Source organism: Melozone crissalis, unplaced genomic scaffold (genome assembly GCF_028551555.1).
Source record: "Melozone crissalis strain CALT ecotype California unplaced genomic scaffold, PUWL_Pcris_2 ptg000074l_1, whole genome shotgun sequence".
NCBI classification, from domain to species: Eukaryota; Metazoa; Chordata; class Aves; order Passeriformes; family Passerellidae; genus Melozone; species Melozone crissalis.
In genome coordinates this window covers 3,493,947-3,566,035 of record NW_026535851.1, presented here as the reverse complement: position 1 = coordinate 3,566,035, position 72,089 = coordinate 3,493,947, and the positions used below count along the sequence as shown (strand labels likewise).

Here is a 72,089-nt window from a genome sequence, read left to right as displayed (position 1 = left end):
AATGGTGGGGAATCTAATATCAAGACATGGAAACCAATTTCCAATAAGGAACTCGTGCAATTGAGAAATATAGCTAAAGAACATGGACGTAGTTCACATATCTTTAGAAATTTCTTAGAAGCCATGTTCTCTGCACATGTCTTGCTTCCTCACGATGTAAAAAATATTTCACAATGCCTCCTGTCACCGGCAGAATATTTGTTATGGGACAGGCATTGGAAGAAACACTTAAAAACGTTATCAGATTCATATACTGCCGATGCTACTAAGACCAACTTCACAGTAGAACAATTGGCTGGCGAAGGAGACTTACAAAAGCCAGCTGAACAAATGGAAACTGAATAAAGAAGTGCTGCAGGATGTAGCAATCGCAGCGAAAACCTCCTTGCTTCTTATGCAGGATGAGTCAATGCCAACAATGCATTTTTCTACCATAAAACAAGGCATTGAAGAAAGCTTTATAAAATTTGTGGACAGACTTAGAGATGCTTTGGAGAAACAGAGAGCGTAGAGGCAAGGAAGGAACTCTTATGCAAGCTTGCTTTCAGCAATTCAAATGAGAAATGTGAGGCCATTTTGAGGTCTTTACCCGTGGATTCAAACCCTACTATAGAGCAAATGCTAGAATGCTGTACACATCACATGTCCACTGAAAATACAGTGGCCCAAGCAGTTGCTAAGGGTATTGCTGAAGGAGTTTCTGGTGCATATGCAGTCATAACCTCTAAAGAACAAGCTAAATGCTATCACTGTGGAGAACTAGGACATTATATAAAGGACTGCCCAGAGAGATCACCCTCCCGATACCATCGTAATTATTATCAAAGACCCCAAAATCAGCAACGCTATCAGCCACGTCCTTTAAACTCCTGGAGTCCCCCGCAGGACCTTCGGGGGCAGAATACAAATCAAAGGCCACCCAGACCCAATCACACACAAACCCAGGCTGCTCCAGACTCAAAGAAGAAGCCCCAACCCATGGGACAGCCCAGATAGGTACCCGCCGGCAACTGGTAACTGCTTTGTCCGTTGACTTTAATGATAAGAATGTTCACCGTGTTCCCACAGGAAAATATGGACCTAAAGGGAGTCCTTCAGACATTCTAATTACAGGTGACTCTCTTAATACTCCAAAGGAAATCTTCATTGTTCCGGAAGTGCTGACAGTGCAGCCGGGACAAGAGATCCTCGTGCAGGTATACTGCATAGACTTACCATTTTTTCTTTCTAAGGGGACTCCAATAGCTCAGGCCTTCTTACTCCCATAGAATCACAGGGAACAGATTCCTCTCAACCCTACAGCCATGTGGGCACAAGTCATGGGACCATCCAAGCCTACCATTGAGTGTGGCCTCTCCCACAAAGGAGAGAAGACCCACCTGCCAGGGGTGCTGGACACCGGAGCAGATGTGACCATCATTGCCCGTTCAGATTGGCCAGCACACTGGGATCTACAACCTGTTGCAGGCATGATTTCTGGGATTGGTGGAGCTACAGTATCCACGAGGAGCAAGAACAACATCCTTGTTGAAGGGCCTGAAGGCAAGCTGGCAATCATCCGTCCATTTGTGCTAAGGGCCTCCATCACCCTTTGGGGCAGAGACATTTTATCCCAGTGGGGTGCTTCCCTACATATTCCCATTCAGGATTTCTGACTGGGGCCACTGAGTTGAGCGCGCTGCCAGAAATACCCCGTCTCACCTGGAAAAGCCACGAGCCAATCTGGACCCAGCAGTGGCCCCTAAAGAAAGCCAAGCTGCATGCCCTAAACGCCCTTGTGGAAGAACAGCTCAAAAAAGGCCACATAGTGGAGTCCGACAGCCCTTGGAACTCTCCAGTCTTCATTCTACCGAAGACTGGTACTAACAAGTGGAGGCTTCTCCACGATCTTGGCAGAATCAACGAGGTCATCAAGGACATGGGCCCTCTTCCGCCTGGCCTGCCCTCCCCATCAATGCTGCCTAGAGACTGGACACTTGCTATCATAGACATTAAGGACTGTTTCTTCAGCATCCCTCTACACCCTGAGGATGCTCCATGGTTTGCTTTCTCCGTTCCCTCTATTAACAAAGAGGCTCCGCTCAAAAGATATCATTGGTGTTATCTTCCTCAGGGACTAAAAAACAGCCCCAGTATTTGCCATGGTACGTGTCTCACATCCTGTCTCCCATTCGAAAATCATTTCCAGACGCCATCATCTATCACTACATGGATGACATTCAGGTGTGTGCTTCAGACAAAGCTTACTTGGACAAAACGGTTAAAAAGACTATTGAAGCCATTGAAAAGGCGGGAATGGAAATTCGTGAGGACAAAATTCAGTACACTGAGCCATGGACTTACCTTGGAGTCCAGATCCAGGAAAGAACCATCATACCTCAGCAGATCGCCATCAATGACGACCCAAAAACCCTGAGGGACGTACACAGCCTGTGTGGATCCATCAACTGGGTACGTCCACTGCTAGGAATTACATCAGAGGACCTTGCTCCCTTGTTCAATCTTGTTCGTGGACCCAAGGAACTGGACTCTCCCTGCACTCTCACAGAGGAAGCCAGAGGTGCCATCGTCAAAGTCCAGGAAGCCCTGTCTTCGCGCAAAGCCCATCGCTACGAGCCCAGTCTGCCTTTCCAGTTCATCATCCTGGGAAAAGCACCTCGATTCCATGGACTGATTTTCCAACGGGACCCTCAGCTGCGAGATCCTTTGTTGATACTGGAATGGGTTTTTACAAGTAGCCAGCCTACAAAGACACTTACCACCTACCAGGAGGTTATAGCACACTTAATAAAAAAGGCTAGGACTCGCCTTTGCTCTCTTTCAGGTTGTGATTTTGAATGCATATATTTGCCAATAACCCTTAAAGACTTTGAGGATTTGATCAAGAACAATGCGAGTCTCCATTTTGCTCTGGACAGTTATACGGGCCAAACTTCATCAGAGATCCCACAACACGATCTTTTTAACCAGAATGAAACTTTCCACTTGATTCCAAAACAAATCCAAAGTAGAAAACCTCTCAAGGCTCTAACCCTATTTACAGATGGCTCAGGGTCTTCCCACAAGTCGGTGATTACTTGGAGAGACCCCCAAACACAATATTGGCAATCTGACGTACAAACAGTAGAAGGATTGCCACAAATTGCAGAATTAGCAGCTGTTGTCAGAGCCTTTGAAAAATTTAAAAACGAGCCTTTCAATCTGGTCACAGATTCAGCCTATGTTGCGGGAATAGCTATGAGAGCAGAACATGCTCTTCTCAAAGAGGTCTCTAACCCAAAGTTATACCAACTGCTCTCTAAGTTAATGCAATTGATATCTCACAGAAAGCAACCTTACCACATAATGCATGAGGTCTCACACGGGCCTCCCAGGTTTTGTTGCAGAAGGCAACAGAAAAGCAGATGCATTAGCAATGGCAGCAGAAACTGCTAATGTTTCTAACATCTTTGCTCAGGCAAAGCTGTCACACGTGGTTTTTCATCAAAATATACATGCCCTTATGAGAATGTTTAGGCTCTCAAAGGATCAGGCCAAAGCTATTGTGGCTACCTGTCTGAACTGTCAAAACTACCAGATACCATCGATGGGCACGGGAGTCAATCCCCGAAGTCTGAATAGCTGTCAGCTGTGGCAGACAGGTGTAACTCACTTTGCACCTTTTGGAAGGTCAAAGTACGTGCATGTTTCGGTCGACACGTTCTCAGGAGCAGTATTTGCATCATCACATGCAGGAGAAAAGACCATGCACACAATAAAACACTTTCTTCTTGCTTTTGCCACCCTGGGTGTACCAAAGGAGATTAAAACAGATAATGGACCAGCTTATACCTTCCACAAGTTAAAGAAGTTCTTCAATGAATGGGGCATAGCACACAAGACGGGCATACCTGTAAACCCCACAGGACAATCCATCGTGGAAAGGACACATCAAACCATCAAAAGAGTCCTCAATCAACAGAACAGGGACACGAAAATCACATCTCCAGTGGAGAGACTTTGCAAGGCTCTCTATGTCATCAACTTCCTGAATTGTACAGCATCAGAGCCTGACCCACCAATACTTCGCCACTTTGCAAATACCACCTGAGCAAAACTCATGGAGAAACCACCTGTGCTCGTGAAGGACCCTGAAACACACCAAATTTCTGGGCCTCATCAGTTGATTACCTGGGGTAGAGGGTATGCGTGCGTGCTACTACCATCGGGTCCAAGATGGTACCCAGGAAAATACGTAAAACCATACTCAGGCACAGCGAACACTACTGCAGACGAAGACAAGAACTCTCCTGAGGCAAACACAAGACCACCTCAAAACCAAACCAGCTCAGCCTGGAGACGAAGACGTCGCCGAACACCCACAAATACAAGAATAAACTGCCCCATTACAAGGCAGCAGACAAAACAGAAAGTTAAACAACAGTCTGCTGTACCAGGCCACAGATAGCCTTAACACAAAAGTGTTCTCTGAATTATGTGTTATTACACTGTGTTTTGTATTGTAAAAACCTTATTATTCCCTCTTCCTAACCTTAAAACCCCTCAACCTTCTACCCGCTCCTCCTCCATTAGTGTAGCTTAGAAATTAAAAGAAAAAGGAGGGGAGGAGGGGAACACAGAAAAGAACAAGGCAGAAATCCCTCTCATCATAAAGATAACAAATTGTGCTTATATTCCCTATCAGAAGCTCTAATCCTGCCCAAAGATGAAAAAATATCTCCGTCGGTGCTGTCCTCACCGCTGCCTGGATGCGCTACACTGTACCGCGTGCCTTCGGCTGGATTAGCCCTCAGCCCAGCCATGTTTGGGCAACCTTAGCAAAAACACTAAAACAAGACATCATGTGCTTGTCCATGGGAAGCATTGATAATCCAGTTTCTACATGTCTAGTAGGAATTCCCTTTGTAGCAGACGACTGGCCTGTCTATAACTCTGAGGTTCTCCGCACCACAGGTAAGAGACCCAATGGGGCGGATACTTGGGACGAGTGGACAAAAATTCTGCCAGATGCTCGAGAGGAACCCCAAGAATTGGATCTATTGGGATCCTCCAAGGCCACATATTGTGTCAAATTTTACTTTAGGCGTCCGAAAAACGATTGGCCAAAAATTGACCAACACAAAAACACATATCGAAAAGATGTATCACCAATTAACAAAGCCTATAACCCTCATGATTGGTGCAATTACACGGCTCGTGTGATTTCCGTGTCCTCCCTCCTGTTTTGCGGAGAAAAGAAGAAACTTCACAACTTTATAAAAGTTGTAAAGCTCGGTATGTTTTATTACGGTGCGCTGGACACATGCGGAGAAAACTCTCTTCAAAAGGCATGCGTACTTCTGAGGATTTCAGGTCTCTTTTTATCTCTCCTTCTAAATACATATGCATACAGTTTCACAATAGGTTCATACATATTCATTCCGCGTGACATTTATCACTAGTTCTTCTTTATCAAAAGAATTCCTAGGTCGGGGGCAGATCGACTTTGTGGTTGTTTCTGGTTTTTTTTCTTGTCTCCTCTCTATCTCTGCTCTGCAGTTTTCCCTTCAGCTTTGGCTTCACAGACTTTTCACTTCTCCTATGTGGGAACTCAGCACATCACTCCTGATGTCCAGAGTTGCCGAGACAACCCTTGGGGGGCTCGGAAGTCCTGGAACGTTGCCAGAAGTGTTTGGTGGCTTGACTTTGATCCTGCATGGGACGCAACACCTGTATGAGGATGGGAGGATCACACGGGGATAAGTGGTGAAGGGATAGATTAATTATAGAGTGAAAACACAGGTTTTAGAATCTCAGTACAGGGGGGTTCTAGGAGACAAGATGGAGGAATTAGGGCGTGTCCTGTCCTTCTTCTTCTTCTTCTTGTCATCCATCTTCGATGGTGATGGTGGCACTTTGAGATTGGTTCTTACTGAATGTGCACTTGTCAATAAGAGTGAAAGGTATTGGGAGGAAAAGGTAAATATCTTACACGTAGTTTTTGGTATAAAAATAAGCGGCCGCCCCGAGGGAGGTCTGTGTGTCCATGACTGACTTGCTGTGCGGACCTCTGTCGGGCCAGGAGAAAATATTGTAGATAAGAATTAATAAACAACACTGAAGAACTGAAAAACCTGAAGACTCCTTTCGTCCTTTCAAGCGCGGGCTGCCTCAAGGCCATCAAGAGCCTTACCAGGCCATTAGAACAGCCGAGACGGGACACTCCTAGACACTTCACCTAATTCAAAATGGATTTTTACTCTGTCTCATTCCCCCCTTTCCTAGGAAATAAGTAAATTCATTTACTTAATGCAAACTCTTATGACAATAAGTGTCTTTTAATGCTTTACTATGTACGTTTGATAAAGAGGTTAGTACAGCTATTCGTTGTAGTATTCTCTAGTTCTAAATTAGCGGTATAATAGATGACCTCAAGCTTATCTTAACTAATATTAACAAAACTACAATGGGATGACACAACTTATTAAAGATTTTATTTGCAGTCGGTGACTACTCAAAGATCACATCTTACTAGTGATGATTTACATTTTGTTTTATTCTTTGTAGAACTTTGGTTATCTCTTTTGTATCATGTTGGACAGTAATTAAGGTTTTCTTTTTACTTTCTTGGATTTCTTTCAAGATTTTTAATAGGTCTTGGTGCTTAATTAATTGTTTTACTAATGTAAGGTTCATCTCAATAGGGGTAGGTGATAGTCTGTGATACATTGTGCAATTGGTTTTGATCAGCTGGTGGGATGTCACTGGTACTGAATACGAAAAATTACACTCGATTATCTTTAAAAATTACAAATACAGAAATTAGAATGATTTCTACTAGACAGAATAACATCATTGCTATCAATTTGTACAGTAGCACAAGCAGTTCTTAGGCATACACACTCTTTTAGTATATATGAGCACAGTTTTTTGGTCAGTGACTGGATGAATTTCAAAGTGATAAATACTCTGTTCAGTGTCTAGACACACATCTTGGGCATTAATAGTATTGCTTTCACAAATGAATCTCATTTGTTTTCTAGTAATGCAGGATTCTAAGTTTACTGTTTGCTACTTTTCATTCATTTTTGTGCTTACACTCTATGTTCTGAAGGGTAGAGTATTGTTTTTTAATGGTTTGATCTTAGGGCAATGATGGGATGGATAGCATAAACAGTGGCATTATGTATGGTAAGCACAAAGGCAGTGGCTACATTAGAAACAGGATCATAGGTGAAATTCACTATAGTCTATTAGGATTGAAACTTTCTTTCAAAATATGTTGCATTATCTCACACAATTTTTTGAATTTCAGCTGGAAAAATACTTTCACCCCCTTCCCGTACGATCAGAGCTGCTGTTGCTTGCATCCATAACTGTGCTTGTATACAACCGAAAGTTAAAGGCACATTATTTTGAACTGTACTAAGTGCTTCTACTATTAACTTGTGGTCTTGGTCTCTGGCTGTTTCTCACTTTGGCAGTACTTTTGAAATCTGCTACTGGCTAGTTTTTAATGCTAATAGAGATGACTGTAAAGGCTGCTTCAATTTTGTTAGGCTACTTGCTGCAGTGGCTAGTTTATTTATCAGTATTTCTGAATCAATTTTATTTAAAACTCCTAATCTTGTTTCTAATATGCTAGTTAGATCTTTTTTTGTTCTGCTTTTGAGATATGCTTGTCTTTGTAACTATGTTGTCTAGCTCTCAAAGGAAGTTTTTAGGAAGGCGGAGCAGGCTGGTTGGATTTTTGAGATGTTAATTTGCATCATCAACTCTACACATTTGAGAGACTATTTTGGATTGAATAATAGTTGTTGTTTACTCACATTCTTCACTACATAGGGGCTTATTTCATACACTTCAGGTTTAAGTTTGGGTTGAGTCTGAACTATTTGAGTCAGTATGGGTTGTATAAGGTTTTGCTGTGGTAAAAGGTGCAGTGTCTACTTTGAATTTAAATGAAAGTCTGATAGCATCTTGAGCTTAAAGGCAAGTCACTTCTACAGGCTGTATTAAGGTGAAATTACATTAACGGTTTGATTCACTTAGGCTATCACAAACTTCTTGGTGTTCGTATACACTAGGAGAGGTTACAACACTAATTTCATTTGATCTCTCATAAGCTGTCTCATTTATCATTTGGCACTTTACTTTGATTTCTTCTCTTCTGATCTCTTGAAGTGTCTACAGTTTCTGTTCTTGCCATTTTTGCTCTTCATATACTTGATCGCCGTGAATTACTACAGTGGATAGGTTTAAATCTTTTATTTCAGAAGGTTTTCTCATGGATCTAGTATACTGATTAAACGCTTGGGACTAAGGCTATTTAGCATTGCTTTGGATAGAGGTACTCTCTAGTTCTAAAACTTCAGTTATAATTACATACAAAACAATTCTGTAAACTAAAGTATGAACTACTCCCGACCGCAATATACTCATTTTGCTTGAGTAAGTTTTAGTTTCAGTTCATTGTCTCTTGGTGTCACTCTTCAAGGGGCTTCTGGGCCTTCTTCACTTGAGAGTGATGAATTTAGGCGTTCTGCTCTTTGATTCTGATTGCAGTGAAGGTGGTGAGAAGCACTTGGAACGGTCTCTCTCACTGTGGTTCTAAGGTCTTTTTTATAAGAGACAACATATACATATTTTTTAGGTTGTATGTTATGTACTGGTCCATCCAACTCCCGGCTCCAAGTTCTAGCCACATGTTTCTCAATTTCTCTGAGCTGTTTGCTTAAGGCTACTATGTGGGTGGCTAGTGTTACTTCTCTAATGTGGGTGGACATTCTCTTTTGTATTCTACATGGTCTTCTATAGAGTATTTCAAAAGGGCTCAACTTTTCTTTAGCTCGAGGTTTAATTTGAATTCGCAATAGTGCTAGTGGAAGAGCTTGGGGTCAGGGTAGATTAACTTCTTGCTCCAGTCTTATGATTTGCTGCTCAATCAAATGATTCATTTTCTCTACTTGGCCGCTTGATTGGGGGCGGTATGGGGTGTGAAGTTCTCAGTCTATGCTTAGGTGGCTACTAATCTGTTGCACTATTTTGGAAATGAAATGTGATCTTCTATCTGAGGATATTGTGGCTAGAACTCTGAAGCGTGGTATTATTTCTTTTAATAATACTCTGGTCACTTCTCTAGCTTTGACAGTTCTGGTGGGGAATGCTTTTGGCTACTCTGAAAATGTATCTGTCAATACTAGCAAATACTGATACCCCTCTTTCCTTGGGAGTTCTGAAAAGTCAATTTGCTACTGCTGTCTAGGCTCATGGCCTCTCCCGATCTGACTGAGTTTCGGTCTGGGGGTATTTTTGGGGTTAGTCTGGAGGCAAAGATCACACTGTCGGGCCACTTGAGTAATAGTGGCATATAAATCCTTAGCAACAATTCTTTCAATCAGGTATGTGTATAGGGCATCTATTTTTCAGTGCATTTTCTGGTGTTCTTCTTTTACTAGTGACTACAATAAATGGGAAGGGATTACCAGTTTCTTTTTAATGGTAGCCTACTCTTCTTGGTTATACGTCTCTTTTTGATCTTCAATTAATTTCTTATCTCTCTTATTATATTCTGGCTTACTTTTAAGGGAAATTTGTTTATCTGGAATAAGGACTCCTTCAGTAGCTACCTCACCTTTTGCTGCTTCTTTTGCCTCTCTATCTGCTAGCTCATTTTTTTCTTTCAATTTTGAGCTCAATCTTTGGTATGCTTTAATGTGCATAATTGCTACTTTTTCAGGTAGCTGAACTGCTTTTAGTAGCTGGATTATCTCTTGTGCATGTTTGATGTTCTTTCTCTGTGAGGTCAGCAGTCCCCTCTCTTTCCAGATGGCCCCATGTGCATGTATGACTCCGAATGCATACCTCGAGTCTGTGTAGATGTTTATTCTCTTTTCTTTTGCCATTTCTAAGGCACGGGTCAGGGCAATTATCTCAGCCTTCTGCGCAGAGGTCTCTGTTGCTAAGGGTCTATATTTGATTACTTCTCTGTAGGTGGTCACTGCATACTCAGCATGTCGCTTCTTATTGGCAATGTAGCTGTTCTTGTCAGTGAACTAGGTCTCTGCATCGTCTAGAGGAGTGTCCTTCAAGTCTGGGTGGCTGGAGTAGGTAGCTTCAATGGTCTCTAGGCAATCATGGTGTACTGCTTTTCTTTGATTTCTACTGAGAAAGGAAGCTGGGTTGACAATATTAGTCACCACTATCTCAACATCATTTTGCTCTACTATGATGGCTTGGTATTTTAGAAACTTCTCTGGTGAAAGCTAGTGGCTACTTTTTACTTCTAGTACTGCGGACACTGTGTGGGACATTAGCACAGTCATTTTTTGTCTTAGGGTAAACTTGCGTGCCTCTTGAATATTTAGCACAACTGCTGCTACAGCTCTGAGGCAACTTGGCTAGCTTTTGGCTGTTGTATCTAGTTGCTTAGAGAAGTAAGCAACTGCTCTTTGGTATGGACTCAAGTCTCGAGCTAGTATTCTCAGGGCAATTTTCTGTCTTTCATGGGAAAATAGGAAGAATGGTTTACTTATATCTGGAAGTCTTAAAGCTGGAGTTGACATGAGAGCATTCTTTAGCTGGTGAAAGGTTCGTGTGGCTTCTTTTGTTTACTGGAGATTTCTGCTTCCATGGGCAATAAGAGCATAGAGGGGTCTGACAAGCAGTCTATAATTACAAACTTACAGCTGGCACTATTTTGCTATGCTTAAGAAGGTTTGGAGTTCTTTTATTGTCTGGGGTTTTGGGGTTTGGCATATGGCCTCCTTGTGAGCCTGCTTTAAAGTCTGTTGCTTAGCACTCACTTTGTACTTCAGGTAGATTACTCTCTGTTTCACTACTTGTGCTTTTTTCTTTGATACTCTGTATCTTTGGAGTCTTAGGAAATTCAAAAGGCTTACTGTCTTGGCTACACATGCTTCTTTCGTCTGAGTGGCCACTAGAAGATCATCTACATACTGCAAAAGCCTTCTTTTTTCTTGTGGAGCTTTTCGGGACTCCAGATCTTTTGCAAGTTGCTCTCTGAACAGAGTGGGGGAATTTTTCTAGCTCTGAGGTAATCTGGTCTATGTGAGCTGGGTTTTGCGCTCACTTTTAGGGCTTTTTTATTAGAATGCAAAAATTTTCTGGCTGACTTCGTGGATGGGGAGGCAAAAGAAGGCATCTTTTAGATCTAAAACAGTAAACTAGGTTACCTCAGGTGTTAGATAAGTTAATAAAGTGTATGGATTGGCTATACTGGATACAAATCTTCTGTTATTTTATTGACAGCTCTCAAATCTTGTACTATCTGGTGTGACTTATCAGATTTCTGAACAGGTAAAATGGGAGTATTGAAATTAGATTGGCATTCTTTCAGTAACTCTAACTGCAGAAAATTTTTAATTATTGGGTTGATTCTTTCTCTATCTTCTTTCTTTAGGGGGTACTGCTTGATTTTCACTGGTTGCGTTCTCTCTTTGAGCTTAATTACTATGGGGGGGGGGCATTTTTCGCCCTCCTTGGTACATCAGAGGCCCACACCCCGGGAAATACTTGACTTAGTATTTCTTCATCAATTTTTTCTTTAATTCTAATAGCTGTTAGGGTTAAACTTAATACTTCAATGTACTTTTGATCATTCACTTCTAGAGTAATTTCTCTATTTTTGAATGTAATGATTGCTTGTAATTGCTCTAATAAATCTCTGCCTAAAAGTGCTTTTGGTGAATTGGACATGTACAAGAATTTATGAATACTTTATTGTTTTCTCAATTTATACTTCAAAGGTTTACAAAAATATGCCCTTTCAGACTGGCCGGTTGCCCTCTGCACTACAACATAATCATTTTTTACAGGTACTAAAGCTTTATTTAAAACTGAATATGTAGCTCCCGTATCAACTAAGAATTCTACTCTTTTCTTTTCTTCTTCTAGCTTCATTGTTATAACCAGTGGATCTGCTGGGGCAGAATCCCCCAGTCCTCTTCAGTTGTTTTGTACGTGTGCAGCTATTTGTTGGTCACTCCTTCTCTGTTCTGGGCATTGGTCTTTCTAGTGACCAATTCTTTTTCAGATTGCACACTGGTTCTTGCTCAGCTGAGGTGGTCTTTGTCTCGGTGGTCTCTGGTTGTATTTTCTCTGCCTTTTTTCTTGTACTACTGCCACTAACTTTTTCATTCTTTGTTTATATCTTTCTTCTTGGTTACTAAATACCTTTTAGGCTTCTTCTAGCAAGACTTCAAGATTCCTCCCATGCGGTCCTCGAATTTTCTGAAGTTTATGCTTGATATCTCTAGCAGACTGCTCCAAAAATGAATTAACTAGTTGATTTATCTCTATCTCAGACTCTGGATCTAATGATGTATGATGACGCATAGTATTTCTTAAACACTCTAGAAATTCAGATGGAGTCTCGGAAGGCATCTGCTTAAGGGAATATAAGGCAGACTAGTTTATGGTTTTTGGAATAGCTCTTTCTACCCCTGTTGCTATCTACTCTTGATACTCTGCTAATTTCTATTTTTGGGGAAGTTCTCTTCATCTTCAGTTTCAGTCTCAACTTCCTTCCTTCGAGGAGGAGCTTTCATTCACTCAAATGTATCTCGTTCTTGCTCTTCAGAATGATAGACTTTATCTGATCTTGTACACTGTTGTCTTATACTGCATGCTGAACAACAGCATTTAATTTGCCGTCTCTTTGCTTTGTTATCTTTTTCAAGGGCTAAGACTAGTGGGTCTGAGGGTGATTTAATCTCACAGTGCCTTTGCTATTCTTGGTGATTTCTTAAAAGAAAAAAACATATTAGCATACGAAACTTCATCTTATTTACTTTCCCATCTTAAGAACAACATTAACTGCAGTAAGGTATTATAATCTAGGGTTCCAGTGGGTGGCCACTTTGCTCTGTCTTCTAACTTGTATAAAGGCCACTAGCATGTGCAATATTGGATTAGATCTTTTTTATTCTCAGAGCCCCCCCTGCTGGTGACTTCTTTCTAGTGGGCTAGGATGCACTTTAAGGGGCTAGCCCGAGGAGCTTCTTTGCTCTGGTTAGTTCTCATTATTTCTTTCTTGCTTCTACTTAAACTTCTTTTCACAGACTTTTACAGTAGTTTCTCAGTCTTCTTCCCACACACTCCAGGTGGCAGGTATCAGATGTGATTTTCTACACACAAGCTTTAAGATCTTAGTTTCTGAATCAGCTTGATCAGAAACTTCTAATCTACACTCGGGGCACGTGCCTTGACGCTTATTAGAACAGTAGCACTAGCGTTTTTAACAAACTCTGCACTGCAATAATACTTAAGCAGTGTGCCAGCTTCTTGATGCACTAAAGGCTACTTGAAATTTCCCGCAAAGGCAGGCTATTCTGTTTATTACAGGGAACTCTAAATCTTCTACGGCAAGCTATTCTCAGTCTAGAATTACTAGAGTACTAGCTGAAGTCTGGTAGAGCCCCTCTAAATAAACTCGTTCGTTTCTTCTATCTATCTAATAATTCACAGGATTCACAAACTCTCAAGGGTCAAGTCTAAACTACTGGGGCAGAGGAACTCCTTGGGTTCGTCTAGCTACAGTGAAAGTGTGCACAATCTACACTACAATTTACTACTTTTACTCAATAAACATCTTCACTTACGCTTTTCTACTGCTTACTCTATTTTCTCTGTTGGGTGCTCTCCGCTCTCACAGGTTGCCCCAGCTGGTGCTTACTCAGCCCCTCCAGTCGCGGGTAGGAAACTCCCCCCCTCCCCCTCCCCCCTGCACTGTAGAGCACTATAGATTTACTCTGTTTTATACACCATACACTTATACACTTGCACGATTACAAACACAGTGCACTGACTACACAATGCATTAACTATACAGCAACACAGTGTCTGGACACTACACACACACACACACAAACAAAACACACGTGGGTTCAGCAGTTCTGCCCTATCAGAACAATGAACCCGATATACACATACACGGGTTCACCCGACTCACTCTTAGAGTCACTAGCGGTCTGCCCTATCAGAACGATGAACCCTGTCTCTAATACAGTTGCTCTATCAGCTGAACCTAGAGGTCTCTGAGTGATTTACTCTCTTGCTCTCCTTTATCTCGGGGGCCCCTCAGTACATACCGTATTCTCCTCCGCAGGCCAGCAGGTCTTTGTCTGTCCTCGCAGGAGGCAAGCTGAGACCAGCGAAGCCTCTTCTAGGAAAATCTTGGGGCGCGCCTAGGAGTCCGTTGGTTCCCCCCTGCCCCTGCGGGGACAGAGACGGAGACGGAAGGTATCTCTCTTCCTCCTGGCTGGCTCGCCAGAATGCTTTGTGGAGAAAAGAAGAAACTTCACAACTTTATAAAAGTTGTAAAGCTCGGTATGTTTATTTACGACGTGCCGGACACACGCGGAGAAAACTCTCTTCAAAAGGCATGTGTACTTCTGAGGATTTCAGGTCTCTTTTTATCTCTCCTTCTAAATACATATGCATACAGTTTCACAATAGGTTCATACATATTCATTCTGCGTGACATTTATCGCTAGTTCTTCTTTATCAAAAGAATTCCTAGGTCGGGGGCAGATCAACTTTGTGGTTGCTTCGGTTCTTTTTTTTTGTCTTCTCTCTATCTCTGCTCTGCAGTTTTCCCTTCAGCTTTGGCTTCACAGACTTTTCACTTCTCCTAGACACTTCACCTAATTCAAAACAGATTTTTACTCTGTCTCACTCCATCCCAAAGTGTTACCCAAGGGAATGTTTCTCATCTGTGGTGACAGAGTATGGGCAGGGATCCCCTCCCAACTCCAGGGAGGTCCCTGTACTATGGGAAAACTTTCTACCCTTACTCCAAACATCACCCTGTTACATAATTGGAAAAAAGAAAGTGAATCAAAACGACAAAAAAGGTCCTACACTGAATTAGATGAAAATTGTGATCCGAGATTATACGATTGGAACAGACCAAAAAAGATTGCTGTCTCTCTGTTTTTACCCTGGGTAGCTGCAGCTAAAGCCCTCGGTGAAATCAATCACCTTGGATGCTGGCTCAGTAAACAAGCTAACGCCACATCAGCAGCCTTAAGTGATCTCTTAAAGGAAGAAGAAACCACAAGACAGGCTTCACTCCAAAACCGAGCAGCAGTCGACTTCCTGATGTTTGCCCACGGACATGGCTGTCAGGACTTTGAAGGAATGTGCTGCTTCAACCTCTCTTCACGTTCGGAGTCCATCCATGCGAACATCCAGAAACTGAAAGATCTCATGAAAGACTTGAAAGTAGAAAGAATCCCTGACTGGGTCAATGAACTTTTCAGGCAATGGGGACTAACAGGATGGGCTGCATCTTTGGTCAAGGGAATGTTGTTGATTCTCCTTGTAATTGTCATTGTGTTAGCTATGTTCTTGTGCCTTGTTCACTGTTTCAAAAGAACTATCACGAATGCCTTTTTTGTAAAAACAGAAAGTGGACTTGTAGTGAAACAATCAGGTTTAGCCACAGCCCCATGGAGAATCTGAAATGCTGACACAGCAACAAAGAAGCTTCCTGACTCCAGGGACATCTGCCCTATAACCTATCCCTATAGCCATGTAAGGCAATATCTTGTTAACCCTACTATTGGTCACTTATGGTCCTTCTAACCTTCTGCCATTGGTCAGGATTGGAACCGGGCCAAGGGTGTAAAAGTAGCATACTGTACCCCTACTAATTCGGAAGAAGAAGAGCTGAGACCCTTCACAGACCCCTCCAATAAAGCCATATTCGTGGAACATCCGGCGTCTTCTCCTTCTCTCTCTGCCATCTGCTGGAGCCTCAAGCCAAGGGAAAAGCTACCTAGCAAGCAAAGTTGAAATCATAAGAGCTGGCTAATCACTATAAGAGCTGAACACTCCCTGCTTACTAGGGGCTGACCCAAGGCCTTGGTCTGAGCGAGATGGCTTCTGGCACTCAGTCCCCTTGAGGGCTGAGCTCTGGAGCTGTAATAGCTTGCCCTAGGATAAGACCAATCAAGGCTCATTTAGTCCAGAGACTTGAAAATGTTTTTTAAATCAGCTTTGTTGTTACTGCCCACATCAGTTCTAGTTGTAAAAGGAAATTTACATTCAAATTTGTGTTGTTCTTAGCAGAATTCTGCTGGGACCTTCACATATGCAATTATGGTATTATTTTTATACTTTTGCCAGTTCTTCAATATTTTGTCTTCCCAAATAATAGATCACATGCAATGTTGCCAGAACCCTGTCATATACAAGGAACTTTGATCCAGTTACAGAATTTTTGTCAAGCTTGCACTCAGTCAAAGAATGTATTGACTGCGCAGCCTTAGCCTTCATAAGCAAAGAGCATTAAAACTAAGCTCCTGTTTGCAATCAGGGCTACTCCTGCATTTCGAGCCATCTGGCAACTACCTGATAAAGTCTAGATGGATTTTTAATATGCAAAACAGGTAGGAGAACTATTCTGAATAGACTAACTAACTTTAAATTCAGCTCAGCTGAAGAGTTTCACCTCTCCATTATGAAACACACATTTGCTCCATTTCTGTTAAGCAGCTTAATTCACATCAACCCCAGTCTTTGGATTCTTCTTTTAAATACAGCAAAACATTAATCTTGTTTTCTAGTGCTGCAGTTCACTGTTGTAGGACTAGAAGTAACATGTTCCCAAATCTAAAAAAAATTTCATTGCAATGAATTGGACAAAACAAAACCTCTTAAGAGTGCAATAGACACAAATTCAGAAAGAAATTATACTGAAATAGAAGCATGCTGCCCATTCAAATAAAAACTTACACATCACTGCAATTGGCTACACATACAGAGTAGCATTGTAAGCTTGTTCTTTTACAAAATTTAATTTAAACTGTAAGAGTTTTATAGTTAGTGTAAATAGTAAAAAATTTAATCAGTCTGTTAAATAAAAGCAATAGAAGTAGCAAAGATTAACCTTTATGACAGTTGTCAGCTTTGAGCACTGTGATTTGTTTCTGTGGATAAGTTAGTGTTTTAGTAAAGATGTGTCTAGATCATGTCACCAAGAATAATTGCTTGCCTCATCACCAATCAAAATGGTCCAGTGTTCTATTAAAGGAAATAAAACACAACCACTGTATAATCTTAAGGAAACTTGACCAAACAATTGTCAAGGAAATGAATGGACTAGTTATTTATCAAGTAAAATGCAACACTAATCTAGTTTAGTTTGTATTTTAAGTTTTTCTGCTTGAAACTATCTCAAGCAAGTAATTTAATGCAAGCTAAATTAAAACTAGAATAGGAATATCACCAAAATTACATTTGTCTTGGCTAGCTATAATGAAAAGCTCATTTGCAAGCACCTGCAAGCAGCATCTGTTGCCAAATAGAGAAGGCAATATTATGTTTCATTTGACACAATAAATTTTCTGAAGTACAGAATTTGAAATGTTCGCAGAACAAAGAACTTCTTGTAACCATGACTGATTATAATTATGAGTAGTTCGGCGCTGCTGAGGTACCTTGAAATGCTCATTGTTTAACCTGGAAACAATCTACTAAAACATGGTGTATTACCTGACAATATGCACAAAATAAAGAGTCTCATTGTCTTAATCACTAGAATGTCTTGCTTGGAAATAAATAGAAGTATTGTGATCAAACTATTTTGTGCTAAAAGAGTTTGAAGCAAAAAAAAAAAAAAAAAAAAAGCAAATAAAGTAAAAATGCAACAAGAACATAATCCCCTCCCCCCCAAAAAACCCCAAAAAACAAACAAAAAACCAAACTAAAACCCCCAGAAAACCAAAGACCCAACTCCCCCAAAACAGCAAATAAAACAAAACCAAAACAAACACAAACAGAAAATCCCCACAACTCTCTCCCCCAAAAACCATACATCAAACCAACAACAAAAAAACCAACCAACCAACCAACCAACCAACCAAAAAACACAAAAACCCACCCCAGAGTAAATCCAGTAAACTAAACTGAAACACTGAAACCAATAACTTTCTCTCAGAAAATACATGGACTGGTTATCTCTTGTGAATACGTAACTATAGAAGATGACTTCAAGATTTAAACAGCTACAAAACTGCAATCACATGCTTTCATTGGATTTTTTTAAAAAAAGCTTCAAATACAATCTAAGATACAGAAAATATAGCATCATTTTACCAAAATACTAACGAACATTCAGGAATTCAATATAGGCTTACTTTTCCAAGGTTATCTGTCTGTAACTAGCTACAGCAGTCTTCATTAGTATCACCTACACTGTCTCAAACCCCAAACAAATCTCATGTATATTTCTGCCAAAACTTTACATCCAGAAACTTTTATGCCAAACTCTCAAAATCAGATTTTTTTCAATGCAGCAAAATGCAGATAAATATAGCAGTTGCATTTAATGCCACAATCAAAAGTTGAAAATCTGCAGAACAATTTAGTTATTTCACTAGAAAATCACATCAGTAAGTTTGACCCAACAGTCCTTTGCAGAGTTTGTGAAGGCAGGTGTGGTCTGCTCTTCCTTAACCTCTTAATACTATGTGCAAGAAGGTCCTCCTGTTGCTAGATCAATTTCTTCACAATAAGAAGTTTGCTGTACTGATGTATTCCAAAAAGCAAGAAGAGATGGGGGCACAGCATGCACATTCCAGAAGAATCGTTACTGTATAATGAGTCATTTTTTTCCTCTTCATGTAAATGCGCGTCTGATGTCTAGACCACAGAGTGGCAAGTAATGCTCCCATGGGGTGAGAATTTCTACTGAAACAGTGACAGAGGAAAGCACCAGTCCCCAAGGTTTGGCCTCTGATTCAGCAGGTGACTGTTGGTCCGTGAATTATGCCCTGGCTGGTGACACAATTGTGACTGTGTCCTGGGTTGACTATATGATGCTTTTATCCCCAATCGTCTCATTCTGTTTATGTTGAATAATAAGTTTTGCACCTTTAAGAGTGTTCCAGAGAGTGAAGGGGGGGAGAGAAGAAGCGCGCAGTTTGTTTTCAGACACTGTACTCCACTCCCCCACATTCCTCCTCCTGGACTGTTGTTGTCTGCGGACAGACAGCGGCACAGAGCTCTTATTTTGCTTTTTAGTTAGTGTTAGTTAGCTGAGGCAAAGAAGTTCCCTGGACTGTTTTTTTTTCCTTTTCTTTGGACCTCTTGAAACCTGCTCTGGACTGAACACCCAGGGGAGCACCAGTAGCTCACATCCCTGGCCTGCGACATTTCCAGCACCAGAGGGACTGATCAGAGACTGAGTGAGCTGCAACCCGGGGACAGGGTTTTCTCAGTTTGTCATCTCTTTTAGAGTGGCAAGGGGTCTCATTGTTTGATATTGTTTTAGTTTTATTGTTTAATAAACAGGTTTTTTTCCACCTTTCTCCAAGGAGGTATTTTTTTTCCTCCCGGACCAGTTGGGGGGAGGGGCCAATTGGATCTGCTTTTCCCACCGGAGCTCCTTTGGGGGATTCTTCCCCAAATTTGCTCTAAACCTGGACAAATACATGAATTGGCGCCCAACGCGCGGCTGGAAAAGGTGGAAAAAAGCTCTATTAGTTGTGTGTTTTTTGTTGTTAAAGCAGTCAGTAGCCATGCTGTTTGAATCCATAATGTCTCTGGGGGTGAAAGCCTTCGTGTGGCTCTGGGCTCTAGACCTTTTTGAGGTTTCAATACCTTTCTGGTCACTAGGATTATTGTCCATAACACGTAATTTTTACGGTAGAGGGGTTCGGATTGGAATAGCTGTGGTGCTGGCCTTGGTGATAATGATTTATAAAGCATTTACAAAGATACTGGCGTCTGTTTACGATATGTATGGTTTATGGTTTCTTCATCCTACCCTGTATCCCAATTCCAGTAGTAAGTTTTGGGAATTTATTAGTAATTACACTCAGTCTGTAAGAGGAGGAGCCGAGAATAAGGCTTTCCAGCCTTTTCTTCCCTTCTTCTCCTTTGGATCTGTTATGTCCCTTTTTGAGAATGTTCAGTTTCCCCTGAATGTTAAAGAGACCATCTTTCTGGCATTTAATCTGGTAAGCTTCCTCTATATGGTCTGCAGCTGCTCTAGAATGAGGGCTGAGATATCCAGAGGAGCTGGTGAGAGTCCTGACCCAGAAGCAGATGCAGGCGTGAAAAATCCTGAGTGGTGTGGACAATGGGAAAATATAGGCCAAACCCTGAAGGAATGTTCTGATCCTGTAGACTGGGATTTTCCACGGGAACAAATTCAGAATCCAGATGAAGTGGGGAAATACCTAAAAGAGAAGTGCCATGATGATTCTAAGGAGAAAAGGCTAATTGCAATAAGCTGGGCCCTGGCCTATGCTTATCGCACTTTGTTAGATAGTGTAGGGCAGCAGACAGAGGCAGGGGGGCAGGGAGATAAATCAGCTATCCCAGTCACTCAAGCTGTAGCCAACAGCCCAGGCTCAAAGCCAGCAGCCAGACCAGATAGTGAGCCTAAGCCAGCATCTAAACCCATGGCTGTTGCTACCAGTACTAGAAGTGGGAAATGCACGGAAAAAACTACTCGGCCAGTGGATGATGATGATGATGGTGATACAGGAGAAGGAACCTCGATGCCTCCTGACATAAAATCAGGAGTCCAAGCAGCAGGTGCAAGATCAGATGCAAATATTGAGTCCTTTTCCCTGATGGACCTTCGTGCCTTACGGAAGGATTACACCCGACGACCTGATGAATCCATAACTAGTTGGTTAGTTCGGCTCTGGGATGCTGCAGGCAAGGCTACAATTCTGGATGGCACTGAAGCGTGGCATTTGGGATCCCTGTCACAGGATCCTGTCATTGACCAAGAAATGATGAGGGGGGCTAATCCACACAGCCTCTGGTCACGAGTCTTGGACAGTGTTGCACAAAGATACCTGTGTGCAGATGATCTTTACATGCAACAAACTCAGTGGAAGACCACAGAGCAAGGGATCCAATGCCTGAGAGAAATGGCAGTGGCAGAGATTATCTTCTCAGATGACGTGACAACTAAGAACCCAGACTTAGTACCATGCACGCCTGTGATGTGGCGAAAACTTGTGCGACTTGGGCCACATGAATATGCTTCTGCCTTAGCCATAATGAAGAGGGATGAGAGGGAAGAGACTGTGCTGGATATGGCAAGGAAGCTCCAAGCATATGCAGATGCTGTGCATGGCCCGACACATGCCAGAATCGCAGCGGTAGAAACACGTCTGCAGAAATTAGAGGATAAGATAGAGGAGAATCATAAGAAGCTCAGAGAGGAGATTAAAGAAGACCTTCTCCAAATCTCGGCAGTACGGATCAGAGGTTCTGGTCTCCAAGGCAGACGTTTCCCAGATGGTGAGAGACGGTACACCTCACGAAATGAGCTGCGGTTCTACCTGCATGATTGTGGAGAAAACATGGGGAGGTGGGATGGAAAACCTACTGCTGTTCTGGCACGACGGGTGCGTGAATTGAAGGAAGCCACCAGAAGGAAAGCAGCTCCATTTGCCCGTAGCCGAACGGCCAGGTATGATGATGATGACATGTCCGATCCCCTTGAAGGAACATCCAAGACATATGCCCAGGGAAAGAAGGATAACCAGGCTTAGAGGGGCCCTGCCTCTAGCCAGGTAGAGGCCAGGGAAAATCATGTTTTCTGGTCTGTGTGGATTCGTTGGCCTGGCACATTGGAACCACAAGAGTACAAAGCTTTGGTTGATACTGGTGCACAATGTGCATTAATTCCGACGAGACATGTGGGGACAGAGTCAGTTTCTATTGCGAGTGTGACAGGGGGATCCCAGGATTTCACTTTGGTGGAAGCTGATGTAAGCCTGACTGGGAATGAATGGAAGAAACATCCTATCGTGACTGGCCCAGAGGCCCCGTGTATTTTGGGCATAGACTACCTTTGAAGTGGGTATTTCAAAGACCCAAAGGGACTCAGATGGGCATTTGGAATAGCTGCTGTAGAGACAGAGGGTGTCAAGCCATTGAACAGCTTGCCTGGACTGTCAGAAAACCCATCTGCAGTAGGACTCCTGAAGGTAGAAGAGCAACGAGTGCCAATTGCAACCTCAACAGTGCACCACCGACAGTACTGAACGAATCGAGATGCTGTGATCCCCATCCACAAAATGATCCCTGAGCTGGAGAGTCAAGGGGTGGTCAGCAAGACCCACTCACCCTTCAACAGTCCCATTTGGCCTGTGTATAAATCTGAAGGAGAATGGAGATTGACAGTGGACTATTGTGCATTGAATGAAGTGACTCCACCCCTGAGCGCTGCTGTGCCGGACATGCTGGAACTCCAGTACGAGCTGGAGTCCAAGGCAGCAAGGTGGTACGCCACTATAGACATTGCCAATGCATTTTTCTCCATTCCTCTGGCAGCAGAATGCAGGCCTCAGTTTGCTTTCACCTGGAGAGGCGTGCAGTACACCTGGAGCCGACTGCCCCAGGGGTGGAAGCACAGGCCCACCATCTGCCATGGACTGATCCAGGCTGCACTGGAAAAGGGTGAGGCTCCAGAACATCTGCAATATATTGATGACATCATTGTGTGGGGGAAGACAGCAGCAGAGGTGTTCGAGAAAGGTGAGAAAATCATCCAGATTCTCCTAAAAGCTGGCTTCACCATCAAGAAGAGCAAAGTCAAGGGACCTGCTCAAGAGATCCAGTTTCTGGGAGTGAAGTGGCAAGACGGACGGCGTCAGAGTCCCACCAATGTCATCAACAAGATCACAGCAATATCTCCACCATCCAGCAAGAAAGAAACACAAGCTTTCCTAGGCGCCATAGGTTTTTGGAGGATGCATATTCCCGAATACAGTCAGATCGTGAGCCCTCTCTACCTGGTCACCTGTAAGAAGAACACTTTCCACTGGGGCCCTGAGCAGCAACAAGCCTTTGCACAGATCAAGCAGGAGATTGCTCATGCAGTAGCCCTTGGCCCAGTCAGGACAGGACCAGAGGTGAAGAATGTGCTCTACTCTGCAGCCGGGAACCATGGCTTGTCCTGGAGCCTTTGGCAGAAGGTGTCTGGGGAGACTCGAGGCCAACCACTAGGATTTTGGAGTCAAAGCTACAGAGGGTCTGAAGGCAACTATACTCCAACAGAGAAAGAAATCTTGGCTGCCTATGAAGGAGTCCAGGCTGCCTCAGAGGGAATAGGCACTGAAGCACAACTCCTCCTGGCACCCCGACTACCAGTACTGGGGTGGATGTTCAAAGCGAAAGTTCCCTCTACGCACCATGTCACCAATGCTACATGGAGCAAATGGATTGCTCTCATCACACAGCGTGCCCGTATTGGAAAACTGAATCGCCCTGGGATTCTGGAAATAATTACAAACTGGCTGGAAGGTGAAAACTTTGGTCTCGCTGATGAAGGGGAACAAGAAGTGACACGGGCTGAAGAAGCTCCACCATACAACCAACTGCCAGCCGAAGACACACCATACGCTCTCTTTACTGATGGTTGGTGCTGCATTGTGGGAATGAACCGGAAGTGGAAAGCAGCCGTATGGAGCCCCACACGACAGGTGGCAGAGGCCACTGAAGGAGAAGGTGGATCAAGCCAACTTGCTGAACTCAAAGCTGTTCAACTGGCCCGGGACATTGCTGAGAGAGAGAAGTGGCCAAAGCTCTACCTTTATACTGATTCATGGATGGTAGCCAATGCTCTGTGGGGATGGCTGGAGAGGTGGAAAGAGGCTAACTGGCAGCGTAAAGGAAAACCAATTTGGGCTGCTGAAGAGTGGAAAGACATTGCTACCAGGGTAGGGAAACTGCCTGTGAAGGTCCGCCATGTGGATGCTCATGTTCCCAAGAGTAGAGCTGATGAGGATCACCAAAACAATGAGCAAGTAGACCAGGCTGCAAAGATAGAGGTGTCAAAGATAGACTTAGATTGGCAACATAAAGGAGAGTTATTCCTAGCTCGATGGGCCCATGATGCCTCAGGCCCTCAGGGCAGGGATGCCACCTATAAGTGGGCATGAGACCGAGGGGTGGATTTAACCATGGACAGTATTTCTCAGGTTATCCATGACTGTGAGATGTGTGCTGCCATCAAGCAGGCCAAGCAAGTGAAGCCCCTGTGGTATGGTGGGCGGTGGTCCAAGTACAAGTATGGGGAGGCCTGGCAGATTGACTATATCACACTGCCCCAGACACATCAGGGCAAGCGCTACGTGCTGACCATGGTGGAAGCCACCACTGGATGGTTGGAAACCCACCCTGTGTCTCATGCTACGGCCCAGAACACCATCCTGGGCCTTGAAAAGCAAGTTCTGTGGAGACATGGCACCCCTGAGAGGATTGAGTCAGACAACGGGACTCATTTCAAGAACAGCCTTATCAATACCTGGGCTAGGGAACATGGCATTGAGTGGGTGTACCATATCCCCTACCATGCACCAGCTGCAGGAAAAGTGGAGAGGTACAACGGACTGTTAAAAACCACATTGAAAGCATTAGGTGGGGGATCTTTCAAAAACTGGGAGCAGCATCTGGCAAAAGCCACCTGGTTAGTTAACACCCGAGGCTCTACTAACCGAGTGGGCCCTGCCCAATCTGAGCCTTTGCAGAGAGTAGATGGAGACAAAGTCCCAGTGGTACATGCCAGAGGTTTATTCGGGAAGACAGTTTGGATTAATCCTGCCTCAAATACAGACAAACCCATTCGTGGGGTTGTTTTTGCTCAGGGACCAGGTTGCACATGGTGGATAATGCAAAAAGATGGAAGAACACGATGTGTACCTCAGGGAGATCTGATTGTTGGATAAAACCTGTGTAAATATCACTGTTTGCTGAATGTTATTACCATTGTCTGTGTATAGCTGTATAATGGATGTATCATGCATGGACTTGTAGAGTTAGAATTTATATTAGTTTTAGTAGTAAGCAGACGGTATGGGGATAAGGGGTGGAATGTCCTGGGTTGACTATATGATGCTTTTATCCCCAATCGTCTCATTCTGTTTATGTTGAATAATAAGTTTTGCACCTTTAAGAGTGTTCCAGAGAGTGAAGGGGGGGAGAGAAGAAGCGCGCAGTTTGTTTTCAGACACTGTACTCCACTCCCCCACATTCCTCCTCCTGGACTGTTGTTGTCTGCGGACAGACAGCGGCACAGAGCTCTTATTTTGCTTTTTAGTTAGTGTTAGTTAGCTGAGGCAAAGAAGTTCCCTGGACTGTTTTTTTTTCCTTTTCTTTGGACCTCTTGAAACCTGCTCTGGACTGAACACCCAGGGGAGCACCAGTAGCTCACATCCCTGGCCTGCGACATTTCCAGCACCAGAGGGACTGATCAGAGACTGAGTGAGCTGCAACCCGGGGACGGGGTTTTCTCAGTTTGTCATCTCTTTTAGAGTGGCAAGGGGTCTCATTGTTTGATATTGTTTTAGTTTTATTGTTTAATAAACAGGTTTTTTTCCACCTTTCTCCAAGGAGGTATTTTTTTTCCTCCCGGACCAGTTGGGGGAGGGGCCAATTGGATCTGCTTTTCCCACCGGAGCTCCTCTGGGGGATTCTTCCCCAAATTTGCTCTAAACCTGGACCAACTGACATCTTACTCTTAACCATACTAAAACCACCAGCTCTATACTGGGAGAATACGGCATGTGGTAGATGGAGAAGCTGCCTGTTTACCTGGTGCGGAGGCAGAGCTGTGAGAGGCAGTGCCAATATTCCAGAGATATGGGCCTAATCAAACAGACCCAGCCAAGTACAATACTTCCATACTGAGCAATGACTGAAATCAAAGACATCTGTTTTTTTGCAGGTTGTTATCCTGACATCTGTCTTGACCTGCATGGGTTATAACACACAGATTTAGTTTCACCTGATTCCCTCTAGACAGGCATGGCTGAGTAGGGAACCACTGGTCAACTAAAGGGAAAGAAGCAAAGGCACAGGCAGACAGGCATTGATCTTCCTATTTGCACCCGGGATATCATTGGCCTTCTTGGCCAAAAGGACACACTGCCTGCTCACAGATCAGTTTGTCATCTTACTCAGGCTTGGTAGCTCCAAATGTTCATTTAACATCCTGGCTTTTTTTTTTACATTACCTTTGTAGAGTTAAAAATTGACAGTAAGCGAAACAATTTCATGGAACACACATGGAGTCACAATATTAGCATTTAACAGAGGTGTTAATTCCAAACAAACAACTGTTACTTAGACATGCAAGGAGACAAAAAATGAAGAAATTATCCTACTCTTTCGACATACGCCCCAACGTTTCTGATTGTTGAAAGTACTGATGAAAGAGCTTACTCCTAGCTTTTTTTCATAAGGAAGATCTGTTCTTCATCACTGCCTTGATTTGCTTCAATTTACTTGTCAGGATTTTTCTAGAAGCTACAGCTTTCGGCTAGCTCTGTTTCAGTCTAAACCAGCTTCTCTTAAAAACTGGCAATGCATTTTAGGCCATGAGAGAAAAATGGATTATCTCTTTCTACAGCTTTTCTTCTGCTGTACTGATTCAATCCCTCCTTAGGAAAAAGCTCTACACCGAACCTTTGGGTTCTGAGCATATCCAGGGCCTAAGCAGAAAGGCTTCAGAGAATGCTGAAGATACTGTGGAACCGCAGGAGGATCTCAGGGAATATCTATGTGTATCTCCTCAGGCTCCTGCAAATCTTGATATAACACTGAAGCCCAACTGCAAGCAGTTAAAATAATTATTATTTTTTCTTTTTCTACATTTTATGCTCTTAAATATCCATTTTAATGTAAAAGAAAAGGATCATTCAACAAGAAGTGATGTTTGATACTAAGAAAGCTTAGTAGGAAACCTAAGTATGTCCTAGCCCTGAATTAAGAGACTGGTGTTCTTTTGTTTTCAAGTGCATGTGTAGGTCACACTACTTGTGATAAGCTTGGAGGCGCATTCTGTTTGGATCCTCTGGATGTCTCAGGGCCACTCCATATCGCAGCAGCAGCTCAATATAAGATGGCCAAAATGATTCATTAATTGTTATATAAGGTTCATGTGGTGTGGTCATTGATTTGTTTATCAGCATCTGGAAGACCAAAAGGATAAGATTTAGGAAATTAACAAAACAGCTAGATTTTTTCTCCTTTAACCAAATTTTAGCAAATTACTGTGATGTAGGCAATATAAGATATAAAGGACTATACAGAAGAAATATGAGACCTGTACAAAGTAGAAGTAAAGCAAAGGACTTCCAATTAGCTACATAACATCTTTTTTGACATAAAAATTAGAACCAGAATCCTTTTTTATTCCAGAATAAATGTAGATTAAATGCTGTATCTAGATACAGAATTAGTTAATGGAGTTAAAAACAAAATCAGTTTTGTCATTTTGTTTCAGTTCACGAAGATCATATTCATGCCCTCACGATATTGCTCATGGGGAGTACTGCACACATTACAGATTAAATAATCTTACCCATCCCATGGTGCTCTTTCTATTTAACCTAGATATTTAATCTTTCTTCTCAGAGCTTTTAAATGTTATACTGTCCCAATTTCATTAAGTACAAAATATATTTTGCCCTTTAGTGCTAAAGTCAAATTCAATTCATATATTTTTGCATCCAGTGCTGCTAATAAAAGACCCAAATGAATGACTACTCTTCTTTTTCAGAACATTCTGAAGAATAATTGTTCCAGTTAATATATTTTGTACTTCCAATTATGAGAATTTACTCCAAATGCATTATTCTAGACAAATTTTTACTTGTTTTTTTCTGACATCTGATACTCCAAAATAGCTTTCATGGCTGTAACTTATGTGTACCTCAGAAAACATTTTTCACATTTAACATTAAGGTCTTGGGTCGGCTGTTGATATTCTCTGCCCCGAGATGCGTAGGATGTCTCTGCTTCAGCCCGTGCAACTGAAGAATGAGTCTGGACTCTTCACTTTTCAGTCTTGAGGTTGTTTATTAATTCTTATCTATAAAATTTTCTTTCTGCCCAGCCGAGATCTGCTCAGCAAGGCAGTCAAAGGCACTCTGACCACCCCCGAGGCGGTGTTGTCTTTTTATACTACAAACTACGTATAACATATTTACACTTAATTCCCAATACCTATCACCTATGTTAGACAGTGCACTTCTACTCTAAACCAATCCCAAAGTGCCAACATCACTGCAGAAAATGGAGAACAAGAAGAAGAAAGAAGAACAAGACACGTCCTGATTCCTCCATCTTGTCCCTATAACCCCTATACCAAAAATCCTAAAATCTACATTTTCACCCTGTGCATATTTTATTATTACACTATTCAAACCTGTGTGACTTTCACGTCCTCATACAAAGCTGGTAACTTGCTCAAAGGGTCAAAATTAAATCCCCAGGTGTTCTGGGCAGCATGCCAGGGTCTCCGAGCCCCCTGACGGGGTCCTCGGCAACTCTGGACATCCAGAGGGATGTACTGAGTTCCAACAAACAGGGACTTGAAGCTAGAACAACATGACTCAACAAAGAAAAACCTTTCGGAATACAAAGATAAGGGACATTGACACTTTAGGTCAGGATGTTGAAATTCAAAATGAGTCTGAATTTTTCAAATAGTGTGTTCTTCCTTCTTCCAAACAGAAGTCAGATATTACATGAATATGTCCCCATTTTTAGGAGATTAACAATATTAGAAAAATATGAAGGGAAATTTTAAAGCATTAGAAGAACTTCAAAATTCTTTTTCCATAAGGGCTGTGGCAACTCTGAATTCTGATGTGTTTTCAAGCTCTGCCTAATTTGGCATTAAAAGGTATGCTGAGATTTTTGAAGCATGTAAAATGATTTTGATGATGTAAGCCCAAAGCCTGGGCTTTAAACTGTAGTACATAGTGATTAGATAATAGCATCTTAATACCAGCAAGTTTTTATACATCACATTTTGCATCAAGAAAAAAAATTTTTCCCAGGGACATCTTACATATAGAACTCAGAACTGTCTAAGGAGGGGGAACAGAAAATTTCACTTCATATGCTACATTTAAGACAAGAAGAAAAATTATGCTTTGCAATTCACATTCATAAACTGCACTGTAATTAAAAAATTGCACTAAGCAATGCTTCTATACTTATAAAATCAATCAGAAATGCATTAATCGGATTAACTGATTTCCTTGTATGAGTTAATAATCCAGTTAATGCACAAGACTATTGGTCCGAGGCTACATATTTAGTCCTTCTGTTAATGTATATTTCAGAAATATTTTTCTTGAAACAGTATAAAATAGAGCATGAAATGGACCTTTTTTTTTTGTTAAACACAGTATTTGTCTCTCCCAACATGATCCACTAAGGCACATAAAACGTCTTTGAACCAAATATAGTAAAATCAAGAAATAAGAGATAGCCATTCTCCAGCCTAAACTGAACCAGTTAATTATTGCCACACCTCTTGTAATAATGTGGGGTTTACATTGATAGGAATTAAAATAGAAAACTGACCTAGATTCACAGAATGGTTTGGGTTGGAACGTACTTTAAGATCATCTCATTCCAAGCACCTGCCATGGGCAGGTGCACCTTGCACTAGATCAGATTGCTCCAAGCCCCATCCAACCTGGCATTGATCACTGCCAGGGATGGAGTATTCACAGCTTCTCTGGACAGCCTGTTCCACTGCCTCACCACCCTCACAGTAAAGAATTTATTCTTGAAAGCTAATCTAAATATCTATTCTTGTAATTCAAAACTATTCCCCCATGCAAAAAGTTGCTCTGCATCTTTTTATAAGTCCCCTTTTAGAACCAGAAGGCCACAATGAGGTCTCCCTGCACTCTTCTTGTAGAGACAACATTCTTAATCATTCTAGATTAACTGTCTTAACTAAATACCACATACTGTTAGTTATATTAGTAATAAACACTTTATCATCATCACCATCATCACCATCACTACATCTGAATATTTAAAAATTCCTCAAATCTCTACATAGTGAAAACATCTTACCTCTAAAATGTCTTTCAATGCTATCAGTTCTACAGCTGGCTCTGCTGAAGAGTTCTGGAAAGATAAACATCCCCCAGCCAAACTAACAAAACCCCAAACCAGTTAAGAAAAATTTTAATTGACAAAGTAAAATAATTACACAATTATTTGATTGCATAGTACACAAAAGATGAAAACTTTTAGTTAGATTTAAATCTACCAGTTCAAAATCCTACACTTCAAATGTAACATTTTTTGAATTATCAAGAGAGATTTATCTAAAGTGATCATAATGTTTTCATCTGTGTTTACATTTAAATAAAACCAAGTACATCAAATTTATAATGTAGTACAGAATTTGTTCTGTGAAGAAATTTGTTGGAGGAAAAAACATTTTTCATGAGCTTTAAATAAATGTTTATAATAGAAATTTGACACAACTCAAGACTTAATTTCATAGTGCCTCAATATTTTTTTCATAATTTGACAATGAATACTTACTTGCTTTGAATTCAACTAAAACATTTATCTTATCAAGGCTGAGAAATAGAATAATTAAAAATTTTGGTGGAATAAAAGGCAATGATAAAATATCACTAAAAGATTACTTCTTTTCCTTTGTAGCAAGCAAATCAAGCCATTCGTCTATAGAGATTCCTTTGGCAGCAATGTCAATGGATCTGCTTGTACTGTTGCACAGTAAACCTGATTCTTTAATTTTCCAGTTTTATTATTTTCCCCCACGCACTTCAGTTTCAACAAAATAAAGGAGATAATATTCCACTGGCTTTCTCAGCATTGCTGTTGAATGCATGAATTTAAGACCTATGATATTACCAGCTGTGCAGCACCTTATACAAACTTCACTTCTGGAACAGAGGAAGAATACAAGCAAGAAAGAAGATTATTCTGAAAGGCAAGTTCTGGATCCTTTTTCCCAGTCACAGTTTGTAATAGTCTCACCTGCAGACGGTCAGAAGTTTCAGTTTCCAGGGAGAGCCTGCTCCATGGAAGCTCTGCAAATCCTGGTGCTATGACCCAATAACATCTATCTATATGCCCTTATCTCAATATTTGGCTGAGGAAATAAAATCGGCATTACCTATCAGCAAAAAGTTCCTTAGAGCAAACATGAAACTTCACAACCTTTGCTGATATATTTCCCTGGTCAAAATTACAACTAATACAATTAAGGACCGCTAATCACCTAATGCTTATAAAGTCGTTAAGCAGGATGCTCAGCATTTCATTATTTAGCCTGAAAGGCACCTTCTTCACCCTTCCTATCAGACAGATTTGCATAAAGAATATTCCTCAGCCTCTGATTTTTTGTATTATTATCTTGAAAAAAATAAAGTAGATTTTTATCCTAGATTTAAAATGCAAGATCATCGTTACTGCAGTCACTGCCTATATTAAAGGTGTTGGGCCATGGCAATGGAAGCCAGCATGAGCTGTTATGATGCAGTCTTCACTCCCATTCCCACTCCCAATCCCACATGCATGTCGCCAGGTGAAAGGAGGGTGGAACCAGACCAGTGAGGCTTGGAGCAGTTCAAACTATACTGCAGCCATGTCCTACAGACATCAACCCTGCACATTTGCCCTCACACAGAACCACTGTGAACACAACATGCTTCCACAAAGTGAAGCAAAATTGCTGATGTGCAGAGTTTGGTGCTGCTAGACTGCTGAACCAAGCTGATAGGAGAAGTGAATAATGTGTTCTCATGAACCAACATAACAGCTAATTTCATTGCTAATTCATTTCAGTGATTACAATTTGTATTTCTTACACCCAATAAATGTAGGCAAAAATGGCTTGCTGTCCTGCCTTCCCAGTCAATTACTTAGATGTAGATTAAGAGGTACCTGTAGTTAAGCCAAGTGATCCAAGTGAGTCAAAAGGTATAGAAAAGCTATGAATTCACAAAGAGTGAAAAGAAAGAAAAAGACTGTCAGAAAACAGACTCTGTTTAAGAGTTCAGAAAATGTATAAATAAAATTTAAGCTAAGATAAAACCTTGTGTTGAAATTAACCAAAGTAGTTTTTTTGTTTAAGTAAAGTGATAGGTAACAGCCAACATGGCTTCACTATAGACCATTTACACCCAACAAATTTAGCGGCCTTCTACAAGAGTTACAGTATTTGTGGAAAAGGAAGAACAACTGATGGCATCTACCTGGACTTTTGCAAATCATTTGACACTGTCCCACATGCAACTGTTTCTAAAACGGAGAGACTTAGACCAAAATATGTCACATTTACTAACAACAGGAAAGGAAAGCATTGGTATGAAGAAAAACTAAGATTCAACAAAATAAGATATTTGAATAATACTTTGAAAATGAACACCGTGTCTTGAGAAATCCACAGGTATTTTTATATGCAAAATATGTGCTTATGTGCAAAACATTTTTTTAAATTAAAATATCAGGATTCATTAGCTGCAAATTACAGACAGAAAAAGACAAGGGTGTACTTTGTTGCTTTGGTGATGGGTGTGAGCTAGTAGTTTTGTTTATAATATTGTTTCTTAGCAGGTTGTAAAAAAGATGAATCCAAGTGAAAACAAACATAGACAATGGTTATTACTAGGATAAGCTAGAGAATTGAAAAATATTATCTTGCAGGAGAACATAAAGGTGTTGCTAGTTCAATTAGCAAAACAAAGAAAGAGAGGATATGAGATTGCTGCTGTAAATATATCAGGAGGAATAAACACAAGAGAAACAGTAGTAAAAAAATTATTTGTTCTAAAATGGAGCTCAATGATAATATTGAAGAAATTTTTATATTATGTAGTTACCTGAAATAACAGGGAACTGGATTAAAGAAATAATTTCAACTTCTGTAATGTTAAGTGTTTCTGAAATCAAAATAAAATCCTGCCTTTTTTCATAGCTTTTTTTAATCTATCAAATACTAATGGTAATCATTTTATTTCTACTGCACACTTTGAATTTATTATGCAAAATACTCCCTGGCTGCCTATTCTCCCTGAGGTTTTACAATAATTTTTGACCCAGTTTGCCTGAACAAAATCTGATGGTTAACATTCCAAACTACTCTGTAATTATAAACACTTTTCCTTATTGTTCCAAAAAACATTGTTAGACAATTAAAATTTGCTTTGCCAAGGAAAACAGGAATCTACTTGCCCAGTCAAGTAGAAAAAAAAAAGAGTCAATTTGGACTGAACCTCACACCATTTCCAAATGTGGCATAGCTTGCAGTTCAGTAAGAAATACAATATATTGCTATGCATCTCATTGGGTAAGGGATATATGCATTAAAAAAAGAAAATACCCATCTGGAAACAGCCTTAAATAATATAAAACAACCTGAAAAATATAAATTAAACCTAGAGGATCAGCTGTAAAAATTATGCTTATTTCAAATACAACTGCAGGTTCAATGCTAGTGACTTCAAACAGGTACTGCATCTAATTAAATATAAACTCAACATTTCAAATTTAATAGTTAAAGAAAAGTCTTACCTTTTTTTAATATTTTCACCTTCCTCTAGAGGGGGAAAATGTTTATCCAGGAATTCAGCCAAAGCACTCCAGAGTTCTTTCTTATAGGTCTGTAATTTCAGTACTTTATTTTTCAGCCCATTGAGTTCTCTAGTTTTCAAACTAACAGTAAAAACACAGCAACAAAACAAGGGATCAAATAAAGTAACTAAAAAGTCCCTCCTAAGTAAAAAACACCCTTATTATCTATTGTTAGAAATTCATAATCTTTAATCAAAGGATATAGTAGCATTACTTTCATGTTTCAAATCTGGATTACTGAGCAATTATTTGATCCATTAAATAAAACAAAGAATAAATTTTAAGAGTTTGCTTGCTCATTTGCTCCTGTTGATATTTAAATTCTTGAATTTGTAACTCAAAAATGTAGAAATACCTTTTTGTGGAAGGATGTTCAACTTCGGTATTTGCCTCTTCTTCCATTTTATTAAGAGTCTCTAGCATCTGTTTCTGTTCCTCATTCCACTGCTGCTCTCTTTGAAACATGAAAGGTAGGAAACGGCACAACAGATAAATAGTTTCCCTGGGCAGTCAAAAAAAGAAGAAAACTCACAGCATTCCAAAGTTAAATTACTGTATTACCTTTTCAGATCTTCTTCCAGTTGTTTATTCTTTGACTGAACTGTTGACAGCACCATTTCAAGATCATTTTTTACTTTCTGCAACTATAAAAGAATAGAAATTAAACTGTTTGCAGGTAGCCCAGACTGTAGTATTTGTTCTATGTAAGGCTACATTTGTAAATCTGATAAAAGGGAAGAAAATCATCTGCAATTCCTTAGTAAACATTAAAATCCAGTTTAAAATGCAGGAGCTATTGAAAACTTCACTGTGACCAGTTGCTCATTAGTGTCTTCTTGAAGCTCACAGAGCTTAACAAAATACTTAATTTTACCTGAAGTACACACATGAACTGCTCAGCGGATGAATGGCTGAGGAGAAAATGTCTACAGCACCAGGGCTCTATTGTCTAAACTATTGCAGTTGCTGGCAAGAATGAATCCATGCTACTTGCACCACATAAAATGTACAGAAAATGAAGATGCATCAAAGAAAGACTAACTGCATCCATTAATTAAATGATCCTCAGTGCTATGACATATCTGGGACAGGAAATACAGAGAAATAAAACTACTACAGTCAGAAGCTATAGGCATTGCTGAATCTAGGGAACAGTGGACTCTCAGTGGGCTGGGTCTTCCATTATAGAAATCACAGAATAGGTAAGGTTGTGTTGAGGAACACATTCAGTGCAGGTGGCTCAGTGTGCAGCTGCAGCAGAGCTGCAGGTTGAGCTCTGGGCTGAGCTCTGGCAAGAGCCCCAGGCAAGAGGCCGTGAACTGCCAACTCTGTAGAGCAGGGGGCCTGGGGGCCTGCGGCCCTGCCAGGGGAGGGGAGATTGAGACATGGCAGAAACTGATGACATCTGGATTTTTCTGTGTTTACACTGTGAGGGCATAAAGCCTTTTGGCTTTGAGGGTATAAAATTCCTTTTTTCTGGGTCCTTCCTCAGAGGCACCCAGCTCAAGCTGTTATTCTGTTATTATGCCATGATTAAATTATTTTAGGGATCAGGATGTGTGAACCTAGGGGAAGAAGGAAACCTAGGATTGAGCTGGTAAGGACACCTGATCTGTGTGAGTGTGGGTAGCTGTGAATGGGCTTAGTAACTGACACCACGGCTCCTGGATTGTTGGATGGGGAAGTTTCCTTAACCATTGTGACAGGCCACAGTGGGTCATGTGGACCAACCTCCCTGGTCAGGCAGGGGTCATCCAAGAGCACATGGCACAGGTTGCATCCAGACAGTTCTTGACAAACTCCAGCAAGGGAGACTACACAATCTCTCTGGGCAATCTGTTCCAGTGCACAGTAAAGAAGCTCTTCCTTGTGTTCTTGTGCATCCCATGGCCTCTTGTCCTACTGCTTGGCATCAATGAGAAGAGCCTGGCTCCATTCTCTTCAGACACTTGTATAAATTTATGAGATCCCCTGTTAGAGCACTATGGTCTTGTACAAAATAATGTTTCTTATATAAGCCTATGATTTGGATGTATTTTTTCTGCTTCCATACAAAATAAGAGCACCTAGGAATTTAGCTCAAAGAAATATACATTCTGAAAATATGCTACAGAAACAAATATGCTTGATATATATAACATCTGGAAAAAACCCTGTAATCCTCAAATATCAGATCAACATGCCAATCAAAGTGTGTAACCTAACAACTTTTTGATAGTGACTCTTAACAGCAGTCAGATTTGGGCCCCTCACTTTAGGAGGGACGTTGAGTTGCTTGAGCGTGTCCAGAGGAGGGCAACAAGGCTGGTAAGGGGCTTGGAGCACAAGCCATATGAAGAACGATTGAGGGAGCTGGGGTTGTTTAGCCTGGAGAAAAGGAGACTAAGGGGCGACCTCATCACTCTCTACAACTTCCTGAAGGGTGGCTGTGGTGAGTTGGGGGTCGGTCTCTTTCTCCGGGCAACAACAGATAGAACAAGAGGACACAGTCTCAAGCTGCGTCAAGGGAGATGCGAGTTAGAATTAAGAAGGAAGTATTTTACAGAAAGAGTGGTCAGATACTGGAATCATCTACCCAGTGAGGTGGTGGAGTCATCATCCCTCGAGGAGTTCAAAAAAAGACTGGATGTGGCACTTGTTGCCATGATCTAGTTGAATAGTTAGAACATGGGTTGGACTTGATGATCTTATAGGTCTCTTCCAGCCTTGAATTTCTGTGATTCTGTGATACTAGAAGGCATTAGACCCAGGAATATTCTCAAGTCACACAGCATTCCTATGTCCCATCAATATAGTATAATGTTACCCACAAGACATTATTGATTTGCTCTTTCTTCCAATGGAGGAACTCAACAAAATATTTGCAAATTATTGCCACAGAACTCAATGTCTAAGATAATTGACTCTTCCATGTAACACATAATATTGCATCATTTTCTATTAAGTATGAAATGCAATGTATTATAACATTTTGTTTAAAAAAGCAAACACTAATATCTTAAAGGCAGGTGTCTTTTCAGTGGTACAAAGTGATAGCACAAGGAGCAAGAGGCCCAAACTCAAACACAGGAATTTCCCTCTGAAAATTAGGAAAAACTGCTTTACTGGAGGGTGACTGAGCACTGGAACAAGCTGCCCAGAGAGGCTGTGGAGTGTCCTTCTTTGAAGATATTCAAAAGCCACCTCGACACAATCCTGTGAGACACTTAGGGGCAGGGTTTAGTGGTGGATTTGGATGGTTGGACTCGATCATCTTAGAGGCCTTTTCCAATCTAAACTATCCTATGATTCTATCTCCAGAGGTCCCTTCTAACTCCAGCCATTCTGTGACAGATTAGCAATTAAAATTCAGCCACAGATCAACTTGAAAACACAATTCTGAGTGGATCTTCTTGCCCTTGAGCAATGTTAACTGAAAGTACTCTTGAAAAGTACAGTGTGTAGGCTTCAGGCCTAGAAATGGATGCTGCTGCACAATGTTACAGATGATGGTTAAGTCTTTGCAAGGCATGGTCATCAGTCAAGATTTCTGTCTCCTGGTAGCATCCAGCACAATGGGACTCCAATCCTAAGTGAGGCCTTGGAGCATTAATGTAGCAGGGATGTCGACTGTCACATCATTTTCATTGCACACAGATAAGTTTGTTGAGCTACTGTGATTAGATGGTGTGTCCAGAGGCAAAATACTGTTTATTGTGCACTACTCAGTGACTTGTGCAGTAAGTCAGTTTAAAACCTCACTCATTACAACTAGGAAATTTTACTAGTTATACTAGAGGGGGAAAAAAGCATTAGAACAACATAAATGGCTGAAGGAAAATACACAGCATTTTAGCAGTCCACCCTAGGAACAGTCATGGGAAAATGCAGCAATTGCATGTATTGGTTTTTTTCCCAACACAATTTTATTAGATTTACCTCTTTTTTTCCCAATTCTAACAGTACATCTGGATTGGTAGAAATTACTGAAAAATAAAATGAATTGTTTATTTTTTCCATTGGATGATAAAGATTTATTTATACTGACAAGCAGCTTGGCTAGAGAGAAATTTGTGCAGCTTCTGAAAAACAGTTTGGCTCTCAGTAGCAGTTTAACCACATGCTGTGGTGTCCTGCCAGGCTAACCTACTATCACTAATCAGCAAATTAAATTAGACTGAAAAAAGTGCAGTGTTAATGCTTGTATGTTATTTTTATACCTGAACTGGCTGCAAATACATTGGTGAGGGTGTATAATGAATAAACAGCATATGTCTATACATTTCAAGACAATCAAGCCTGATTTTTTCAGCAGAAGGCATTCCATCAACATTACCAATGTGGGCAATCAAATTCTTCCAGTCCTCCAATTCCTTGTTAAATAGCCTCCTAGATGCTTGATCAGGACTATAGAACCTAGTTTTAATAACTTCAGAAGCATGTCACCATCCTTACTCTTCACAAAAACAGTAGGGAGATGAATGACCCAGCAAGGCCAATACCCTAACTCAAAACGCTGAGCAACAGCAATACCTAAGTGAAACCAAAGTACAATTCAAGAAGATGAAAATTTTTCTCCAGAATGCTTCTACAAAATGCAGTGATTTATGACTCATGCATTTTCAGAAAAAAGTTAAATTCTTGTTTTTTACAGCATTCAACAGACTCCAGTCAATTCTCAGATCCATGTCAACTTGCAGCTTGTGCATAAACATGTGACTTTTTTGAACTATTTCAATACATTCAATACAATGAATGATGTTTCATTCTCAACAGGAGAAATGAAAGCTATTCTAACAGATAAATATCTTTATAGGTAGACTTTTTGGTGCAAGTTTGGGCTTGAAATCTCTAATCTTACAAATAATTACTTAAATAAAAATTCCTTAATCACAAAGGAAATCCTTAACCCTCTCATGACAGCAATAAACATCTCCTAAATACACACAGTCCATTTAATAAATTCAGAAAAGTACTTTCTTTGGTAATGTTATAGTACTTACCTGAAAAATTTTAAGGAGCTTAAGATTAGTAGTTTTAAAAGCACTGTTTGTTCTGAGATGAAAATCAGAAAAACTACTGAAGCATCAAAAAATGCATTAAATTAAATTCTTCAATAAAACTCCTTTCAGTTCCAAAAAAATTGGAAAATTGCTGTTTCTAAATCTTGACACAAAATTTAAGTACTCTGCTCTCACTTAAGCTTAAGAGCTGCAGGAGACAGTGGTCTGTGCTTTATTAGAGTAAGATTTCTTTATTTACATGAATATACTACCTACATGTGATAAAATTAATTGGTGAGCTTTTATTCACATTCACTAGTATATTTGAAAAAAACCCATCCAATTCTTCCTCCTGCCACTTCCTGCTGACATCATCTTTATAAGCCTTCCCTTACCAAATATTACCAATTTTTACAACTGTCTCATAACGCTTCTTTATTTCAAGATACCTAATCCTGAGTTCATGCTTGCCATTCACTGTTCATATTGTGCGAGTATCAGAATAGAAGGCCCTGTGTTCCTGGGAAAGAAATCACTAGCCATAATTTAGTGAAGGAACAATGCAGATCTAAAACACTGGGACAACACACTTATGCCAGCTGCTGCTGTAAATTCACTGCTTGCTCAATCCACAATCAATTAAATATTTTTCAGTTTTGTTGAATCACTGCACTTGCAAAAAATCAAATGTCAGAGAGAATTGCCTAGTGATACACAGTACAATTACTAAGAAAAATACTACCAGATGCTAGGAATGTCAAAGCAACTACTATGCACATGTTTATACGGAAACTCATATTAAGACAAAACAAAAAGGTATTTGGCAGAATACTGCTATTTTGCAAAGAAAAACAGAATTTATGCAGAGACCACAACTGTTTGAAATGGTTTAAAATATGGTTGCTTTCACTTCCTGATTTTGCAAAGGTAAAAGTTAAATTTTATTTTTATAAGCCAAAAGCTTTTTTAGAAGTTTTAATTCAGCTGATTTAGCAGATCTAGAGCTACATAAATAATACCAGAAATCGAGAAAGAAAAAGACACTAAAGCAAAAGCTTTGCAAAAATAAAATTTGCATCGTGAATTCAAGTCTGTTTGCCAATATTGTGCTCAAAAAAATGTAGAACTGCCAAGCTATAACCTCTGAAAATAAGGTTTAAGACTGAAATGCTGACAGGTCCTCATTTACAGGAAATGAACTGGCCACTACTAAAAGCTAAAACCAAAGTTACAAGACGGCCTGACATTCATGCTCTATTAGTAAATTGTATTAAATCAGTATTTCTGCTATTTTTATTTAGATATAATCACATAATGTTTGCAATTAAGTAATTCCTCCTTCAAAACAAATAGTAGGTAGAAAGAAGCCAAGACAGAGAAGTAAGCAAAGGGGACTCCTCATTTCCATACAAGCACCATAACTCTATTCAAATTCTTAGCAGGATTTTTTTCTTCCACTGGAAAGGGAGCCAAAAAAGGCAGAGATTTGGTTGTAAAGTATTAATTATAGACAATTCTCTATTAAAAAATTAGGATTTCCAATAAGAAATATTATCATCTGGGAAGAAGTAAGAATGGTTGAACAAAGCAAGTCAGCAAGCCAAAAAAATAGGCCAAGGATATTTTTAAGCCAATAGCTTGAAGTTTAATATACATATTTTAGTACAGAAATCTAACAGCCTCAGGTATTTTACCCAGATAAAAACTAAGTTCTTTCAATTAATTTGCTTTAAGCCAGCAACTTATTCATGAACAGCAGCCAGGAACCAGTATGTTCCAAATTCATTCAATGACATGCCTTTGGTCTACATACCTCAGTAGCACTGGAGGCTGACAGTTCTTGGAGTGAGGCTTACAACACTGAACTATGAATTTATTCTAATACAACAACAGTATCTCTTTATACAAAAAAAAAATTGTAGCTTCTCTTATTTAGTGATGAGATGCAGCAAATACATAGACTTTGAAAAAAAGTTGGAGAACTGCTTCTGATGTTCATCTGAAAAGGCATTTCCATTTGGCTAAATGACAAAACATTGGAAATCACCACATGCTGTCTATAACACATTCCTATAATTTTGCAAATATTATAAAACCAAGCCTTTACTGGCATAAAAATATTCAATTGAGTCAATATATTAATTTAAAGATTAACTAGAAGTTTTACTGGATTGACAGGTGCTAACAGGTCCTTGACAGGAGACATAACCATGAGTACTACCAGAATATTAATGACAGTGTAGTGTGAACTGTTTTAGGAATGTCCATATGGGACATCTGGAAACAAAGATTACTTTAGTCACACTTAGATCTTGAATGCTTTTATTTCCAGCGTCTGGCCACATCAGCCTTGCAAGAGGGTAAAATTTATCAGCAGTGGTGCTTATGTACAAAGAGAACTTTGAAGAACTGAGGAATTGATACCTTTTGACTGATAATGCCTAACAAATATAAGAATTACCACTAGTCTCAGTGGTTTGTGCTTCTCAGAATCAGTAAGTGTTCTGGATTCCTGCATTTTTTAAAAATTCTAGTTGCTCTTACCACTTTATCTTGACTTGAAATCTCCAATCCCTGCTAATTCAAAATAGGTATTTCACTACAGTGTAAAGGGCTTAGCACTAAAGGTCTATTTTAAAGTTTCAACTGTCACATCATAATACTACACACCTTTAATCAGAAAAACAATCAGAAGATGTATGGTTAATGTATCAGCTTCTTAAGACAAAATTATTTGCCAAAATATTTGTGTTCTAAAAACAAAATACAAATAAAAGATAGAGAAAAAACAATCACTCAGAAAAGAATATGAAGGAGGGTAACAGGATAATTAACTTTTTTTATTTGGTTAGGAGATCTGCTAATAGTTGTTTTTCCATTTAATTGACCGATGAATTGTGATATGAATCATGCATTTATTTGTCCAGAATCATAGGATTAAGTTATAGTGGAATTCACTTTTAATTTCAAGTTGACTTAGAACTGAAGTGCAAAAATAATGAAGAAATGAAACATACATGCTACTTTTTAAAGTAGCATTATTTTAATTTTTAAGTAGTTACGGAATGAAAATACAATCAGCAGACATTCAATATACTCATGGCCTAGATGAAAGAAACTTTGCAGAAGGTTATACAAACATTCTTTACAAGGAAACAGTTACTCACCTTCAGGATTTCTTGCTTGCCACTGACGAAAATCTACTGTTAAAGCTTTCCATCGCAGCATTAACAAGGAAAGCTGTGTAACAAGAAAAGAAGGATCTCTTGAAGTGTGTTGAGTTGCATTGGCATAAAATGAGGTGGAACAGGATAGAAATCGAATTGTTAAGTTAATACAGCAGAAAACAAAAGAGCATCTATTACAATAGAACACTAGTTTCTTCAAAATATTTTACAGTAATTCACAGGGATCATGGAATGTTTCTATTATTTTTTCAAAAGGGGGAAATGAGGAGGAGTCAGAATTGGCAGAGTTGTGAAGGCCCTTCAGAGGAAGGTTCATACAGGTAAAGAAATACTTTCTAATGTCATTTCTGATCCACCCTTTGCATATCTTTGAACCATTCCTCTTCGGTCCCGCGCCGGGGCGGCGCGGCTCGGTTCCTGCAGCGGCGGCGCGCCCGTGCCGAGTTCGGAGTAGCACAGCACCGCAAGCGCCATGAGCTGTGGCTGCTGTTTTGCGCTCAGAGGCGTAGTGAAAAAGTGCACCGTACATCACCCGCCATGGTTTGCTTAGCTTCTTGGCAGTTTTATCACTCTCTAAAGCAGCCTCCCACAATAAATCACCGAATTCACGGCATCCCGTTAAGTCGTAAACCTTACGGAAAATCCCTTTATCATAGCCGTAAGTCCAAAGTCCTTTTAATTCCTTTTGCCAATTCATCCCCTTAATTTGCCTTTTTTGCAAGAAAGTAATAAAAAGTTCTATGCGGCTTGCCTTTCCATACCTATGTAAATGAGCGCGCTCTGCAGCACCTGAAGGTCATCGGCCGCATGTACCAGCCAAGACTCGTCTTATACGGTCGCTTGGGGTGCGACACGTCTCGGCGGGCTTCGTCCGCTTTGTTTATGCGAAACCCGCTTGGTTTATTCGTGCTTACTGCCGTTCCGCAGCTGCTCCTCGGAACCTGGACAAGTCCTCATCTCCCGTGGTATGCCCGCATTCTCCACCATTTGTCGGAGATTGCGGGGAGAACGACCATCCTCTAATGCATCGAACTCCCCGTGGTGTTCGCAATCCCCGAAAGCGTTCGCTATCACGTCCAGGGGTCAACCATTTGTTGGAGAATGAGGGGAGAACGACCATTCTATAATGCATCGAACTCCAATTTTATTGATCAATCAATCACCTTAAATAACAGTGTTAACGAACTTCATGCATATTCTGTAATCCAATTTCATGATAGGCTAACAGAGAAATTTCTAACCACTCCCTTTGTTTTAGAATACCTACAACTGTTTATTAAAAACAGAACCAGAGTTCCCAAAACTTCTACATCTGTTCCCAGGATGCCAGGCCTTCCCAGAGACGGTATTCTGCTTGTTATGGGAAGACAGTCTGAGAACTTTATTGTTTATAAAGTGATGCCTGAGAGAGTCTAATTGTTTATACAAATCAGAAGGCTGAGAACTGTTAGAAACTGCTTTACTTTTCCCTCTTACTTTTCTCTCAATTGTATGTCTCATGGCCTTTTTCTTTAAGCCATTCTTGAACTAAACTCTCCACACATTCCCACACATAATATCACTGGATATCAGGGAGAAGATATCAGCATCTCCATCTCCACTTCCCTGAGGAAGATGTAGAATGTAATCAGAAAAAAACCCTCAGCTCCTTCTCTACAAAGTAGAGAAGCCCAAAGTCCTCAGCAGTTCCTCACAGGACATGCCTTCCAGCCTCTCACCAGCTTTGTTGCCCTCCTCTGGATGTACTCAAGGACCTTCACAACCTTCTTAAACTGTGGGGCACAGAACTGCACTGAGCACTGCAGGTGAGGCTGCACAGCCCTGAATACAGGGACAATCCCCTCTCCTGTGGCTGGCAGTGCCACGCTCCAGGCTCCTGGGATACTGTGTGCCCTCTGGGCTGCCAGGGCACGCTGTGGGCTCTGTCCTCTCTCCTGTGGCTGGCAGTGCCCCGCTCCAGGCTCCCGGGATGCCGTGTGCCCTCCGGGCTGCCAGGGCACGCTGTGGGCTCGCCCTGAGCCGCTGTCAGCCAGCGCCCTCAGAGCCCTTCCTGCAGGGCTGCCCAACAGCCACTCCTCTCCCGCTGGCTTGCTGATATTAGATGTCATGCCATTGAGGATTGCCCAATGTTCTAAGCTAGCTCCATCCCTCTGCAAGGCCTCTGGTCCCTCCAGAGTGCCAACCATCGTCCAGTTTGGAGTCATCAGCCAGTGTGCTCACGGTGCATTCCAATCCTTCATCCAGGTCACTGATAAACACATGGAACAGAGCTGAGTTGCACCCTGAGGAACACCGCTGGTGGCTGGTCACCAGCCAGATACAGCCCCAGTCACTGCACCCCACTGAGCTCTATGCTTCAGACAGGTCTTTACCCAGCACACTGCGAACCTGCTCATCCTACAGCTGCACAGTCCCCAAGGATACTGTAAGGGATAGCACAACAATGACATTTAACAAGAAGAAATTACATATGCACTGATTAGGAAAAAGTCCAAACAAGTATTAAGTTACACCCCCTTCTCCTCCCATTTTGCTGCCTATGTTAGTCATTTATCGGTTGCATTTTTCAAACTTAGTAAGAGAAAATCTGTCCTGATTTTGATTCCTGAGGCTTCAGTTATATTTCCTCTCCCCTGTCCAGATGAAGAGGGGAGTGATGAACAGCTAAGCTGGCCAGATAGGATTAAACCCGCCACAGGGAACTGGCAGGTGAAGTGGTAAAGCCACTATCCATCACATTTGAAAAGTCATGGCAGTCTGGTGAAGATCCCACCAACTGGAAAAGGAGACACACAACCCATATTATTAAGAAGACAAAAACAAAAATGTGTAAACTACAGATTGATCAGTCTCGCCTCTGTGCCCAGCAAGACCAAGGAGCATATCCTCCTTGAAATTATGCTAAGGCATGTGGAAAATTAAGAGGCAATTGTTGTTAAGCAACATGAATTTAAGGGCAAATCACGCCTGACAAATTGGGTGGCTTCCTATAACAGGATTAGGGCATTGGTGCATAAGGTAAGAGCGACTGATGTCATCTATTTGGGAGCTGTGCAAAGCATTTGACACTGTTTGGAACAACATGCTTGTCACTAAACTCTTGAGACACAGATGTGACAGACTGCTCATTGGGTAAGGAATTGGCTGGATGGTGACACTCAGGTACAGTCAACAGTTCAGCATTCAGGTGAAGATCCACGATGAGGGGGCATTGCATAGGCCATGTTTCTGAGACAGGCACTATGTAACATCTTTGTCAGGGACATGGACAGGGGCATCAAGGGCACCCTCAGCAAGTCACTGACAGCACCAGGCTGTGTGGGACAACTGACACACTGCCGGGAAGGGATGGCATCCAGAGGGACCTGGACAGGCTTGAGAGCTGTACTAGTATGAAACTTATGAAGTTTAACAAGACCAAGCACAAGGTTCTATGCCTGGGTCAGGGCAACCAACCCCCAGTATCAATACAGGCTGAGTGAGAGCAGCCCTGCGAAGAAAGATCTGGGAATCTTGGTGGATGAGAAGTTCGACATATGCACTTGCAGTCCAGAAAGCCAATCATAACCCTGCATCAAATACAGCATGGCCAGCAGGTAGGTCAAGGAAGGGGATTCTGCCCCTCCACTCTGCTCTGGTGAGACCCCACCTTGAGTGCTGCCTCCAGCTCTGGGGTCCCCAACATAAGAAGGATGTGAACTTGCTCAAGTAAGTCTGGAGGAGAACCACAAAGATGATTGGAGGGCTGGAATACCTCTCCTATAAAGACGGGTGAGGGGAGTTGAGTTTGTTCAGCCTGGAGAAGGCTCCAGGGAAACACTACAGGACCTTGCAGTACCTGAATGGGGCCTAAAAGAAAGAAGAGAGACTGTTTACAAGTGCATGTAGTGATAGGGCATGGGGAAATGGCCTTAAGATGATAGAGGGCAGGTTTAGATTAGATACTGGGAAGAAATTCTTTATTGTGTAAGCACAGAGACACTGGAACTGGTTGCCCAGAGAAGCTGCAGATGCCCCATCCCTAAGAGGGTTCCAGGCCAGGCTGGAAGGGGCTTAAAGCAACCTAATTTAGTTGAAGGTGTCTCTGCCTATGCCTGGATTAGAACTGGATGATCTTTAAGGGCTTTTCTAAGGCAGGCCATTCTCTGATTCTACGGTCTTAGCAGAAAATTGAGTATTTTTAAAAACCCACTGTCTTACCTTGGCATCTGATGGTAGCAGTGTCTCTGTTCCTAGAAGCATTAGCTTGCTCTGACACTTGGTAGAAACAAAAAGAAATAAAACGCAAAGAAAGTTTTTTACTCTTCTCTTTTGTAAGAACAAAATGCAATTCTTAGAAATTTAAACACAACTTTTAAAATATAGAAATAAATGAATTTTAACTTGGATCCTTCCACATCCCCTATACCCTAACCCAGAAGAGCAAATTAAGAAGTTTTGAAATCACAGCACAGAAAAGTAACCCTTAATTAACTCTGAAGGAGAGAAGTAGCAGCTAAAGAAAGATGTATTCTTTGAGTAAAAAGGCAAGTTATGAGGGAAAAGTTCATATGGGGAAAGGCATTGAACGGATGAAGAACATGAGAAACTGAGAAGAGAGTCATGGACAAGGCTGAACAGTATTCCCTAAGAACTGACAGAAGTTTATCTTTTCTGGGAATCCAGAAAATAAAAATAACCACCCCTAAACTGTTATTTGTTAACATATTGTGCTTTGTACAAGAGAGAAGTTCTAACCGTGACAATGTAACTGTGAGTTTGCAAGGGAGTAAGCATAGGGAGACATCAAAGTCCTCCTCTGCCTCTCTCTCATCCTATTCTCTCTCTCTCCTCTAAGATCCAAAGGACGTGTGAAATGGAATCCCATCTTTTGTGAGGCTAAAGAGAGAAGGGTCTCTGTATGCTGGTACTACCACAACACAAATAAATTCTTTCATTTTCCATAATTTTAATATACAGTCCCACACTAAATAAATAGTAACATCAGCACATTGACTTTACAAAGCATTCTGCACCCCTCCAAGCACTTCTACATTTGACCTTTCTGAAGATACTATTTCCTTTTTTTTTTCTGTTTGTTTGTTTCTGATTTTTTGCTTGTGTGGGTTTTTTGGTTGGTTGCTTGGTTTGGTTTTATCAGAGTGGTTTCTTTGGAGAGGGTGGGGCAAGAATGTGGTGAATAAAATAATTCTGAAAAAGCACTATAATAAACCTTGTCTATCATTGATATTTGCATACCTCTTCAATCTGCTTCCAAATACTCTCACATTCATCCAAGAGTTCTTCCTTGGCTTTGAGAGGACCAGCTGTGTTGCTGATTTCTGATGAACATTCAGCCTATTAACAAGCAAAGAGAACATGTTATCATGTAGATCTACAATAACTGATTACTTAATCATCCTTGCCATTTCAGATCAACTATGCAACAGAAAAAACTCCCTTAATCCAAAGCTTTTAGCTAACTCCTGCATAGTTTTAGAAAGCACCCAGCCATTAAGTAAAATCTGCTAACTATATAACTAAGTAGAGTCAGTGTCTAAGAAGAGACTAATAATTTAATTTCAAAATTGAATGACAAAATCCTAAATGTTCATAACTGCTTTGATTATTTGCAATGGCTTCTTTATTTTCCAACAACTTTATTATAGAAACAATAAGGGAGTCTCACATCTACAAAGCCACGCTCTACCTCCATTTATCTGCAATATTTATTATGTATTTTATATATATGTTTCTTTTTAAGCACTTACTTCTGTTCTGTCAATAAAAATGGTAATCTATTTCTCTTTCATTTGAGTTCAGAATATTTTTGATTAACAAATTAAGCACCCTCAAAGTTACTAGAAAAACAAACAAAAGAACCTGAAAGAACATACAGACAACCAAGGAAAGAGAGCACCTGGGGAGCCAAAATAAAAATCAATCCAAGTTAAATTAAAAACTTTAAGAAATTGTTGGGTCAGAAAGAAACAGCTGGAATTAATTTATGAATTTGTATGTTTCTCACTTAAGAGATACCTGAATGACAGCAGCAATTAACAGGGGAAAAATAAGAAGGAGTAAAATTTTTTTCCCAGGGAAAACAATCAACAGGCTAGATATACCAGATGCAGGAGGCCTTTAAAAATACCTTAATGGGTCACTAGACCCACCAAACACATAGAGGTTAAACAGAAACGTTAAAAATAGATAATGATCTAGAGAAGAATTACACTTTTCTGTGGGGGCCTGAATATATATATTGTTATAACAGCAATAAGAATACAAGAACTGAAATGTAGTGAGAGTCCTATGTGTTAGATAAGTGGGTCCTAGCTATTCTAAATGAGTCACAGCTGCAAAGTCCTTAGTTGGGCAGCAGCTGTGGCTTGTAAAGATAGCTGGGATAAAAGGGGTGGGTCGAGAGTCCAGGAGGGGCCCCTGAGAAACTGCACTACAGAAAACAGAGACCAGCAAGAAGGTATGGACTCCTTAAGAATATAAGAACAACAAGATAACAACAATACAACACTTTTCTGCCTTCTGATTGAAGCATAAATTACTAACTCAATCTTTTGTTCTTTTTCAGTACAAAAGCACAGCATCAGAGAAAATTATTATTATTCTTTAAAAGGAGTGAAATATTCTACTAGTACAGAGCTCTACAAAATCTAGGTTACCATGATCTTATAAGAACTAATGAGCATAGATTTTGGAAAGCAAGATCATTATCTTCTTAAGAGTCTTGGAATGGCTCCATAATATAAAACAGAACCAGTTCCCATAATTTATTAAGACTTCTGAAATGCCTCCAGCAAAGACTGCCCAGAAGGAAGAAACTAAGAAAGAAACTAAGCAGTCTTAGTTTTTTCTCAGACAAAAAAAAAAAAAAAGAGACAATGAGAGTTTGGGGGGATAGTGGGGAGACGGGAGAATAAAAGGGAGAAAAAGAACCCCATGCTTTGGAAATTTAAAGGGGTCATGGGGTGGGATAAAAACCTATTCTGCCCATATCCCCTGCAATACTATAATTCATCGCTATTAAAGCATTATATGGAATAATAATGCTTTCTCTTCTCTGAAGAGAAAGACAGAAAACCTCTATCACACAAAATGATGAAATGATTCTGTTGATAGCTTTAAATTTCTGGGTCAATTTCATACAACATTTCAAAATGTACATATTGCGAGACATGACAGGGCTCTCACAAGCCAAACTGACCTGCCGTCCTTAATGCTGTGCTCTTATCTACCTTACACAGTACACACAATGAAATGTCACTTCTGGATCTTATTTTCTTGTAGCATGCAGTTTTCCCCATTTCAGTATGGTTAAATTACGTTTTTATTTCCACACCATACCTGAAAACTTAAAGCTTTTTTGGCATTAATACTAATGCCTTCCATTTTCAACAAGTTATTCCTTCTTACTTTGTTTTAGGACTATATAATTAGGTAAGAAATACACACATGTGCAAGTGTAGGCTCTATGCTAGCCAAGGCTTTACAAAAAAAATCACAGGATGGGTCAGGTTGGAAGGGACCCCAGGGGGTCATCTGGTCCAACCTCCCGTTTGAAGCAGGGTCATCCCAGAGTACATGGCACAGGATTGTGTCCAGATGGTGCTTGAGTATCTCCAGTGACGGAGACTCCACAACCGCTCTGGGCGATCTGTTTCAGTGCTTGGTCATCTGCACCGTAAAGCTCTTCCTCATGTTTAGGTGGAACTTCTTGTGCATCAGCTTCTGCCCATTGCCTCTCGTCCTACTGCTGGGCACAGCGGAGCAGAGCCTGCATCCATACTCTTGGCACTGTCCCTTTCATACCCGTACACACACATGAGGAAGGCGAAATGCGTCCTGTGACCCAGCACACAAACACCAGCTGCGGGCAGACGGCGAGGGAGGGGAGAGGAAAGCGACGGAAGGTTTGTGAAAGAGACACGAAGGCACCTTAGGAAGCAAAATATCGGCAAGGTACAAACAACATCTCAAAAGCGGTGAGACAGGGAGCCCCCACCGCCAACCCCCGCAGCACAACGGCGGCAGGACGTGAGGCGGGACATTCCCGCTCACAGCCCAGGCATGAATCTCGCCCCTTCCCAGCCGGGAAGCCAGCGCCCTCCCCACAAAGCAGCCCCGCGGCCCCAGCGGCCGAGACCGCCTCCCGGCGCCAGGGTGCCCTGAGCGCCGGGGGCCGCCCGGGGCTCGCCCGCCACCCTTCCCGCCCGTTACTACTATGGCCGCTTCCCGCCGTCCGAGCCGCGGCGTGCACGTCACTCGCAAAGCGCCCGGCGCAGGGCACTGACGTCAGCGCCATGGCGTCCGCCGAGCCGGAGCGCAAGCGAAAGCCGCCGGAGGTGGAGGCGGGCGCGGGCGGCGATCCGGCGGCAGCGGACGAGGACGATGAGGAGGAACGCTGGGTCGGGCCGCTCCCGGGGGAAGCCGCGCAGGCGAAGAAAAGGAGAGGTAAGGGGAGGAGTGGGAGGAGTGAAGCTCTGCCCCGACTGGGGTCGGGGCGGTGGGATCGTGTCCAGGCCACGCCGTGCGGGAGCGGCCGTGGGGTGAGGGCAGCTGTCGGGAGCCCGGCTCCTGAAGCTGCGTCTCGTATGTAAAATGAGCACACTGAGGGGAAACCTTCAGATGCGGAATTACAGAGCGGGGGTTCCTGGTGCTGAGAAACTTGTGGCCGTTCAGTCTGCAGAAGAGGAAGTTACGTGGAGACCTCATAGCAACCCTCCAGTACCTAAAGGGACTTAGAAGGAAGGTGGAGATGGACTCTTCGACAGGAACTGCAGTATAGCATCAAGACTAGTTGGTGCAAACTGAAAAAAAGAAAATTCAGGTTAGCGATAAGAAAAAAATTTTTTACTGTGAGGTGCTGGCACAGGTTGCCCAGTGATTTTTTTTGGGTGCTGCAACCCTGGCAGTATTTAAAACCAGGCTGAATAAGGCTTGGAGCAGCTTCGTCTAGTAGGAGGGGGCTAGATGGTATTTAAGGCTTATTCTAGCCCCTTAACATTCTGTGACTCTAAGACCTTTGCTTCCTCTGGAGAGCACCTTAAGGCTAAGAGCCCTGCTGCTGTGCCGGCTGAAGCTGTGCTGTTTATTGTTGTAGAGTTAATCCGTCTTTCAGATCACCACCCTAAGCTGCAGCAGCAGGAGAAGCCTCTAGGCTGTGTTTTGGCATGTGGTGTTGATGTGTGCAGCAACTTCCAACTCTCTGGGTATCACTTAAAGTTTTCTTTAAGTAAAAAAAACAATGATCATCAGATGTAAACATGCAAGTTTGGTAAAAAATACTGTTGCACAGGTGTTAACAAGTAGGATCTAAAGATCAGAAACAAAACTCAAAATCAGATTATTTTAGATTGGCCAGTTAAACAATGAAATAGGTGGATACCAGCGCTTAAAATTTAGACTACAGGACCTGTGTGGGATCACAAATCTTGTAAAAACAACAGGGATACATGTGGTTTTAGAATGAAATGTGGTTCAGATGACCTTCTGTTTTCTGGCAGTAACTTAAAAGCTGTTGATTGACGTTGTTTCTTCTTGAAACAGCAAGACAGTTACTGTAACAGTTGCTTTAAGAGGGAGAAGCAATATGAGTTAAAGCAGCGTTTGAGTGGCTTTAGTCCACAGAAAATGTGTAAGTCTGAGTGCAAAGCCAGACCTAAAAGCCCTTTAATTATGTTTGCACAAAATCCTGCATGTTTTTGACTAAACATGAGTAAGCAATAAAAGGATAAGTAAAAGAGAACAAAATGTAGAATAAACATGAGTAAGCAATAAAAGGATAAGTAAAAGAAAACAAAATGTAGATGTAACATGAAAAAAAAAATCCTGACTTTTCTTTCTATTCTGTGTAGTTCTTGAATTCGAACATGTTTATCTTGAAAATCTTCCGTCAGCTTCAATGTATGAATGCAGTTACATGCACAGAGATGTTATTACACACGTGGCATGTACAAAGTAAGTGTTTTTGTTCTCCGTTGTATTTCTTCGTCTGGGGTGTATTTTTGTGTAGGCTGAGAAGTTTTCACTGTAGAAGCTTTATAACAGAAAGTTGCAGTGTCCTGAGGTGGTTTTTTAAAGGATGGTGGGTTTTTAAAAAAAAAAAAAAAGTTATATCTTGCTTACCTAGAAGCAAGATTCAAGTTGTTTTTATAGGCTAAAAGAGAGTCTTAAAATCCTTGTTAAAATATGCAGGAAATACAGGAGTAAGTAATAACTTACTCCCTCTGAGAAAATACTGTTCACCAGAATTGCAGAGATCACACTCACACACACATTGTAACTACCATGAAACCAGACTTAAAATAGGAGTTACATTTACATATTCAAAAATGATAGTGTTATATTTTTCTTCATTTTGACTTTTCATGGATTAATCCAGAATGCACTAAAATACCTGTTTTGTTTTTCCAGGAGTTAAAGTACCCATTCAGACAGACTGTCACAGTAACTTCTTGAGATTCATTCTCTGCACAGTGTTAATTCTAGTGCAAATTACTGACCAGTGGGAAGGTGCATAGTGTGTGCATCTGTTTTCTTTATTTTATTTTTCTTTTCTAATTGTAGGACAGATTTTATCATAACAGCCAGTCATGATGGACATGTAAAATTCTGGAAGAAAATAGAAGAAGGGATTGAGTTTGTTAAACACTTCCGAAGTCATTTGGGTGAGAAGTTGTTCTTTCTTATCTAAAGGAGTTTACTTTTTCCTCTCCCTTGCTCTTTGTTGTTTGAAGAGAGAGTGCAAAAAGAGAGTTTCTGGGGTTCCTTTAGTGCAGTCAGAGATTAAATGATATCTACCAATATTCCTTTTATTCCTCTGTCCTGTTACATTTTGCTCCCAAGCTGTAGCAGGGATAGGATGAAAATGAAACATGAAAATGAAAAATGAGACCTTTGCATTGCCTTGTGCCTGATTGTGGGAGAATATCTGGGACATAAATGAACAAGATATAAAAAAGTGTTCATAAAATCCAGAGAAGTTTAAAAATATGTTACTTTAAATAAGGATGCCTCAGTCTTTTTTTTTTTCCCCTTGCTGTGTGGAAAAAAAGTAGTTATTTTCATCTGGAATACTGTAACTGTACAGTAAATTCTGCATTATTGTTGTAATTATCTGAAGAATTGTAATTGAGAGAAACTTTAACCCAATTTTCTGAGCTAATAAGTACACAAAGGTTTTCAACACTATGCTAAGCATTAAATAGGCTGGACAGAAAATTATATTCTCAGCAGTATTAGAAACTATGATATGCCTGAAGCAAAAAGATCCAGTTTGATAGGCAGAATGTTACAGTAAGAGAAATATTTAATAATAGGTAGTAAAAGCATGGTTTCCTTTTAGAGTGACAAGAAATACTAAAGTCTGGTTTTGATGTTAACTGTCAGCTTCTTATTATGTATAGAGGCAAAAGGTGTGAACAAATCCTACCATGTGAAAAATCAGCATTGTGAGAACTTTATGGAAGGCTCAGTTGCAGAGGAGTTTTGAGTATCATGGGTGTAATACTCTGTAGAGTTCTGCTTCTTTTACCCTGTTGAGAGATGCCAGCTGAGGATCACGTGATGTTTACCCCATCATAATGTTCCCAATTTTCTAAAATCAACATTTTAAACTAAATTTACTGCCATTATAATATTTTACTATGTTTTTTGTAAATTGTTGATTATCACATACCTGAGTCTAAATACTGATAGGCTATCAAGTGCTGATTTGTGGATTTTATTTTTTAAAATAATATTTAATTGAATTCAGGTAGAGTTTTAAATGGAAAAGGTGACAAAACAGTTGGGAAACAGGTTTAAGCCTCTGTAGGTTTTCCGTATGTAATACTGGAATGAAGGATGTCCTTTCCTATTTCTTAATAGTATCTTAAATTAATTCACAGGTGTTATTGAGAGTATTGCTGTGTTATGGTTTGACACTGGTACAATGCCAGTGCCCCCCATGAAAATACACCTCTCTCCCTGGCATCTGCTGTGAGGTGATACCCGGGAATAAGCAAAGCAGGCTCCTGCTTAAGGAAAAAAGGAAAAAAACTTTATTAACTAAACTACAAAAAGTAAACTACAAAAGAAAAGGGAAAAAAAAAAAAAAACAAGGAAAATGAAAACTACACAGAACCACTTCCTTATCCTCCTCCCACCAAATTCCCAGTACATTTACATTTCCCAAAATTATCCACACTCGGTCTGGCACCACCCTTTAGAAAAATCACATCTTCAGCTCATAAGGGATAGACGGAGTCCTTCCTTGTGCCACGGACTTCTTGTCACAATCAGAAACCGCCCGGAGTCTTGCTATCTCGTGACATCTCCTTTCCATGCCAAGGTGCTCTCACCACCAGGCATGGGATGGGGCAGGGGCCTGCCTTCAGGGCCTTTTAAGGATGCCTCGTCTCGTTCCAAGCAGAGCACAGTCTCATCTCTGGGACCTTTGTCCCCCCCCATTTCTTCTATACCCCCTGGGGCCGAGGGGGTCTCAAAACCAAACTCTCTTGACTCCGAGCCTCCACTTCCCCCTGCAATGCAGCCTCTGTATCACCAGGAAACAGTCCATGGATATACAACAAAAAAAGAGTCCAGCAAAGATTGCCACTCCATCTTCCTCCATTCCTTCAACATCTCTCTTTCTCTTTGCCAGACCCCTTTACTGGCCTATTTCTTCCTTCATCTTCCACTCTTATCCCTTTTCTAGGAAAGGTAATGCTCTGTGAAGCTTTCACTATCCACAAGGGTTAAAAGCTGTCCCAGGCGGCCGGACTGCCCGCTGCCCCCCGCCCTTCTCCTCCAGCCGTGCTGCCAGCACATGATATCAAGTTTCAAGGTAACAGTACAAGCACGGGCTGCATTCTCTCCGTCTCCAAAGGGGGGGGGGGGATAAACAGGTCGCTCAATGCTCAGCCACCCTTCCACCGAATCCGGGCCTACTGTAGATGGACCACGTGGCTTTCCCCTCCCCCAGCCCAGCCAGCAACTGGGCCGGGGGAGAGACCACATTCCTTCCCGCCGGAAATCCCAAGAGCCCTCTGAAGGACAAGAGCCCTGCTTTTAACTCCTTGGGTTTGTAGTCTCAAGAGGCGGATCCAAATGCCCCACTGGTCAAACCAGGTGCTCATCTTAAAATCCGACCACCCATTGGTAACCACAGCAAAACAACATATCCCAGATGTCCCATTTCCGGTCAAACCACGACATGCTGTTAGTTCAGAGGGGGCGTTGTTCTCTTCTGTTGGAGATGACAAAGCGATGAAGGTGTTTGATGTAGTCAACTTTGACATGATCAACATGCTGAAACTTGGGTAAGTTACTTATTTCTCAGAAGTGTTCGTTTGAGTTTATCAGTGGGGGTTGTTTTGAGAAGAGATAAGTCAGTAATTTGGGGTTCTTGAGTTCTTCCCTTTCCCCCATGCCTCAGTCATATGAAGTTGAGTAAACCTGCATCTGAAATTAATCCAGTGGCTGGAGACTGCCTGACTGAATAGAAAAAATTACAACTGTAGCACTGGAAGAGAGGAGTAGAAAAGGAGCTTCCTCAGTGTTACATATTATGCACAAAGATGTGGGGTTTCTTCAAATATTTAGCTAGTAATAATTTCTTTCTGTTGTTTGGCACTGAGTTTAAAAATTACAGTCTGTTAGTAGTTCCATTAGGGAAGGGATTTGGCCTGCCTGTATTGTCTCATTTGTTGTCATAGGGATACAATTTCCTTTTTCTGCTAGAAGCAATATTGTTTTTTTCTTTAGTCATATAGTTACACAGTATGTACCTAAAGGATCTGGGAGACACAGGAATGGATGTTACTGGAATTATAACAATACCAGAGAAAAACGAACCCCACACCATGATGTATTGGTTAGTTTTGAAACTGAATAGAAGTATAAAGTCAGGGAATGAAGCCTTTACAAAGAACATGTAATAAAAGCATATGCTATCTGCTTTGTTTGTTGCAGTTTTAATGTCATCATCCAGATAATGTACTTCACCTGTAGGAATTGATTGTCTCTGTCTATTCTGGAAAAATTCCAGTTAAGCTTAAGCTTTTCGGTTTTGCTGTCATTTTTGACGTAGCCCTGTACTGTTATTACAAAATTGGTAAAATTATAGAAAAAATAAAATTATATTCAAAAAAGCACGCCTGATCTTCAGAGCTTTCAAGTTCTATAACTAATCTATAGACCATGGCTCTCTGCAAATCTTTAGCTCTCTGCTTTATGCTTCCATCTGTCATCTGGAAAACGTTGCCTATTTCTGCAGAGACTTCATATTTATTTGATCCTGTTCTTCCTAATGAATTTCAGACAAAGTATTTGTTTCTCTTTACAGACAGAAATTGAAAATCCAAATTACTGGTGTCTTGTCATAATGTCAGAATATCATCAGTCCATCAGCATCCATTAGTTCAATTTGTAAAAGGATACGAAACGTGTTTCCTCTGGAGATTGTATAATTTTTTTGATGTTTGCAATTTAGTTTGAGTTCTAGTTTTCAGAAACTTTGCTTACAGACTTTAAAACAGATGTAACTTATATTATTGACTGTATCTCTGACTTATTTTATTTGCAGATTTTTGCAAGTAGCAAATGAATTCCTTCTTAAATGCACTCACAACCTTTATTGAATATAGGGGGATTGTCTTAATTTTGTTTGTATCACTTCTTGGAGATTTTGTGGGTTTGTGGTTTTTTTTCTGGCAAGATCTATTTGAACTTTTGCAAAAGTGTATGGCAGAGGTGCAGTTGTCTTCAATACTACTGAGTCATTACTCACTTTAAAGATGGAGGAGGAATGGTATTGACTTACATAAGTTGAGTACTGTATATTAATGCCACTTGGGCTTTTAATCTGAATTTCTGTCCAAATTAATCCTTTTTACCCACTTTCTACTTGGACTATCACAGCCTCTTTACAAAACAATATGGAAGGAACAGAAATTGGTAGTCTTCTGCTGAATGGTATTTCTTGGTAAAACTTGCCTATAATGTGCTCAATATTAGCAAGATATGTATTAGCAGAACTAGTAAATAAAGTTTAAAATTTGCTTCTGATGTTTGATTTCAAGTTTACAGCATAATTTGACTCTTACCTGATTAAAACAATTCCTACTTTATTTTTAATTTTTTTCCTTTCTACTCTTTGTTGCAGCTACCACCCTGGCCAGTGTGAATGGGTATATTGCCCTGGAGATGCTATATCTTCTGTTGCAACATCTGAGAAAAGTACAGGGAAAATATTCATATATGATGGACGAGGAAATAACCAGCCACTTCACGTTTTCGATAAACTCCATATGTCCCCTCTTACTCAGATACGCCTGAACCCTGTCTACAAACAACTTTATAAATGTTGTAAAGCTCAGTATGTTTATTTACGGCGCCGGACACATGCGGAGAAAACTCTCCTCAAAAGGCATGTGTACCTCTGAGGATTTCAGGTCTCCTTTTATCTCCCCTTCCAAATACATATGCATACAGTTTCACAATAGGTTCATACATATTCATTTTGCGTGACATTTATCGCCAGTTCTTCTTTATCAAAAGAATTCCTCGGTCGGGTGCAGATCGACCTTCTGGTCGTTTCTGTTTTTTTTTTCTATCATCCTCACTGTCTCTGCCCTGCAGTTTTTCCCTTCAGCTTTGGCCTCACAGACTTTTCACCTCTCCTAGACACTTCACCTAATTCAAAATGGATTTTTACTCTGTTTCACCAGGGCTAGCACCAAAGATTGTGTATGCCAAGATCTAATGATAGCAAACCAAAAATCCAGACCATATATCCAATTTCAGGGTTACTTCCTTGAAAAATTTTATTATCATAAATCCAACAGGAAATTTGTGCTAAGTTAATTTTTTTCCCCATTTGTCTGGAGTACCAGTATGTCTGTCCCGATCTCCTGCTGGGCAGGTTTGCCCCTGAGCAGGCAGCACGGGCCAGATAGCTCAGTCCTTTGGGGACAGACTGCTGAGTACCCAAGACGCTCTTAGCCGCAGGCAACCTTAGCAAGCTTAAGGGATATCAGTTTTTTTTAGTGATTCTCAGTTCTTTTGGGTTCAGCTCTTTTGCTTGCTAAGGCACCGTTGCAGGCCGACCGAAAGGCAGACGCAAGAGAGGAGAAGGCAGCTGGAGTTCCACACCAATGGCTTTATTTGGGGCTCTGTGAAGGGTTCCAGCGACGGCTCTTCTGACCAGAATGGGCTAAAACAGCCCATTATATAGGGTATAGGGGGATCAGAAATTGTCCAGTAGCAGGGGTTAAGGGAAAGTGGCCTATGGGGTTGCAAAGAGATAAGCAGGGGTCCGAAAGGCGGAAGAGAGGGGCTTTTTGCTATAACTTGGCATTTCCTATCTTTAGGCCTCTGCTCTCCACGCGGCCCTAGCAAGCCCATGGTCTGCTACAACTCCACTTTCTGTTTTTAGAAAAAAGGCGTTCCCCATAGTTCTTTTGAAACAGTGAACAAGGCATAAGAACATAGCTAATACAATAACAACTACAAGGAGAATCCACAACATTCCCTTAACCAAAGATGCAACCCATCCTGTCAATCCCCATTGACTGAAAAGTTCATTGACTCAGTCTGGGATTTTTTCTACTTTCAAGTCCTTCGCGAGTTCTTTCAGTTTCTGGATGTTCGCATGGATGGATTCCGAGCGTGAAGAAAGATTGAAGCAGCACATCCCTTCAAAGTCTTCACAGCCGTGTCTGTGGGCAAGCCGCAGGAAGTCAATTGCTGTTCGATTTTGGAGAGAAGTATGTCTTGTGGTTTCTTCTTCCTTTAAGAGATTGCTCAGGGCAGCAGATGTAGCGTTCGCTTGTTTACTGAGCCAGCACCCGAGGTGATTTATTTCTCCAAGTGCTTTAGCTGCAGCTACCCATGGTAAGAACAGGGAGACAGCAATCTTTTTTGATTTATTCCAATCGTATAATTTGGGATCACAATTTTCATCAAATTCAGTGTAGGACCGTTTTTGGCGTTTTGATTCACTTTCTTTTTTTCCAATTATGTAACAGGGTGATGTTTAGAGTAAGGGTAGAAAGTTTTCCAAGGGTACAGGGACCTCCCTAGTGTCGGGAGGGGATCCCAGCCCATACTCTGTCACCACAGATGAGAAACATTCCCTTGGGTAATACCTTGGGGTGGAGAGAGGACAGAGATCACACGAGCAGTGTAATTACACCAGTCGGGATAGTTATATGCTTTGTTAATGGGTGATATGTCTTTTTGAAATGTTTTTGGTCTGGTCAGTTTCTGGCCAATTGTTTTTTGGATGTCTAAAGTAAAATTTGACACAATATGTGGCCTTGGAGGACCCCAACAGGTCCAAGTCTTGGGGTTCCTCTAGAGCATTGGGCAGAATTTTTGTCTACTCATCCCAAGTATCTACCAGGTTGGGGGTCTTGCCTGTGGTGAGGAGGACCTCTGAGTTATAGACGGGCCAATCATCTGCTACAAAGGGAATTCCTACTAGACATGTGGAAAGTGGATTATCAATGCTTCCCATGGAAAAGCACATGTTGTCCTGTTTTAATGTCTTTGCTAAGGTTACCCAAACAGTATGGCTAGGCTGTGAGGCTAATCCAGCCGAAGACATGCGGTACGGTGAAGAACATCCAGGCAGCAGTGAGGACAGCACCAACGGAGATATTTTTCAACTTTTGACAGGAATGGGGCTTCTGATAGGGAATAAGCAAAATTTGTTATCTTTATGATGAGAGGGGAGGGTTTTCTCCCTTGTTCTTTTCTATGTTCCCCTCCTCCCCCCCCCCCCTTTTGTTTTTTTCTTTTTATTTCTAAGCTAATGGAGGGGGAGTGGGTATAAGGTTAAGGGATTTTGTAAAGAGTTAGGAAAAGGGAATGATAGGGTTTTTTGGGGTAGAAAAGGGGTAGCAACATATAATTCAGAGAACACTTTTGTGTTAAGGCTATCTTTGGCTTATGGTTTGATGCAGCAGAATGTTATTCAGCTTTCTATTTTGTCTACTGTCGTGTGGTGGGGCGGTCTGTTCTTCTGTTTGTGGGTATTTGGCGACGTCTTCGTCTCCAGGAAGAACTGGTTTTGTTTTGAGGATGTCTTGTGTTTGACTCAGGACAATTCTTGTCGCCGTTTGTAGCAGTAGTGTTTGCAGCGCCTAGGTATGGTTTTATGTTTTTTCCTGGGTACCATCTTGGACCAGGTGGTAGTAGCACACACGCATATCCTCTGCCCCAGGTAATCAACTGGAAAGGCCCAGAAACTTCGTGTGTTTCAGGGTCCTTCATGAGCACGGGTGGTTTCTCAGTGAGCTTTGCTTGAGTGGTATTTGCAAAGTGGCGAAGTATTGGTGGGCCAGGCTCTGATGCTGTACAGTTCAGGAAGTTGATGACATAGAGAGCCTTGCAAAGTCTTTCTGTTGGAGATATGATTATTGTGTCTCTGTTCTGTTGATCGAGAACTCTTTTGAGGGTTTGATGTGTCCTTTCCACGATGGATTGTCCTGTGGGGTTTGCAGGTATGCCTGTCTGGTGTGCTACTCCCCATTCAGTGAAGAATTCCTTTAACTTGCGGGAGGTATAGGCAGGTCCATTATCTGTTTCAATCTCGTTTGGTACTCCCAGGGTGGCAAAGGCAACGAGGAATTGTTTTATTGTGTGCTCTGTAGTTTCTCCTGGATGTGATGATGCAAATACAGCTCCTGAAAACGTGTTGACTGATACATGCACGTATTTTGACCTTCCAAAAGGTGTGAAGTGAGTCACATCTGTCTGTCACAGCTGACAGCTGTTCACACCTTGGGGATTGACTCCCATCCCCATAGATGGTATCTGATAGTTTTGGCAGTTTGGACATGTAGCAACAATAGCTTTTGCCTGATCTTTTGAAAGCTTGAACATTCTGATAAGGGCAGGTACATTTTGGTGAAAAAATGCATGTGTAAACTTTGCCTGGGCAAGGATGTTAGGGACATTAGCAGTTTGTACTGCCATGGCTAATGCATCCGCTTTCCTGTTCCCTTCTGCAATGATACCTGGGAGGTCAGTTCTCGGGTCAGCTGTTGATAGTCTCTGCCCCGAGAATGTGTAGGATGTCTCTGCTTCAGCCCGCGCACCTGAAGAACGAGTCTGGACTCCTCACTTTTCGGGCTTGAGGTTGTTTATTCATTCTTATCTATATAATTTTCTTTCTGCCCAGCCGAGATCTGCTCAGCAAGGCAACCAAGAGCACTCTGACCGCCCTCGAGGTGGTATCGTCTTTTTATACTACAAACTATGTATATCATATTTACACTTAATTCCCAATACCTATCACCAATGGTAGACAGTGCACTTCTACTCTAAACCAATTGCAACGTGCCAACATCACAGCAGAAAATGGAGAACAAGAAGAAGAAAGAAGGACTAGACACGCCCTGATTCCTCCATCTTGTCCCCATAACTCCCATACCAAAAATCCTAAAATCTACATTTTCACCCTGTGAATACTTTATTATTACACCATTCAAGCCTGTGTGACTTTGACATCCTCATACAAAGCTGGCAATTCATTGCAAGGATCAAAATCAAGCCACCAGGTGTTCTGGGCAGCATGCCAGGGTCTCCGAGCCCCCCGACAGGGTTCTCGGCAACTCTGGACATCCAAAGGGATATGCTGAGTTCCCACATCCTCCCCTCTGTTTGCACCAAAAACACCTCTTTGGCGACTCGATTCATGACCCGCTGCACACACAAAAAGATGCATGGCAGGATGAGCATGAGGATTAAAAGCCCTATTGAAATATAAAACCCTATCTTTCAAAGTTCTTTCTGCAATGGAGGAAGATCAAAAAACCCAACCACATAATCAATCCAAGATCCGGTGATCTCTCCAAGCTTTTTTATGCTTTCCTCTATCTTTTTGATGTTTTTGGGAATTGACCTTGAGTGATCTGTCAGATTCATGCAGCACATTCCTTCAATTTCCTCACATCCATGTCCATGTGCCAGCAGCAGATAATCGATTGCCACTCTATTTTGAAGAGTTGCTCGTCTTACGCTGTCAATGTCTTTCAACATGTCAGTGCAAGAGAAACAGCTCAAGCCTGTTTGTTCAACTAACAACCCATGTGGTCCAATTGAGTCAAGGCCACCCCCGACACTGTCTGAGGTGAGAAAATTGCAACAGCAATTCTCCGAGCCTTGTCCCAAGTGTTTACCTCATCATCAAAATTTGGGCTATACTGTTCCAATGATCTTTTCCCTTTATGTTTTTGCTCTTTTGATGATTTTAAATCAGGTGACAACAATGAAATTCTTCCAATGCTGCATGGACTGCCTTTGACATTTGCAGGGATGCCATACCAAATTCTGTCACCACAAATGAAAAAGATCCCCCGTGGCAATTGCCCTGGAACTTGGAGCGATGCTTTGGTTGTCGTCTTGGTGTATTTGCACCAAGCTGATGCATTTTTGTAAAAAGCATGATTCGGTGTGACATCAATGATCTTATATTTTGCTTTTGTCACATCCGAGATTTCAAATTTCATGCATAGTTCCATTGTCGTGGACCCAAAAATTTCCAATTCCTGAAGTTCAAAGGAAGCCACAGGAAGGAGTTTTATCCAAGAACACCACTCATTCACAGGATCCTTAATGACCTGCGAAACTTTTACAGGAGCGTGTTTTGGAATCGGCCATTTGTCCACTGGATATCCAACCATGCATGTTGAAAATGGTTTCCCTGGTCTTGAGTGTGTCAGGCAAATGCTATCTAAATTTGATGACTGGGCCAAAGCTTCCCAAATATTTTGTTTTGGTTGGACAATGGGTAAATTCGCCTCGTTGCTTAAAGCAACAGGTGGAAAGATGAGGCACACGAGCATTACAAAGCTCATGGCTTCACCCTTGGTGAGAAGCTTTGTCATCCTTTTGACACCCAAATCCCAAAAGAAAACCCCCAAGTCCTTGGTTTTTTATGTCTTTTCTGAGTCGATGTCTGGAGCTTGGTTCTCTTCTTCCATCTGCATGCCTGTTTCTCGGTTTCTGGGATCAGTGTTTTCTCGCTCTTGAGTCCAGTATGGCTTCATGTGTCATGCTGCACCCACTTCAGACCTCGCCCTGTGGAAACACAAGTGAAACCCTTGCCCCACATGATTAGTTTGAGAGGACCTTCTATTTGTCCTGTCTCTGGGTTTCTGATCAAACCCAAAGGTTTCTCCCTTAGTTTTGCCTGAGAGCTGTTTGAAAAATATCTTAAACTCGGTGGATTGGGCTCTGAAGAGGAGCTGTTGAGAAAATTCAACACATACAACATTTTTTTCAACTTCATGTGAGGCGTCGCCTCTGGCTCCCGCCTTTTTTGTCTGTCCAAAAGGGATTTCAGGGTATGATGTGTTCTTTCAATGATTGCTTGACCTGTGGGGGAATATGGAATACCAAATGTGTGTTTGACACCCCACTTTTTCAGAAACTTGCCAAGCACCCTCCCTGTGTATGTTGGGCCAAAATCTGTTTTTTATCTCTTGAGGTACACCTAATGATGCAAATGCTTGCAAGACATGTCGACAAGCGTGTTCTGCTGTTTCTCCTGTATGTGCTGATGCAAAGACTGCTCCTGAAACATGTACATTTTTGAGCTTTCTGAATGATGGGTATTTTATGACATCAGCTTGCCACAGTTGAATACTTTGCAGTCCCCGTGGATTGACTGCTCCCGTGGAAGCAGGTGGCTGCACAAGCTGACAGTGTGGACAAGCACTAATGATTTCCCTCACCTGGCTCTTTGAAAGATGAAAGGATTCCATCAGCACCTGTGCATTCTGATGAAAAAATGCATGACTTAATCTTGCCTGCTCAAAAATGTCCGGTAGAGTTTGCGAAATGGGCATTATCAACCTGTCTGCCTGAGCATTCCCTTCCGCTAGAAATCCTGGAAGCGATGTGTGTGCTCTGATGCGACTGATGAAATATTCGTGTTCCCTGCTTCCTAGCAATATTTTCATGCTTGTCAGGTATGAATATAAAACTTCATTGCTGGTCTCTTTCAAAAGCAAACCTTCCAACCATTTGACCGTACCCGCAACATAAGCAGAATCTGTGACCAGGTTGAGAGGTTGTTTGAACAATTGAAATGCTCTGACAATGGCTGCCAATTCCACAATTTGTGGAGAGCCTTGAACTGTCTTCACGTTTGAGTCCCATTCCGCTGTTGTTGAGTTCATCCAAGTGATCACTGATCTGTGTGTTTTTCCTGAACCATCAGTGAACACTGTGATCTCATCCAATGGTTCTTTGCTTATTTTTGGTTTTTTCCTGTAGCATATGTGTGACTGCAACACTCTGTGCTGCGGGAAATGAATTGTGCAAACACCTGGAAAGCCTAACAATGCAATCAGCAAGTGTTTTGATTTCTACATCGCCCAATCGAAACAATCTTTTTTCAGTGGTAAATGGATGGTTGAGAATTCCCTGCCTGCCTTTGTCAGCAACCTTGTCCTTGCCTTTATGATGATCTGTGCTGCCATCTCCAGATCTGTGAGAATCATCTTTGAAGGCCTGTAAAGTAGAAAAATCCACTCTATGATTAATAGAGAGTGTCTTTGAGACGAGTCCCATTGAAAGATCAAACCATGGAATTGCACTTTTTCTCCCAACACTACCAATTCGAAGGGCAACAATTCTACGAATCAGTGTGCCTTTCTTTTCTGAATGGCATCTGTAACCTTTTCCAGTTCTTTCCTTGCTTCTGGTGTGAGTGTTCTGGGAGATCTGATATCTGTGTCCCCGCTCAGAAGATCGAGCAATGCTGGAATGTGGCTGTTCGTGTTTCCGAAAATTGGTCTCATCCAGTTGATTTCTACTAGGAGTTGTTGTAGATCATGTAAATTGCTGACTTTTGTGCTGACCTTCATCTTCTGAGGCCTTATTGTTCTCTGTGAGATCTTCCACCCTAGATATTTCCACGGCGCGATCTCCTGGATCTTCGAAACACTGATTTCCAAACCTGCCTTCTGCACTTCTGCAATCACAGTCACGAGCTTCTTGCAGCTCCTGTTGTGTTGACGCTGCAATGAGCAAATCATCCATGTAATGAATGATTTTTACTTTCGGAAATTTCTTTCTTGCTGGTGACAGAGCTCGCGCCACATACCATTGGCAGATTGTTGGCGAATTTTTGAGTCCCTGAGGAACAACAACCCAATGGTACCACTGCAGAGGCATTTCCTTGTTGATGCTTGGTACGGAGAAGGCACGTCTTGGAGCATCATCTGGATGAAGCGAAATGCTGAAGAAGCAGTCCTTGAGGTCAATGACCACAAGCAGCCAAACTCTGGGAATCATTGAGACTGAAAGAAGGCCCAACTGAAGTGGTCCCATGTCTTCGAGGACTTCATTGATCTTCGTGAGGTTGTGCAACAGTCTCCATGTACCTGATATTTTCTTTTTGATGACGAACACTGGAGAGTTCCATGGTCTGTCTGTTTGCTTGATGTGTCCCTTTTGCAGCTGTTCTTGGACCAGGTTTTTCAACACATTCAACTTTTTTCGTTCAAGGGGCCACTGATCCACCCAAACTGGATCATCTGTCTTCCAGGTCAACTTCAGTGTGGCGAGTGCCGCAGTGACCCCCACTAAAAATCCACCTCCAGCTTCGTGCCCCATTGTGCTAAAAGGTCTTTACTCCATACTGTGATGGGCTTCTGCACAACAAAGGGACGAATGATCACTGTTTTGTTTCCTGGTCCCGTGACAACGATGGAATTCTCACTCTGCAGACACAGAGAAGTTCCCCCTATGCCTGTGAGAGATCCCAAGGGCACAATCAAGCTCTAATCACGGGGCCAAAAGATGTAAGATATAACTGTGACATCTGCCCCTGTGTCTAACATTCCTCTGACGACAATTGTTCTTTCTCCACAAGTCAACTGACAAGTGACAGTGGGTCGGTCTCAGCCTATATGTTTCACCCAGGTGGTATGTACTTCAACATGTTCCTTTAAAGGAAATCCTTCTTCGTCAATCATTGGCATGACCTGTTCCATGGCATGTGGTGGCAAAGCAATAGCTCTTGCTACCAGAGTATTTTCTGTCACAGTCAATGGTGGTCGAAGAGCCTTGGCTAAAACCGTCAACTGATCTGCTGAGACAACTGAAGAATAGACGACAAGTCCGAGGATACTACTTCTGTCTTGACCTATTATTAAGAAATCTTGTCTCTTGGGTGAAGACCCATTAACACCTGTTGGTATCACTGTGGGACTTCCATCCAAGAAGCATATTAATTTGGAAGCTGCCAATGTGCACTGCGCTCCTGGTGGGAGGAGTTCTGGGTCACTGGGTATTGAAGTGAAGGGGAGAACGACCATCCTGGTGATGCATCAAACTCCAATTTATTGATCGATCAGCCACTTTATATAACAGTGTTAATTAACTTCATGCATATTGCAAAATCCAAGCTCACGATAGGCTAACAGAGAAAACTCTAACCACTCCTTTTGTTTTACAATACCTATAATTGTTTATTAAAAACAGAACCAGCGTTCCCACTGTGATATGAAAGGTTCCCAAAACTTCCATATCTGTTCCCAGGGAGCCATCTTTTCCCAGACAGAGTGCTTTGCTTGTGATGGGAAGACTGTCTGAGAACCTTATTGTTTATAAAATCAAGCCTGGGAACTGCTTTAGGAACTGCTTTACAACTACCTTTTACTTTTCTCTCAACTGTATGCCTTCATGGCCTTTTTCTTTAAGCCATGCTTGAACCAGACCCTCCAACAACTGGGGAGTCCGCTGATGACTTTGCTGAGGGAGTCTGTCCAACTTTCTCCGATGACTGTCCTGTCTGCTCTTGTGTCATGGCTATCATTTGTGTCGACGCGCGCTGACAATGTTGCGCACTCTTTTTGGCGTTTCCCGGACAGGGTAAAGGATTTCCATCCACATCCGTCTGAGAATAGCATTCCTTCGCAAGATGTCTTCCTCTTCCACATCGCGGACAGAGAGGCCTTTCTTGTTTTGACGCTTGCACTTGTGCATGTGCTTGCGGGCAGTTCTTCTTCATGTGTCCAAATGCTCTGCACCTGTAGCATTGTCCTCTGGATGAGTTGTTCTTCTTCTGAATGCTTGTGAGAACTTTGTCCATCTTCTCACTTTGCTGCAGAAGCATTTTTTTCAGTGTTTTGTCTTCCAACTGTCCTCTTGTTTGTTCTTCCAATTCTCCTCGCAATTCCTCCTTCACAATCGATGCAACATGCTGAGGTGTTCCCACTTTGCTGCAGGCCTCCACCAGTTCTGCCAAAGATGGTCGCCCAGGGATTGCACTGATGACCCGTTGGCAATCCGGGTTGGCATTGGTGTAGGCTAGACTTTCCATGAGATGTGGCTTCCTTGCATCATCAGTCACTTGTCGATCCACAGATTGTGTGAGTCAATTAGTGAATGACGAAAATGGTTCAGTGAGACTTTGTGTGATGTTTGTGAATGGAATGTCTGGTGCTCCTGCTGGGGCAATCTGCAGAATTGCTCTTCGAGCTGCTTCCTTGATATCATTCAACACTTGTCTTGGGAGTCTCGCTGCTTGCTGTGTTGGATTGTCATCTGGAAGATCACCTGCTAACTGTGCCACTGTGAGGTTTGCGTTTGGTCCGCCTTGATATCTGAGCCTCAGCTCTGTGAGAGGTCTTCTCCATCTCGTGTCCCACACAAGATTCTGTGAATCAGTGAGAATCATTGACACATGGCATCTGATGATGTAAGGTGTAAAATCATACATGTTGAAAGTTCCCTTCAAAAGCTGCTTAAAATATGGTGAATTCAGTCCATTGTCTCTGATGGCTGTCGCTAATTCTTTGACCATCTCGTGATCCAATCTGTCCCACCTTGTATTTTGACCCTGTGCATCTTATGTCACTGCCATTGTGATGTCTCCTGAACCTTGCAATAAGTCTTTTTCTTTTCCTAATACTTTTCTGATATCTTTCCAATCTGTTGTTTCCACTGGCTCTTCTTCATCTGGAAACTGCATCTCCTCTGGTATCTGCATGCATAGTGGAGTTGTAGAAGTCATTGGTGTCTCTGAAAAAACGCATTCCTCGTCTTGATGAGGTCTTTGGCCTTGCTCCTAAATTCGGAGTAGGACTCTGAAATTCTCGTGCTCGCGTTCTCTTGGCTGTGTCAAAAGATTGTAGAAAATGTTTGGCTGCTTTCACTGCTGAAAACATCCATGCTGGAATACCTTCTGAGGCAGTAATGCGTATTATGTCATCTTGTGGTTGTGCTTCATCTGAAGTCTTTTGAGCTTCATGAGATTCAGAAGCTGAAGAATATTCCATTTGCTGTGTTGTCGGTGTCCTTTTCAATGTAGATTTCTTCTTGTATATTGTTGGAAAAAATTGTCGCAATGTTGCAGTCCCACCAATAGATGGCGTTGTGGCTTGGCCGACCAGGTCTAGCATGTCCTGCATTGTGGTCATCCCACCACGAGGTGGTGCTGTCGCTTGCCTAGTTGACTACAATGGCATCGCAACTGTGCTCAGCTCCTGTTTGGCTGACTGCAGCATTCGCGATTTTGAGTGAGACTGAGACTGTGCTATTTTTGACTGAGCTAGCAGTGTAGATTGGATACGTGAGAGTCTCCCCAGGACTGGAGAGGTTGGGATCGAAAGGACTGGGATTGAAGGGACAGGAATTGGAGAGGGGGTGGAGCCCCAGGATGTCGAACTCCGAGCGCGCCCCTTCCTCGCCCATGTCGTCACAGGTAAGCGGAGCCGCCTCCGACCGTGCACCACCCGCATCTTTTGCACACGTGCGATCTCAGGAACTCCTCCTTCCTCCCCTAGACTCACATCACTGTCTCCGTCCCGCTCCGTCTCTGATGCCTGCCCCCTAGCTTGATCCGTCTCAGAATCCCTCTCCTCTTCCTCCGACACTGTATCCGCGCCTCCCACCGGTGCACGCAATTCCCGTTCGGCTTGTGCCTGCCCGACAATTCTGGAAGACCTTCGCATCCCGACTTCCGGGTATGGCATCATCAACGTGCTTTTCCCGCGTCTCCCTACGGGTGCCGGCTGACACTCTGCAGTTGTCTCGCCAGGCTTGCCCCCCGTGTCTGACGCTGTGGCCACGGTCTGAGAGCCCTTCCTGGGTGTCTTGCGAGTTCCGCCTTTCACCCATGTTTTTGGCACTGCACCGCTTGAAACTGCCGCCGCTGATGCTAAAACTGCATCAGATCCCGTGTCTCCCACTGCCTCCATCCCCCCCTCACTGGCTGACCCCGCCACCGCCTTAGGCTGCTGTTGCCGGCCTCCCGCTGCTGCGCGACTGCTCCCACCATGAGAGCATTTTTCCCCCTCCCCCTCTGGTCCCACTTCGGCCCCCCTTCCCGACTCTGCTGTTGTTCCTCCCCTACGTCCCTTTGGCTCCTGCGAATCGGGAGGATGCACCCCGAGAATGGCGCAGTCCGACTGCTTGATTTTGCTTGGGGAAGTTTCAACCCTGAGCTCTCCCGGGAGTGAGATGGTGTCTGAGTCGGAGCCCGAAGACCCTGAAATATCTGGGGTTTCTGGGCGTTTTGGAGGTCCTGTGGACTTTCGGGATGGTGAGGGAATCAGAGGTGATGAAGTTTCCTCCTGCTCCCCTTCTATGGGAGCTATTTCTCTTTCCCCTGGGACAAATGGAACTAGAGCTGCCCTCCGCTTCAGGCTTTGCTCCCTTCCCTCTGTCCCTGTGGGGATTCTAACAAGCTACTGTTTGGCAACCCTCCTAGATTTTGCTGAGGTTTCTTCCAGCATCACCTGTGCAGGTGATAAGAGTTTCAGGGCCGTTTCATCCTTTCTAGTAGCTGAATGATAAAGATGTCTATTAATTTCCTGCCAAAAACCCACTTCAAACAACAAACGTGTCTCTGAGTACGGATAATTACAGTGTACCCATAGCAAAACATCTCAAGTTCTTTCTTTGAAATTTCGATCGGATGTGCCTCTGCCATGCCTTGTAAGGCAGACAGAACCCTTAACTGCTCTTGGGAATATGTCCCCCCCCCATGTTCTTAATTTTGACCTTCTTACCAAATCCGAGTTGTCAGGTCAGTCCAAAGGTCCACCTGGAAACCGGCCAGCAGTTCACAGGAGAGTGGACTCAGAGTGCCTTCTGCTTCCACTCTGGACTGGTCTGGTACAAGTCTCTTCGGCAGAAGCTCTCTAGATGGCCTCGAGAGTGCAATGGTCTTGAGAGTGGCTGCTGCTTCGAGCTTTCCTGGCTGCTTCCCAAGAGGCTTACCAGTGCCCTCCTGGGAGTGAGCCCAGTCTGGGAGCTGCCCGCTTGGAGCCCACCCAGGGACGGCAAATCTCGGATCGGCAGTTGATAGTCTCTGCTCTGAGAATGTGTAGGATACCTCTGCTTCAGCCTGCGCACCTGAAGAATGAGTCTGGACTCTTCACTTTTCGGTCTTGAGGTTGTTTATTCATTCTTATCTATATAATTTTCTTTCTGCCCAGCCGAGATTGGCTCAGCAAGGCAGCCACGAGCACTCTGACCGCCCCCGAGGCGGTATCATCTTTTTATACTACAAACTACGTATATCATATTTACACTTAATTCCCAATACCTATCACCAATGGTAGACAGTGCACTTCTACTCTAAACCAATTGCAACGTGCCAACATCACAGCAGAAAATGGAGAACAAGAAGTATAAAGAAGGACTAGACACGCCCTGATTCCTCCATCTTGTCCCCATAACTCCCATACCAAAAATCCTAAAATCTACGTTTTCACCCTGTGAATACTTTATTATTACACCATTCAAGCCTGTGTGACTTTGACGTCCTCATACAAAGCTAGCAATTCATTGCAAGGATCAAAATCAAGCCACCATGTGTTCTGGGCAGCATGCCAGGGTCTCCAAGCCCCCCGATGGGGTTCTCAGCAACTCTGGACATGCAAAGGGATGTGCTGAGTTCCCAGTCAGTGTGTTACCTCACATGCATTATATGGTAAGGTTGCTTTCTGTGGGAGATTAAGCGTATTAATTTAGAAATCAATTGGTATAACTATGGATTCGAAACTTCTTTGAGAAGAGGATGTTCTGCTCTCATACCAGCAACATAAGCTGAATCTGTGACCACATTAAAAGGTTCATTTTTTAATTTTTCAAAGGCTCTGACAACAGCTGCTAATTCTGCAATTTGTGGAGATCCCTCCACTATTTGTATGTCAGATTCCCATTTTTGTGTTCGAGGGTCTTTCCATGTCATTACAGATTTGTGGGATGACCCTGAACCATCTGTAAAGATGGTTAGAGCTTTGAGAGGTGTTCTACTTTGGATTAATTTTGGGGTCAGATGAACGGCTACATCAGGATTTAAAAGTTTGGTTTTTGGGACATGAACTGAAATTTGGCCTGTATAGCTATCTAGGGCAAACTGGAGATTTTCATTGGTCTGGAGCAAATGCTCCAAGTCCCCAGTGGTCAGTGGCAAGTATATGCATGCGAACTCGCACCCTGCAAGAGAGCGGAGGCGAGTTCTAGCCTTTTTTTATTAAATGTGCCATGATTTCCTGGAAGGTGGTAATTGTCTTTATAGGTTGGTTGTTTGTAAAAATCCATTCCAGTATCAGCAAAGGGTCTCGGACTTAAAAGTCCCATTGGAAAATCAGTCCATAGAATCAAGGTGCTTTTCCCATGATGATGAACTGGAAAGGCAGGCTGGGCTCGAAGCGATGGGCTTTGCCTTAAGACAGGGCTTCTTGAACCTTGGTGATGGCACCTCTGGCTTCTGTTGTGAGAGTACATGGAGAGTCCAGGTCTTTGTTGCCATGAAGAAGGTTGAACAGGGGAGCAAGGTCCTCTGTTGTAATTCTTAGCAGTGGATGTACCCAGTTGATGGATCCACATAGGCTGTGTAAGTGTGTCAGGGTTTTTGGTTCATCTCTTAGGGTGAGCTGCTGGGGTACGATGGTCCTTTCCCGGATCTGGACTCCAAGGTAAGTCCATGGGTTGGTGGACTGTATTTTGTCCTCATGGATCTCAAAACCTGCCTTTTCTATGGTTTCAATGGTCCTTTTAACTGCTTTGTCTAAGTAAGCTTTATCTGAAGCACAAACAAAGATATCATCCATATAGTGGTGGATGATAGCATTTGGAAATAAGTTCTGAATGGGAGAGAGTATGTGAGCAACGTACCACTGGCATATAGTGGGACTGTTTTTCATTCCTTGAGGAAGGTAACACCAACGATATCTTTTGAGTGCGGCCTCTCTGTTAAGAGAGAAAGCAAACCATGGAGCGTCCTGGGGGTGCAGTGGAATGCTGAAGAAACAGTCCTTAATATCTATGATAGCAAGTGTCCAGTCGCTAGGCAGCATCAATGTGGAGGGCAGGCCAGGCTGGAGGGGGCCCATGTACGCGATGACCTTGTTGATTTTGTGAAGGTCGTGGAGGAGCCTCCACCTGTCTGTTCCAGGCTTTGGTAGTATGAAGACTGGAGAGTTCCAAGGGCTGGTGGTCTCAACGATGTGGCCTTTGGCAAGCTGTTCTTCCACGAGGGCTTGTCGTGCGTGCAGCTTTACTTTAG

General features: G+C 42.0%; 1 protein-coding gene and 1 long non-coding RNA gene across 2 annotated transcripts; one reads left to right on the top strand and one right to left on the bottom strand.

Annotated features, from left to right (window-relative positions):
* Window positions 1-26,630: 26,630 nt before the first annotated feature.
* Window positions 26,631-46,889, bottom strand: LOC128946094 (centromere protein K-like). The gene is made up of 9 exons (XM_054289999.1): window positions 46,808-46,889; window positions 45,770-45,826; window positions 41,549-41,621; window positions 37,318-37,364; window positions 33,961-34,043; window positions 33,755-33,853; window positions 33,340-33,480; window positions 29,860-29,941; window positions 26,631-26,948 (listed from the first exon to the last, which is right to left on the bottom strand). The coding sequence occupies exons 2-9, from the start codon at window positions 45,809-45,811 to the stop codon at window positions 26,790-26,792; spliced, it is 726 nt and encodes a 241-aa protein (XP_054145974.1). The 5' UTR covers window positions 45,812-45,826; window positions 46,808-46,889; the 3' UTR covers window positions 26,631-26,789.
* Window positions 46,890-49,929: 3,040 nt separating this feature from the next.
* LOC128946111 (uncharacterized) lies at window positions 49,930-53,476 on the top strand. Its single transcript, XR_008483942.1, has 4 exons — window positions 49,930-50,017; window positions 51,421-51,523; window positions 52,133-52,233; window positions 53,455-53,476. It is a non-coding gene; the product is annotated as an uncharacterized LOC128946111 (long non-coding RNA).
* The last annotated feature ends 18,613 nt before the right edge of the window (window positions 53,477-72,089 follow it).

What these genes read in the sequence shown, in the direction of transcription:
- LOC128946094 (XM_054289999.1), bottom strand. Translation starts at nt 45,811, where the DNA reads ATGCTTCTAGGAACAGAGACACTGCTACCATCAGATGCCAAG. An exon ending in TAGAATTGGGAAAAAAAGAG is followed by an intron (nt 34,044 to 37,317) that starts GTAAATCTAATA and finishes ATTCTTTTATAG; the next exon opens with TTGCAGAAAGTAAAAAATGA. An exon ending in CTGGAAGAAGATCTGAAAAG is followed by an intron (nt 33,854 to 33,960) that starts GTAATACAGTAA and finishes CATGTTTCAAAG; the next exon opens with AGAGCAGCAGTGGAATGAGG.